This window comes from Papio anubis, chromosome 9 (assembly GCF_008728515.1).
Source record: "Papio anubis isolate 15944 chromosome 9, Panubis1.0, whole genome shotgun sequence".
Lineage (NCBI taxonomy): Eukaryota > Metazoa > Chordata > Mammalia > Primates > Cercopithecidae > Papio > Papio anubis.
In genome coordinates this window covers 86,469,326-86,541,414 of record NC_044984.1, presented here as the reverse complement: position 1 = coordinate 86,541,414, position 72,089 = coordinate 86,469,326, and positions in this window count along the sequence as shown.

The following is a 72,089-nucleotide window of genomic DNA, read 5'->3' as shown; positions in this document are numbered from 1 at the left end:
CCCCGGAGGCGGAGGTTGCAGTGAACTGAGATCATGCCACTGTTCTCCAGCCTGGGCAACAGAACAAGACTCCGTCTCAAAAAAATAAAAATAAATAAATAAATAATACATGAAGTGGTGTTGATAACCAGTTGACTAAGCTCCCTCTTTCCTCAATTTGAATTATTTTTCAACATTTTGTTGGCTGTTCACTCACATTTACTCTGCCATGAAACTTTAGCACCAGTTAGTTAAATAAACCAGATTTTTAATAAACCATTGGCAAGCTGCGCGAATCAGGCATTTTAGTTTTAGTCTCCTACCATTAAAATTTTAACTTCTTGCCTTGATTTTATATATAGATACAGACATACAGATGTTTGTGTATTCCCCGTTCGATGTTTAGCTTTTAAATTAATCAAAATTATTTAATTTTGGTTTTCACATCCTGTTTTTATTTTGAGGCTTTATGATCTTTTGTTATTCATTCCTTCTGAAGATAATTTTAGGTAGTATATTATATTTTGCTCATTATCTGTTCATTTTCAAAAATGATTAGGCAGGAAAGCCCTTGCACTTCTGCTGTTCCATATGATATAATTTTGGCATCTGTGTGGAAGTAAAAATGACAAAGGTTTATTTATATTTCTGAAATTCATTACATACTCTGAGTGTTGATGAAAGGCCAAGATGTTTAAGTGGCCTTGCTAGTGGCATTTCCGTATGTCCTCTTTCTCTTTTCCAGAGAATAGGAATCTATTATTTATCCTGTCCTTTGCTGTGTCCTCTAAATTCCCGGATGAAATTCACAAGGAGCTTGTAGAGTCTACTTGGTTCTTTGATGAGAGTTGGTGATTTGAATTTGCATTCTAATGTGTCTCCTAAGGGGAGAGCCTTAACCTTCACAAAGTTGTATTTTGTGAATTTGATATGATATAATGACCAATTCTTTGAACTGGTGTCTTGCTCATATATCTCTTGTTTATGGCTCATTTTTGGATTAACGACATAACTGTTGTTCCGTATGGGTTTTATTTATATATATATTTTTAAACTACCTTTTATATACAAGAAATACTCCATGAAGGCAGAAATGTGGTCTAATTTCTAATTCTATCATCAGTGTATAAAATAATGCCTGGCTGGACACAGTGACAAGTGCCTGTTGTCCTAGCTATCCAGGAGGCTGAGGCGGGATAATCTCTTGAACCCAGGAGTTTGAGGCTGCAGTGATCTATGACCACATCATTGCACTCCAGCCTGGGCAGACAGAGTGAGACCCCATTTCTATAAACATAAGTAAAATTGAGCTAAAAAATGCCTGGCACATAGTAGCTACCCAGTAAATATTGTCGATTGACTGACCTGCATATCTATGTTTCCAAGCATGACTTTTGAAGGATGCTAGATAATCAGAATTAGCTATTTGGCTGCCCCAGATGCCATTAACAGCATATCTAGATCTGACACAAAGCCTCTGACTCCTTTTTAAAATTTCTTTCTTTCTTTCTTTCTTTCTTTCTTTCTTTCTTTCTTTCTTTCTTTCTTTCTTTCTTTCTTTCTTTCTTTCTTTTTCTTTCTTTCTTTCTTTCTTTCTTTTTTTCTTTCTTTCTTTCTTTCTTTTTCTTTCTTTCTTTCTTTCTTTCTTTCTTTTCTTTCTATTAATTTTTTATTATACTTTAAGTTCTAGGGTACATGTGAACAACGTGCAGGTTTGTTACATAGGTATACATGTGCCATGTTGGTGTGCTGCACCCATTAACCCCTCATTTACATTAGGTATATCTCCTAATGCTATCCTTCCCCCTTCCCCCAAACCCACAACAGGCCCTGGTATGTGATGTTCCCCATCCTGTGTCCAGGTGTTCTCATTGTTCAATTCCCACCTATGAGTGAGAATATGTGGTGTTTGGTTTTCTGTCCTTGCGATAGTTTGCTGAGAATGATGGTTTCCAGCTTCATCCATGTCCCTACAAAGGACATGAACTCATCCTTTTTTATGGCTGCATAGTATTAAGATGGGGTTTTGCCCTGTTGCCCAGGCTGGTCTCAAACTCCTGGGCTCAAGTGATCCACCTGCCTTGTCCGCCTAAAGCCTTCTTATTCCTGAACTCTGATTTTGGCGGCCAACTCTGCCGCTGCCTCCTCCTCCTCCTCCTCCTCGTCTTCCTTCTCTTCCTCCTCATAATGTTCAGGCTCAAATCTTTTCATTCATTTGTGAGCTTCTCTCTCTGTCTCCCCCAACATCCCCCACCACCTTCACATCCATATCCAATCAACCATCACATTTGCTGATTCTTCTTTACAGTGTCTCTACACCTGTTCATTTCTTTCAGTTCCCACTGCCCTAGTTTGGAATCTTACTCTCTCTTACTTGGCTATTACAATTGCCTGTAATTATTGTCTTTTCCTTCCAGGGCTCTCCCTACTCTCCTACTTTGCCAAAGTCTGTTTCAATATTGCTTCTAGAACAATCATCCTTAAACAGGGTTGACCTTGTCACTATGTGCCTATAATGATTTCTTGTTGCCTGAAGAATGCTATTCAAATTCTTGAGCCTAATTTGCCTATTCTTCCAGAATGTGCAAGACCCAGATCATGATCTCCAGTTTAATTTGTATACTGCCATGCATGTTATTCTCCAGCCAGGACTGTGTGCCGTCATTCCATAGACACACCCCACAGTTTATTTGCTGCTGTTCTTTGTCCCGTCTCTTTGGGCTTCAGCCACACAGACCTCCTTTCAGTTGATTTCCTCCCTGCCTTCTCCCAACATAGTCATGGCCAGCAGGGCCCTCCCTGGTTTTTCTTCCAGCAGTACTTAGCTGCATAATGGTCACTCATTCTCTAGATCTCACTCCAGGATCACTTCTCAGGGAAGCTTTCCATGATCTGTCACTCCCCATTTCCTACCTTTAGACTAGGTCAGTGATATGGTTTAGCTGTGTCCCCAGCCAAATCCTATCTTGGGATTATGGGAATAGTAGCTCCCATAATCCCCGCATGTCATGGGAGGGACCTGGTGGGAGGTAATTGAATCACATGGGTGGGTTTTCCCATGCTGTTCTTATGACAGTGAATAAGCTTCATGAGATCCGATGGTTTTATAAAGGGCAGGTCCCCTGCACATGCTCTCTTGCCTGCTGCCATGTAAGACGTGCCTTTGCTCCTCCTTCACCTTCCACCATGATTGTGAGACCTTCCCAGTCATGTGGAACTGTGAGTTCCATTAAACTTATTTCCCTTATAAATTACCCAGTCTCGGTATGTGCTTATAGCAGCGTGAGAACAGACTAATATAGTTAGATACTAGTTCACTGTCACAGCTCCTATACCAAATAGTCCACAGTTCTTAATTATACACATGTTTGAGAGACCATTTGATTAAAGATTGTCTCTCCACCATGTGGATAAAGAGACCTGGACCACTTTGTTCAACATTGTATTCCTTCTACGTAGCTCAGCAGTACACACTACATACCCAATGAATGAATGCATCAGTGACTCTAAAAACCCTGGCCATGCTCCTCACCCCATCTCCTCTCAGAAACTGTCTGAGACCCCCCATTTTGAGTTCATCTCTTGATTTTTTCCAATCCTATCACGCTTAACCTCTTCTCTAGTAGGCGGTAGCTCCAGAGAGTAGTTAAGTCAGGAAGATGGTCAGGTTTGTGTTTAAGGATGAACACTAGCACAAGGCTTTGTCCATAAGAGTGAATAATTAAGGTTTGTAAAAGTTGAAATCTTGGTTAAATTTCAAATGTTAGAAGTATTATGTCATGTTTCTAATGACATGAAAGTTTGAGTCAGAAGTCCATGTGAAACAGTGTCCTGTGACTGACTGTACCTTGGTCTTAGTCAATGCACAAATGCATGGGGGTGTTACTTAGGGAGACTGGAATGGAATCTCTGATGAATTCAGTGGGAATCCACACCAATAAGTAGAAATCCAGGTTCTAGTACTGGTGTAAGAAGATAATATCATCTTCTTACATTCTTCTTTGGTTTTCTTTTGCACACCTACCTTTATAATCTTGTTAATAAATTCTAGCAGATCATGATAACCAGGAAATGGCAGGAAATAATGATTAACTAGTCTGTGTTTATCCTGTCAACTGTACTCCATCTGGGAACATAAGTCCTCATGGAAAAATTTGGCCTTTGTTTATTTCAATTTGCTCCCACAAAGGAAAGGTAAAGCATGAGTTTTGCCAAGGCTGCAGGGCTTTTTATTCTTCTCTCCACCCCCACACCCTTCCAACAGAAATCTAAGGACTGCAGGTTTATTGCTCTTTATTCTACTCAATGCAAAATGAGTTGTCCTTGTTGTCCTTCAGCCTTGTTTTGCCAAGTTTTCATTTGGACTAATAGATGGTCTATTTCAAAAAATAGTGCTCCAAAAGTGTTATGGCACCATTAGCTTTGGACTGCCACAGAGAGTTTGGAGAATTTCCTGGCCTATGTATTAATTTAAAGTCACAGGAAAGAACATGGGAGGGAACAAGAATAGCTGTGGTTATACTCTATCCTAGAGCTGCCAAGGAGGTTAATATTAATGGTAATGGCCCCATGCAGGGCTGCATTATGGATATTTTCTTATCTTAGCCATTAGAAGGGTGCTGGGGTTAGGTTTTAATAACAGAAAATATGCTCATTTATCTTTCTTGCTATTGAAAAATGTGAGAAAACTCCTGAGAGAGATCATTCTTCTGAGAGTTAGAAAAGGTGCTGAGATGCAAATTACTCAATTTGATAAAACAGTACCTGGTATGTTTCTTATTTATTTTTTATTTATATTTTTTACAGACAGGATCTCCATCAGCAGTGGTACCATCATAGCTCACTGCAGCCTTGAGCTCCTGGGCTCAAGTGATTCTCCTGCCTCAGTCTTCCCGAGTAGCTGGGAAGACAGGTGCATCACCATGCCTAGCTATTTTTTTTTAACTTTTTATTTTTTGTGGAGATGGGATCATCTTATGTTGCTCAGGCTGACTTAATTGTTTCTTTGATTGAATTGTTCCCTCCTGAAGGTAGAAGTATACCTCTCTGCCTAAAGGTAAGGGCCAGCAGAGGAAAAAAGGCAAACTCCAATGCTTTAGAAGAAAAAGCTGCAGTGTTTCGGATTTCAGGTAATCCTGTTAGTGGGCACGCAGAACCTACAGATCAGAAAGAAAGACAATGAGATTATTGTCAGGTTCTGGAACTTTCAAAACTTTTCCATGTTTATTATTGTGGTCATTCTCTGTGCCTTTGATGCCTTTTAAGCAAAAGACTTAAAATGGAAATCTTGGCCGGGCATGCTGGCTCACGCCTGTGATCCCAGCACATTGAGAGGTTGAGATGGGTGGATCACTTGAGGTCAGGAGTTCGAGACCAGCCTGGCTAAAATGGCGAAACCCTGTCTCTACTAAAAATACAAAAATTAGCCAGGTGTGGTGGTGCAAGCCTGTAGTCCCAGCTACTTGGGAGGCTGAGACAGGAGAATTGCTTGAACCTGGGTGGTGGAGGTTGTGGTGAATCAAGATTGCACCACTGCACTCCAGCCTGGGCGACAGAGAGAGGCTTTGTCTCAAAAAAAAAATAGGGAAGTCTCCTAAAATGAAAATCACTGTGGACAGTATAATAGATAAATAGATGTGGTGAATTAATTCATCCACTCAACTCAACCGGTTTTCATTGAGTGCCTATTCTGTGCCAGGGGCTCTGCCAGACACTGGAAATACAACGATGAACATTGCAAAGATATGTGACTTCACTGAGCTGACATTCTAGTGTGAGACAATGAAGGAAGTTAATAAAATGTAAAGAGTAGGCCGGGCACGGTGGCTCACGCCTGTAATCCCAGCACTTTCTGAGGCCGAGGCAGGTGGATTATGAGGTCAGGAGATCGAGACCATCCTGGCTAATACGGTGAAACCCCATCTCTACTAAAAATACAAAAAATTAGCTGGGCATGATGGCAGGCGCCTGTAGTCCCAGCTACTCGGGAGGCTGAGGCGGAAGAATGGTGTGAATCTGGGAGGCAGAGCTTGCAGTGAGCCAAGACGGAGCCACTGCACTCCAGCCTGGGCAACAGAGCAAGACTCCGTTTCAAAAATTAAAATAAAACAAAATGTAAAGAGTATTGGATGTTGATAAGTGCTACAGAGGAAAATAAATGAAGGAGTATAGACAATGTTAAGATGACGCTGGGAGTGGTGGCTCATGCTTGTGATCCCAGCACTTTGGAAGGCCTAGATGGGAGGATCACTTTAGTCCAGTGGTTTGAGACTAGCCTGGGCAACATAGCAAGACCTCATCTCTTAAAAAAAAAAAAAAAGTTAAAGGTGAGGGTTGCAATTTTAAATATGGTAGTCAGGAACTGCTTTGTTGAAAAGCGTTTTATTTAAAATAAAGGTCTGAAGGAAGGGGTAGAGCTAACTGTGTGGTTATCTAGCAGGGAGGGTGTTCCAGGCAGAGGAACAGTAAGTTCAAAGGTAACTTCTGAGACTAGGTTAGAAAAGGAATTTATTCACTCACTGTATTTGAAAACTCAAGGGCTCAAGGCTGGCTTCAGGCATGGCTTGATAAAAGGATTAAGAAAACATCCTTTGCTTTGCTTTCCCCTGTGTTGTTTTATTCTGACGCAGGCTGACCTTTTGTGACTGTAGGATAGCTATAATACCTCTGGCTCTTAGGTCTTTGTACTTCAACTCTGTGGGTAGAGCGAAGGGCCTTGTCTCAACATTGCCAGTAAAGTCTCATTTTCTCTTTTTCGCTCTGATTGAGTCACTGCCCATTTCTGAACCAATCACTATGGTCAGAGCGGATGCCATGTGCTGATTGTTTTATGTTTGTGTCACTTACTATACCAGAATGGCATAGACTGAGAGGGTATCTATCTATGTGTCCGTTTTGGTGCATAGTTTACAGAGGAGTGGGGTGAAGGGAGGCAAGGGTTCCCTTGAGAAAACTGAGGCCCAATAGAAGGGTAAATGGATTTTTGGATCTCAAAAACAGCAAGACTGTATCATATCATGTCTCTTAGCTTAAATAAGAGTGAGATCTATCACAGACAACCTGTGAAAAGCATTTCATCTCCATCGAATATAGTTTACTTTTCTCTAAAATGAAGAGGTTAGATTCAGCGTTTTTAAGATTCCATTCTAAGTTATGGGCTATGACTCAGTGTATTTTTTCAGAGTATTTTTAAAGATATATTAAAGGTAAAAAATCAGAATGGCAAATACAGTCTGTTGAAGTGAAGTCAAAATGGAGTATTTGGCCTTTATTGTGGCTGTTGATACTTGGCAAAAGGGCGGGCCAGCATTGAGTATAGGCCTAAAATGCGAGCTTCTTTTTTTCTTTTTTCTGAACCTGTGGATTATATTGAATTAAAATGCAAGTTTCTTAAAAGCTGGTGTGATCAATCTTAGAAGGTTTTAATTTACTGTTTCCTCTCATTGATAACCTGTAGGAGGAGAGACTAAGAAAGGGTACACCTCAGGATCTCTGCTGGGTCAATGTGCCACCCGCAGTGGCGATACTTAGTTGTAAGCCGGCTCCAGGAGCACATGTAGCAAAGCTTCTATGTGTGCAGGGGAGAGTGGAAGCTCTTCACTCTTTTGTATTGGCCTCTGTGACATTACAATAATGTGAGCATAGAGTCTCCCGAAGTTAGAAGGCAGCTCTGGGGATTCATTTCTTGGACTTTCAAGATCGTGCAGCGCTTTCTTAGTGGTGGATTGGATGGAGAGTGGCTGAAGTAAATAGCCACTCCCACATGAAGTGTCTTGAGCCTTAACCTCTCCTCAAGCGGTTACTTCCAACAGCAAGTGACCTTTATAAATGTGTTTAATATTTTATATTTAATATCAGAGCTCAGCACTTTATATGAAATTCGGAGATGTGTGTGTCTGATATTTGGCACCGCATAAGAGAGTAACGTATCTTCTTCAAGCTTCCTGCATGATTTGGGCAGCACCTAAGATACCTCCCTGTACAATTTCACATGTCAGGAACAGTGCACTTAGGTAACCCGAAACCCACTTTTGTGCATAATATCTCAAAAATGTCTGTGTTCTTCAGCACAGTACACGAAGACCACGACAGACTCAGACTACCCTCCTTCTATGACAGATTACAGGATTTTTGCACTCTTGTCTTCTTAACCAAACAAAGATACATTTTTATCCAGATTCAGGAAGTCTTCAGGGCCCCACAAAGACCCCTTGCATTTCTCCAGGCAGTTTTTGTTTTAACTTGGAAGGGCCACGCTGTCACCCTCCAGGAGGAGGCAGGGTCCCTGGAAACTCCCTCCCATACCCATCCAAAACATTCTCTTTATCATGGATTTTATGTGCTTGACTCATCAGAATGGTATTTTTCTCTGAAATATTTCCCTAAAATAAATTATACTTAATTATCTCTTAAACTACACTGTGATCAATATTGTTCCCATATTCTGTTATCACAGGCACTCAGCCCAATAAGCACTGGCTCAGCAAACTGGACTGTACACATTTAGCTAATGAGAGTGACTGTCCTTCCTGAGTTGGGTGTGTCTGCAATGTGTGTTGTTTCTTCCACTGTAGTCTCTCTTCTGCCATCTATTTGTGTTCTTTTCATGGCTGATACAAAAGCAATGGCAATACACTTGCTGTAAAGAAAGAAAAGAAAAACAATTATAATAGATATTATAATGTAAATGTTATCAAGAGAAGGGGAAGACTGGGAGAAAATATTTGCAAAATACGTGTTTTTTTTTTTTTTTTTGGAGACATGGTCTCCCTCCGTCACCCAGGCATGATCACAGCTCACTGCAGCCTCGACTTCATGGGCTCAGGTCATCCTCCTGCCTCAGCTTCCTGACTAGCTGTGACCACAAGCATGCACCACCACATCTGGCTAATTTTTCTTGTTATTTGTAGAGACCGGGGTGTAGGGGTGTGGGGTGCCTTGCTTTGTTGCCCAGGCTAATCTCGAACTCCTGGGCTCAAGCAATCCTCCTACCTCAGCCTCCCAAAGTGCTGGGATTACAGGGGTGAGCCACCATATCCAGCCTGAAAAATAAATATCTGATAAAGGACTGCTATCCAAAATATACAAAGAATTCTTAAAAGTAACAATAAGAAAAAAGGCCAGGCAGGGTGACTCACACCTGTAATCCCAGCATTTTGGGAGGCTGAGGATCCCTTGAGGTTAGGATGGACAACATACCCCTCTACAAAAACAAACAAACAAAGAAAAAATAAACTTACCCGGGCATGGTGGTGCATGCCTGTAGTCCCAGCTAGTCACTGGGCTGAGGCTTGAGGATTGTTGGAGCCCAGGAATTTGAGGCTGCAGTGAGATATAAATGCACCATTACCCTCCAGCCTGGGTGACAGGGCAAGACCCTGTCTCTACAATTAAAAAAAAAGAAACAAACAAACAAAAAAAAAAAAAAAAAAAGAAAGAAAGACAAGAAAACAATGCAAGAAAGAAATAGGCAAAAGACCTGAACAGATGCCATGCCAAAGAAGATATACAGATGACAAATAATTATATGCTCAACATTGTATGTAATTAGGGGATTCCAAATTAGAGTAATAATGACATACCACTACACACCTATTAAAATAGATAGAATCTAAAACACTGACAACATCAAATACTGGTGAGAAGGGGAGCAACAACAACTCTCATGCATTGCTAGTGGGAATGCAAAATAGTACAGTCACTTTAGAAGAGCGTGGCAGTTCTTACCTAACTAATATCCTCTTAGCATATGGTTCATATGATCCAGCTATCACACTCCTTGACTTACTTAATGGAATTGAAAACTTATGTCCACACAAAAACCTGCAGATGGGTGTTTATAGCAGCTTTATTCATAATTGCCAAAATTTGGAAGCAACCAATATGTCCTTCAGTAGGTGAATGAAAAAGTAAACTGTGGTATATCCAGACAATGAACTCATATTCAGGGATAAAAACAAATGAAGTTGGCCGGGCGCAGTGGCTTACACCTGTAATCCCAAAAATTTGGGAGGCTAAGGTGGGTGTATTGCTTGAGTCCAGCAGTTCGAGACCAGGCTGGGCAACATGGTGAAACCCCATCTCTACAAAAATGCAAAAATTATCTGGGCACGGTGGTGTGCACCTGTGGTCCCAGATAACAGGGAGGCTGAGGTGGGAGGATCACTTGAGCCCAGGAAGTCGAGGTGGCAGTAAGCCAAGACTGCACCACTGCACTACAGGCTGGACTACAGAGTGAGACCCTGTCTCAAAAACAAGCAAACAAGCAAACAAAAAAAACAAAACAAATGAACTACCAAGTCATGAAAACATGAAGAAAAGACTTAGATGCATATTACTAACTGAAAGAGGCCAATCTGAAGAGGGTAGATATTGTGTGATTCCATGGAAACGTCAACAGCCAAAGATTAGTGGTTGCTAGAGGTTAGGTGGGAAGGAGGAATGAATAGACAGAGTAGAGAGGATTTCTTGGGCAGTGAAACAACTCAGTATGATGCTATAAAGGTGGATACATGTCATATATTTGTTAAAACCCATAGAAAGCACACCTAATGTGAACTCCAATGTAAACTATAGACTTTGAGTGATACTGCGTCACGTGGGTTCATCCATTATAACAAACGTGCCACTTTGGTGGGGGATGTCAACAGTGGCGAAGTTGTGCATGTGTGGAGGCAGAGGGATTATGAAAACTTTCCATTCAATTTCTCTGTGATCCTAAAACTGCTCTCAAAACAAAGCCTATTTTAATAATGCAAGTTTTACGGTTCGTTGAGGTGCCTATGAGGACTGTGCTGTGCGATCTCAGCCTGTTCAGAGCCTTTCAGACCGCTCTCCCGGCCCTTCCTTGTGTCTGTTTCTTGAAGACTAGCGAAAGAAAGTGGAGAAGGATGCTCCTCATTTGAGTTTCTAGAAGGTCTTCCTAGGAAATCATCCCCTTTCCTTTTCAGAGTTGGGCAGTAGCAAGGGCAGCCTTCTAGGGGAGGACGGCTAGATAACAGTGGAAGCCCTCTTTACCAGCAGGGCCACTGCAGCAAGAGTCCACTGCCTGCTGCTGCCAGCCCTGCCCCTTGCTGGCTGAACAAGGAGAAGGGTATGTTAAGTGGCTGGCTAATAATTGTGGTAATGGCCAACATCTAATGATCATATACATTGAGTCCGGCAGAACAGTAAGTGTTTTATAGGGATTGTCTCAACTCACAAAAGAATAACAGCTAGTAGCACTAACTGTATGCCTGGCACAGTTCTCAGAGCGTTAGATACATTATATTCATCTAATCATGCGAACAACCTAATGAGACCACGCTGTTCTTTTTCCTGTTTTACAGATGAGGAAACTGAGGCTTAGAGAAACCAAATAATTTGCTTATTTTCACACAGCTGCTAAGTGGTATAGCCAGTAACTACATTCAAGGACAGCATGACTCCAGAATAGTCTTTTAGTCATAGTTGTACAAGACACACATAGTTGTACAGGACACTGAATATATATTTTGCCCTCATGTTCTTTGTATACCATATGTTCTTGGCTAATGAGAGCTAGCACAACAGGCTATGCTACACTCCCTTTTTTTTTTTTTTTTCTGTGAACTTATGGATTGTATTGAAATATCATACACTCTTAATCAATTCAGATGACTGCATCCCATTATGATTGTGATTGTTAAAAGTTTAGAACAGAAAGCGTGAGGCAATGGCGGGGCACAGTGGTTCATGCCTGTAATCCCAGCACTTTGAGAGGCCGAGGTGGGTGGATCGCTTGAGTCCAGGAGTCTGACACCAGCCTGGGCAACATGGTGAAACCCCATCTCTACAAAAAAGTACAAAAAGTAGCTGGGCACGTTGGCGTCCTTGGGAGGCTGAGGTGGGAGAATCGCTGAAGTCCGGGAGGTGGAGGTTGTAGTGAGCCAAGATCACACCACTGCATTCCACCCTGGGTGACAGAGTGAGACCCTGTCTCAAAAACAAAACAAAACAAAACAAAAAAAGAAAGCGTGAGGCAAGATTGAAGAAGTCGAAGGAGAAGTGAGGTGATTATTCAAAGGGACTTTGTAAGTTGCCACAATCTTGAAAAGTTTGACCTGTTCAGGAACCGGCCTGTAAGTTTGCAGAAACCTCATTTGGCCAGTCCACTGGGAGGCTTAGCTTCTCTGGAATGGGCTCTTAGAAACACCATTGAAAACCAGAGAAATGAAGTCTCTATCTTGTGTAGCCAAATGGTCTGCCAAAAAATGGGGTCTTTATCAGCATGGACAAAGTTGGGAACAGGATCATTGTCCAAGACTGATCTCCCAAGGTTTAGACCCCAGTTCTCATCATTCCAGGGAGAGGTGAGTGCATCCCCGTCCGTGAACACAGATGTAGTGAACGCTGCTTCTACTCTGCTACATCGTACAGGTCACTTGCAAGGCTTGTGCCCCAGCTTCTGATCACTTTAGAGTCCCAGTTCTTCTATTCCATATTGCTATTTTTTCCTGGTCCCTGCTCAGGTAAGGAGACGGTTCACTATTAATCATGTAATTTAAAAGCCTCCCACGCAAGGGGTGTGGTCTCTCTCCTGGAGTCTGATATCTGGTCTTTTCAATTTGCTAACTGATGAGCAAGAGAATCCCACACTACTTGCTACCATTGCTGTTCCTGTGAGTTCACCCCCATGATGTGCCTCCAGCAGGTCTGCATGTGAACTCTTCCCCCATTGGCCCTTGTTTGCAGGACATGGGGCACATAGCAATATTGCTGCATATCAAATTGGATTATTCTTATTTTTCTCTTTCTTTGAGATGGGGTCTTGCTATGTTACCCATCCTGATTTTGAACTCCTGAGCTCAAGCAATCCTTCAGCCTCAGCCTCCTGAGTAGCTGAGATTATAGGTGTGTGCCACTGCACCCAACTAGTGTAGGATTATTTTAATTCCTCTGACTTTCTTTTTTCCATGCTTTTACTGTTGTCCCAGCCTCATTCTCTACAGTATATTCTTTCCTGTGTGTTGTAATGCTTCTCATCAATTACACCCCAGTTTTGCTGGCTTCGGGCAGTCTTTCTCTGTTCTAGTCTTTTAAGTGCCATTTTTTTTTCTTTTCCAGTTTACTTTGTATGATTAAACTATTTTTATAACAGAAAAAATATAATAAAGAAAAACATTAGGGAAAACACTCCTTGAGATGTGTATGCCTTAGAATTAGGATAGTCAGGCCATTTCATCACTTCTCTCTACTTTGATTTAGCATTAACATAATGATTAAGAGATATATAATGTTTAAACCCAGCATTTATGCAAGAAAGAACTTGCTGATTGTGCATCTGGACATAGCAGTACACATGAAATGCATTAAACTTTGTTTTATGGCATTGAAGAACTAAACTTTGCTTTTTAAGTATTTATTTCTCTGTCCAAAGGAAAGCTTTTCATATTCCAGCAATTTTGCTATGTACCACAGCAGGAAACTAAAAGGCACCTGAGAAACTACAATATGTAACTAGGAAAAATGGAAAGAAATTAAAATTAGCAAACAAGATGTTTTTCTCTGATCCATCTTTCTGCATGTTTCACCATCATCTTTAGAAACATGAATTCCTCTTATTACATGACCTCCCCTAACTATAGTGCAACAAGAAGAGTATATTGCAATAATTTTAAACTAGAATAGAAAAGAAAAATCCTAACAAAACAAGAAATGTACCCAGCAATAATGAAGGAAATTCTCAGAAATCTTGTACTTGCCTAAAAGAACATTACCTTGTGAGCTAGATCTCATTGAAAATGGACCTTTGATGGAAAAAGTAAACATTGTTTCAAAACTAACCACATTCGTGTCTTAGCCACATAGCTTTTCTTTAAAAATGTACAGAAATGGGATATCTATCTAACCAGTAATACCAAGTCGGAATGTAGATATTTCATTGCTTTAGAATTTGGTATCTTTTATAAAATATTTTCTAATAAGATTTCTGAAAAATAAAATCAAAATTAGACATACAACTAGGACTTCCATAAGTGAAGCAAATGTCATTTAAATCCTTTTCTGCCTGTTCTTTTATATTAATTCTTCCTAGACGTATTAAATGCCTTCTTTTGCTTGATTTTCATTTGCTTTCTCTTTTCATCTGTTCTGTTTTCATTTTCTGTCTGAGCTAGATTGGACTTGTGATCTCTAATTTTAGTGTAAGCCTCTCATCTCTCCCTCCTAAATCACTCTATACGTAATTGCTAGAATGTTCCCCCTACGGTAGTAGGACATTCAATATAATAGTCTTCATGGTCCAATCCAGGTTTTCCTTTCCAGCTGCACCTCCTCCCACTCCGCATCTGGTCTCCTAAGACCAAGCACACCCAGTTACTTCCTAGTCCTCAAACTCACCACACCCACCTTTGTACAGAGCTTTTCTCCAGAGCACTCCTGGTCCTGCATAGAGAGCTCCTTTTCATCCTTCAATCATAAAGTTAAGCTCCCTTTTCTGATTCCTCCAACATCTCCTCTGTGGAATCCTGTGACCCTGGACACACCTTGACCTTACTGCAATAGGTACACATTCAGCTCATAATTTTTTTCTATTGCCCAATTGAATTTGCAGTTAGAGCCCTCATTCTACCTCTTGCTATCTAAGCTCAGACAAATCAGGGTATTTTTTTTCTATCTTTTCTCTGGGGTTATGTCTAAACCCATGCAGCTTAAAGGGCTTATACAGACCCAAATGAGATAGGGAATGTGTTCTCAGTCATCACCTATTCTTGCTAGCCTCCACTTGATGCCCATTCTCTGCCTTCTCTCTTGTTTTGATTGTTGGTCCAGACAGGTGACTATAGCATCACTCTTTTTGTTTTTTTGAGACTGAGTCTTGCTCTGTCACCCAGGCTGGAGTGCAGTGGCCCAATCGCGGCTCACTATAAGCTCCGCCTCCCGGGTTCACACCAATCTCCTGCCTCAGCCTCCCGAGTAGCTGGGACTACAGGCGCCTGCCACGCCCGTTTACTTTTTTTGTATTTTTAGTAGAGACGGGGTTTCACCATGTTAGCCAGGATGGTCTCGATCTCCTGACCTCGTGATCTGCCCGCCTTGGCCTCCCAAAGTGCTGGGATTACAGGTGCGAGCCACCATATAGCATCACTCTTATTCTCAGCTTTGAAAGACCTTCATATTCAGCCAAACTCCCTACTTTAGTGCCCTTCCTGAGCACATGAAAGTGCATATTTCCAGGCAGGTTGGAAAATGGGAATGTTCAGGGTGCTAGGACTCTTGTCGCTTTTCTGGATTGCACTCCGAAACAAGAGGCCATTCTGTTAATTCAATGAGGCTGTCTGAGCTCCCCCCCCACCCTCCACTGGCCGCCAGACACAGCATGCTGATATTTCTTTTCTAGGGTTGCATTCTTCTATTCTGGGAGCTCTTCATTTTATTTGGGGTTCATGTCATTCCCCCTTCCCCTGCATAGGGACCCTTCTTACAGACCCGGCTGCATCTAATTTCTTCGGTTTCTTCTGACTCTTTCTCCTCCCCACACTCTGAGAAGTGTTACTTAGTAGAGAGTGAGATGGGTGTAGGGTGGGAGGAGGCATATAGAAGTCTCTCTCTAACCCCATTTTGTTGTCTCTGAGTTCCCTTGGGGCTAGGCTTTTGAAACTCAAAAGCTTTTCTTCTGCCTTTTACTATAATACCCTCTTGCCAAAACAAAAACAAAAACCCTATAATACTAAAATGGGGCAAAAGAATGGGGTTCTAAATAAGAAATAGTGCCAATATTTCAAAATATCATCACACTGCAGTAGTATGTATTATATTAAAATATAGATCATTTATTTTTAATTTTTATTTATTTTTTCTCCTTCCCCAGACCATGAGCTTACATCTTTCCTTTTATTACTCTCTAAATCATGTAATAATATCAGAGAAAAGTTGGAAAGATTGATATACCTGAATTAGGCATCTTCAGCAGGTAGAATGAGGGTGCAGAATATAAACTAAGGCCAGGTGGGGTGGCTCACACATGATTCAAGGTGGGAGGATTGCTTGAGGCCAAGAGTTCAAGGTTACAACGAGCAATGGTCATGCCACTGCAGTCCAGCCTGTCTCTAAACAAAATAAAATAAATTTTAAAATAATATAAATTAAGCTGGGCCCGGTGGCTCACCTCTGTAATCCTACACTCTGCGAGGCTGAGGCGGGCAGATCACTTGAGGTCAGGAGCTCGAGACCAGCCTGGCAACATGGTGAAACCCCGTCTTTACTAAAAACACAAACATTACCCAGGTGTGGTGCATGCTTGTAATCCCAGGTACTCAGGAGACTAAGGCAGGAGAATTGTTTGAACCTGGGAGGTGGAGGTTGCAGTGATCTAAGATGGCGCCATTGCACTCCAGCCTGGGTGATGGAGTGAAACTTTGTCTCAAAAACAAACAAGTAAACAAACAAGCAAACTATATATATATACACACACACACACACACATATAATCTATGTGCAGGTGATAGATATATGTAAGTTTAATTGAACAATAGAAAAAAAAGTGAGCTGAAATATACACCATTGCATTGAATCAGAGTATATTCAGGGTTCCATGATGGCACAGTACCAGAGAGAAAGAGTAGGATCTCAGCATCTGGTGAATGAATTGATCAATTACATGATTAATGCTAACAGCTTTCATTTATCCATTGCTTACCATATGCTAGGTACAAGCAAGTCTTCTCGACACTCTTATGAGAAGGCTTTTTTTTCCCCATTTATGCATGAGGAAAACAACCAAGACTCAGAGAAGTAACATCTTTTGTCCCAAATTAAACAGCTGGTGAGTAGCAAATTAAAATTCGAATCCAGGTTATGGGTTCGTTTGAGTCTAAATCCTTAATTCTTTCCTCTGGCCCATATTATATAATCAATTTTGTTGAATGTATAAGGTACTTATAGGTGCGAGATCCAGTGTGAGATACATGTGGGTGTGTTTGTGTGTATGTGTATATATATGTATGCATATATATGTATACGTGTATGTATATATGATGAAATCTCTTGCTTTCTAAGGAATTAAATGTCTTTTCCAATCACCAAAAAAGATTGTTTAAATATATATTTTTGCTGGGGTATTCTTAGAATTTTGATGTTGTCATTTTCTGTGAAGCTACTGATGTTATCTAATATTTACTGCCTTGCTTATTAATGAAAGCAGAATGCAATCTCACAATTTTATGTTTAGAATCTTGGTATGTTTATGCCAAATGATGTGATGTAGTTATCATTTAGGCCATTTAGCCATTGGTGGAGATGAAGAAAAGAATAACTGTGTAAGTTATGCAGGGATAGATGTTTGCTTTTTGCACTGCCTAGCAAGATGGTGGTAGCAATTTTTACAAATAGGTTATGTAATTATGTATATATTCCAAGCAGCTTGTTTATATTTTCCCCCAGGGTTTAACTTTCTTATATGTCTAAAATACTCTGAGGGGAGAGAGGGAATGCCATAAACTTTTACAATCAGACATTGTCCCTGTTTCCCAGGCAAATTCAATGCACCTTCTGTTGGGTAATTGGAACCTAAGAAGTAACATGAAGTGTTTTAACAAAACATGAATGAGCTGTATTTATAATGGAATGTCAGAGTTTTGGAAACCCAAACTATTTATGTGAGAAAAAGTGATAAAAAGACACAATGAGAGATCAGAATATGTTGACTCAGTTGTAGAATTTGGCATTTGACACATTAAACATAGGTTAATGTGAGTAAATATTTACAGAAAACTGGTCTTACACCCTTTCTGTTTCTGGGGTAGAGTTCCATTACATTGGCCAGTAATGCACTGTCTTCTTTTTTGGGTCTACTGCTGCTGTTGGGGGTGGTAAACTGAATCATTAAAAATGAGATGTAAAAAAGTGTCTCAGAGTGGTATTTTCTTTTTTCTATTTTGGGTTAATTTGATAGGAAGAATGCATTTGGAGAGATGTGAGTAAATAGGAATAGCTCCTTTTACAACAGGCCATGTGTCTGCGTGTGTGTGTGTGTGTGTGTGTAAATGTGTCTTTAGAACATCTGCACTCCTCATGTTTTGCAAATGCAGTGACTCCACACTTGAAGACACAATAACGAACGGTGTCAAGAACCAAAAGCAAAAGCCAAGTTCCATGTTGCTGTGAGGATCCAGTGGCTGTGCTGGGCTGTGCAGTGTGATAGAAAGGAAAAAGACGACTGATGATGAAAAAAATCTCTGTGAGCTTTGCCTGCTCATAGTCATTCTTGAAACAATGATTTCGTGAACTTTTACTCATATGAACATATAAATATGCCTTCTGCCCTCTCCTCTTCCCTGACAGTCATTCTCATTTTCCACTTTATTGGTTGATCACATCTCTCAGAATTCTCGGGTTAGTTGTTTGTTTGTTTGTTTGTTTGTTTTTCCTCCATGTGAGAACAGTGGTTCTCAATTTTTTTGGGAGTCACATACTTTTGAGAATCCCATGAATGGTAGAATTTTTCTCTTAAGAAAAATTCATAGGCTGGGTGTGGTGGCTCATACTTGTAATCCCAGCATTTTGGGATGCTGAGGTGGGAGAATTGTTTGAGGCTAGGAGTTCAAGATCAGCCTGGGCAACAAAGCAAGGCCCTGTGTCTCAAAACATTAAAAAATAAAGTAAAATTAGCTGGGTGTGGTGGCACACACCTGTGGTTGCAGCTACTTGGCTGAGGCAGGAGGATCATTTGAGTACAGGAGCTTGAGGCTGCAGTGAGCTGTGGTCTTGCCACTGCACTCCAGCCTGGATGACAGAGGGAGACCCTATATCTTAAAAAAAAAAAAAAAAAAAGAAAAGAAAAAAAGAAAAATTCACAAGGACTCAGAATATCAGGGAATCCAGAGATTCCCCAGAAGTTCAATCCCCACTGTTCCTTGTCTGCTTATAACACCTTTCAGCTGCTACTTGGCGAACTGCTTCTGTTTCTAATGTTGATTGAGCAAAGATGCTCTGTTTCTTCTGTATAATAAAGAAGCAAAAGAACAGAGCAGGAAAAATGAGTTCCTTCAGGCTCATAGTCCCTTGGTAAGAGTCTTTCTCCTATGTTATTCTATGAAGAGTTGTCTAATGGACTCTTCTTTCTACTAGGTAATAATGATACTGATACACTGGAGTTAAAAGTGATCACCGAGTTGGTTTTCCAGAAATGAGAATACATTGTGTATAATGTTATCTGTACCCTTTACCATAGACCCTCTTGAACCCAAAGTATATCTTTGCAAGATGGCATCCGTATCAGATGAGGTCTTTGGTGACAAAGACCTGAACAAAGTTAACTGTTTCCTATGGGAATCTTACCTCTGATTAGACAACAGGTCTAGAACTAAGAGAAAAAACTAAATGTCTGTGTTCCTCAAATAAAGAAACATTTTAAAAATATGATAGGCATTCAAGATTGCATGTCTACTGACTCCAGTTGGAAAAATGTTGATTTATAAAGCTGAAGTATTATTCCAAGAAACTGTTTTTTTGTTCCAATTGTAAGTGGAAAGAGTTCTTGTGTTTTGCACAATAATGGCTCCCCAAAGACATCTATAATCTATAAACATGTTACCTTACATTGCAAATGGAACTTTGCAGATGCGGTTATGTTTAAGGATCTTGAAACAGGGAGATTATTCAGGTGGGCCCAATCTAATAATCTGAATTCTTATACTTAGAGAATCTTTCCAGACTTTGGTCAGAGAAAGAGATGTGACAATGGTAGCAGAGTCAGACATGTGCTTCGTCACTGGCTTTGAAGAAGGCAAAAGAAGGCTGCAGGCCAAGGAATGCGGCTAGCGTCTAGAAGCTGCAAAGGCAAGAAAGTGGTTTCCCCTCTAGAGCCTCCAGAAAAAGCCCAGGCTGGTTGACACCTTGATTTTAGTCTACTGAGATCTGTGTCTGGTGTCTGACTTCCAGAACTGTAAGATAATAAATTTTGTTGTTTTAACACACTAAGTCTGTGGTACTTTGTTATAGCAGTAATGGAACACTAATACAGTTTTATGGTTACAACTGTAGAAGATTTAAAAATATATATTGTTAACATGCAAAAAAATTTAAAAAATTTACAAAATGTATGACCTCTGAAACAATGTCTCTGGATATTCCAACAGTCCTTGGTTCTCAGAGTGAGAGATATCACTGTATTTAAATATTTAAGGAGATGCCAGGCACAGTGGCTTATGCCTGTAATCCCAGCACTTTGGGAGGCCAAAGCAGGGGAATTGCTTGAGTCCAGGAGTTGGAGACCAACCTGGGCAACATAGTGAGACCTCGTCTATAAAAAATAAAAAATTAGCTGGGTGTGGTGGTACGTACCTGTAGTCCCTCTACTCAGGAGGCTGAGGTGGCAGGATTGCTTGAACCCAGGAGGTTGAGGCTGCAGTGAGCTATGATCACACCACTGCACTCAGCCCGGAAGGCAGAGTGACAAAATTAGATTAATGAAAAGTAAATAAATAAATACTTAAGAAGTAATTGGTAAAAGGATTCATAGATCTTTCTTTTTACCTATGCTTTTGTTGAGCAGATTGGTAAATTATTTAATTCATTGTCTCAAGTTTGGTGGGCTTATTTGGTGAAACAGATATCTTTCCTCATATGCCAAGCCACTTTCCCTTATAGTTATTTAAACTAATCATCTCTCAGAGCTCAGATTTCCAATAGTAGTCTATAAATGATGCATCATAGCCTTTAGTAATGCATTTTATAATCATCAGAAGCTGTGCATTTTTTTGCATAATTCAAAGTTTTTCTGTTTAGTATTAAAATAGCAGATTGGTTTATTTGCAGTGAGATTCTTTCATCTAATCAAAGTATAGCTAGTTTTTCTTAGTAATACGTTGAACTCTAACTGTGCTATCTCTTGGAATATTTTATTTGTATCCTGTGGAAAAATATGCATCTCATTCAGACAATCCTGTTGTCTTCTCTCCGTCTAAATTTATTGATACATTGATTTTAAAAACACTCATACACACACAGAAATAGGGAGAGAGAGAGAGAGAATTTGTATAATAGGTCAAGAAAGAATTTGAGAGGTTACCTCTTTCTTCGGGCAGGACTATATCGAAGGATTCTGAACAGATAAATATCTATCCTAGGAATGAAAATGAAATTTTTTTCCCCTAAGGGAGCTCTAAATATATTTCAATCTGCTCATTTGCAAGAGTCATTTACATTGATTTCCATGAACCATTCCTAGGTCTATTCTTCATATAACCCTTGACTTATCAAAACCTCTCTCCCTCTCTTTCTCGCTCTCTTTCTCCTATTTATTATTCATTCAATTCATATCGAGTGCCTACTCTGGGAATGGTCTTGTGCAAGGCATTATCAGAATCTCTGAGAAGTGAAACACACAGTTCTACCCCAAATAACTTATACTCTACTGGGGAAGCCAGAGTTTGGGCCTAAGGAAAAGTTAAATGACTATACAAGAGATGTTTATAAGATATCAGATAGTGAAGTGCAAATGAAGGATAATAATAGATAAATATTAGTAAGGATGATGGCAGAATAAGCATCTGTTGAGTACCTACTGTATGCTAGGCTCCTGTGTGTGTTGTCTCTTTTTAATCTTCAACAAACTTATGAAATAAAGATGTTTATACCCATTTATATATTTATAAAATATTGGATATGAGTATTCAAACTGACTCAGCTTTATCTGAATCTAAAATTCATGTTCATTTCACTGGGCCACACTTTCTTTGACCTTCACAGAAGGCCATGCTTCCTGTGGACTGAAATGTTTCTGGAGGAAGTAGCAATTGTTAGATTCCTACATCAAGCATCTACCCTGTGCTAGGCACTTGCTAGATCTGTTCCTCCCTTGTCAAAAATGAAGAAACTGAGGCACAGAAAGGCCAAGTAACTTGCCCCCAGGCACGTATTAAGAAAGTGATACAGCCACTATTTAAATCCCAAATAGTCTGATTGCCAACACAATTCTGCCTCCTGCTTTGTGCTGGGTATCAGACATATAATTTTGAGTGGCACAAGAAGGTTTTCTTAGTCTTTATAGGGTAATATGGAAAGAAAATGTATATGATGAAGTGTGATAACTATTTTCACAGAGGAAGTCGAATGCTGTGGGGATACAGAAAAGTGTTTGTAATCTAGACAAGAAGAAAACAGAGAATGCTTCCGAAGGAGAAGCTTTCTAAGTCAAACCCTGACGGATGAGTAGAAGAGAGCCAGGGAAGGAAGAAAGGAAGATGGGCAGTTAGTCACAGCCCATACCCTAACTCAGTGATTGGTTACAAATCAGCCAACTGCTTCTATTAACTTCCTCCCCCAGCATTCACTGGGTTCACTCCTTAATTTCATTGAGGTCTTTATTCAGATGTCACTTTCTTACTGAGATCTCACCACCCTATTTAAATTACACTACACCCCCACACTACCAATTTCTCTCCATGGCATTCATTTAACTGCCTATTTTATTTATTTGTTGTTTTATTAAATTGTCTCTTCCCTCCCATATGAATATGTGCTCCCTGAGAACAATTTTCTTTCTGTTATTTTCACTGCTGTATCTTAAGCACCTAAGACAGTGCTTGCAACATAATAGGCTCTCCATAAATACATCTGGTCTCTCGATAAATACTTGCTGAGTGAATGCTGAGTGGATGAACTAAGAGTTCCATAAATTCCTGACTTCATGATTGCTGTCGCATGTGACTCAGACATACTTTCACTCAGGTTTCTCAGTAAACACTTCCCCATGTCCTTAGAATGTCATGCTCCATTCCAAATACTCTGGGAGGCCCCAGGGTATGTGGTGGGCAGGTCCCTTTCACCAGGGTGCTTTTTATCTCCCTAAACTCAATAAACCACAAAGAGAATTTTCTCCAACTTTGTGTAGTACAGTGTGGCTTTTAGTTTCTGCTTCTATCCATCACCTGTACGTTGACAAAGACTGTCTTCTGTGCCAACTTTAGTAAGGCTCCTTTGAAACTTCTCATTTAAGCTTCAGATTTGGCCTGTTGAGCCCCATTTTTGCAAATAGTCCTGCTAAGTCCTGCTAAGTCCTGCAAGAAATCTCTCATCCTTAGCAATTTTTGATCCATTGACCTCCTCATTCTCCTCATTGGGTATACATCTCCAGCTGTTTTTGCTATAATTAGGAGTTGAGTTCAATCTCTCTCCTGTTTTGCAATAGTCTTGAATAACATCTTTGCTGTTTGTAACAAGTGTGTGGTGCAAACATTTTTTTATTTGGCAACGTTCTCTTTTCAATTTTCTTTCCATAAAGAAGTTTATGGCCAGGCGTAGTGGCTCATGCCTGTAATCCCAGCACTTTGGGAAGCCGAGGCAGGTGGATCACGACATCAGGAGATTGAGACCATCCTGGCTAACACAGTGAAATCCCGTCTCTACTAAAAATACAAAAAATTAGCTGGGGGTGGTGGCGGGGGCCTGTGGTCCCAGTTACTCGGGAGGCTGAGGCAGGAGAATGGCATGAACCTGGGAGGCGGAGCTTGCAGTGAGCTGAGATTGCGCCACTGAACTCCAGCCTGGGCAACAGAGCGAGACTCTGTCTCAAAAAAAATTAATAATACAAATAAATAAATAAATAAATAAATAAAATAAGAAGTTTATTTCTTCCGGGCGTTGTGGCTCATGCCTGTAATCCCAGCACTTTGGGAGGCTGGGGCGGGTGGATCGCGAGGTCAGAAGTTCGAGACCAGCCTGGCCAACATGGTGAAATTCTGTCTCTATTAAAAATACAAAAATTAACCAGGTGTGGTGGTGCATGCCAGTAGTCCCAGGTACTTGGGAGGCTGAGCCAGGAGAATCTCTTGAACCTGAGAGGTGGAGGCTGCAGTGAGCCGAGATTGCGCCACTGGACTCCAGCCTGGGTGACAGAGCAAGATTCCATCTCAAAAAAAAAAAAAAAAATGTTTATTTCTAGATCTCTTTGCCCAATTAGTTCTCTAAATCTCATCCCTGTGGTACCTTCCTGTGTTATGGTGTTTGTTACACTAAAATTTAATAATATGCTTTCTGATTTTTGCTTAATTAATAAGACCTTTGGCTTTTGGTTGGCTATATATGTTTAAATATGAGTGTACTATAAAAATATTTAATATCAGAGCCACTATATGTAGGCTGTTTTGTCTATATCAGTAAACTATTATTTTCTCAGATAGTTTGCTTTATAAACATAGGCTGACAATTTTTACTTTGCTTTTTTTTTTTTTTTAAATATTCAGCTGAAGGTATTGAAGCAGAGATTCCAAAGTCTGTTTTCTGATTGCAAAAGAATCTAAAGACCTTAGAGGAGGCAAGAATAACTCATTTGATCAGAGAGAAAGAGGAGAGAGGGAAGAAAGAGAGAGAGAGAGAGAGAGAGAGAGAGAGAGAGAGAGAGTGAGTGGAATGAGAATATTAGGTGCCTGACTAGGAAACTGCAGAAGAAGGTGATTACTCCTTCATCCCCCCTCCCCCCATGGAGTTGCCAAAGAGACTTGAAATTGTATTGTCCTGGTGATGGACCACTATGGTTATGGTTACTGTGTAACTTTTGAAAATAATTTTTAGAATCATTGGTTTGCCAAGTAAAGTCCATTCATGTGCTATTATGTGATTATACCAGGAGAAGAATGGCATAATAGAAATAAAAACTGGAAAGAAAACTTGAAGTTAATGTCTAGTTTCTGCCTCCCTGATGTGACTGGACCTTCTGTATAATGATGGCCATGTTTGGAGCAGACTGAGCAGACCAAGGTCAGAATAGCAACCTGCTCCCTGCTATCAGGTCTATTATATTCACCTCATTTCAGCCCTTGGACACAAAGCAAACTTTATTTGGAATTTTCCTGGCTGCTGAGACATCCACTCAAGGATTCTTTTTTAGGTCATCTATTTCTTGTTTCTCCAATATGGATTCAGAAAAAAAGGGATCTAATTATGAATCTTTTGATCAATCAATTAGATGTTTCCTTGGTCTTTGAGCAGAAAGTTAACACGGAATTCCTGAAGGTCAAATACATACCACTGAATAAAATACTGAAGCAGGTTTCAAGTTTCATAACTGTTGAATTTTGAGATAAGTGTTTCCATATGTTTCTACTGATGAATCAACCTATAGTCACTTCATAGTTTCATTTAAAAACATTTTTTTCCTTTCCCAGTTTTGTTTTTCTATTACATTTATGTTTCTCTTCAGCCCACATGAAATCTTCTATTCCCAAGAGAGCTCCTGAATGAGAAAGAAGAGAGGACAAAACAATGAAGTGTGAGCACAGTCAGTTGGACAAAGTTCCAAGACTTCTTTACAAGAAGGAATAACAAGGGTGGAGTGCACAGTAGGAGCAAAAAGTTGCTGAGTCACATAGAGACTAATGTTCCCACACTAGGATAGGAAGATCTTGGTGCATAGACAACAGTTTGGCTGCGAGTCTTTTCCATGGTTACTGGGCTGCCTAAACCAAACCACCCCTTCGGGCTTACAATAGTATGATGTTCAGTGACTCAACTCTTAAGACTCTTCCTAGTGACTCATGTCATGCCTTCCGTATAAAGATCATTTCATGAATGTTTGTCTGTGGTTCAGAGATGTAAAAAGCTTAAATAGTATAAGGTAGGGTCTAGGATTAGTGAATTAATTTAAACACATATTTACTGAACATACATTATGCATCAGTCATGTTTTTAATAGAGTTATGGGTCCCTACTCCATTGAGCTTCCAGTCTAGTGGTAACTGGGGAGTGGTGAAGAAGTCAGACATTCAGCAGTTAAGTCAATGAACAACATGATTGTTTCTGAAGGTAACGTTGACCAAGGAAATAGACCTGGGGGTTATCATTGAAAGTGATGAAGGGAAGGTGGAAGTGAAGCATTCCAGGCAGAGGGAACATCATGTGCAAAAATAGTATATGCAGATGAGAGTGGCTTCCAGCCTTTTTTTGTCAGCTTCAAAGGCTTCTAGGAGCCATGGCAGAAGCTCTGATATGACCAGAGGGTCCTGCAGTCAGTTGATGTTTCAAATCTAGGGAAACACAAGGGCCCTAGGCAGCATAGTCCTAACTTAAGAAAAAAGAAGGTGATTAAACACCTTGTGTCCTCTTTTGTCATTTTTGCTATTTTACCTCCCCTCTCAAGTCTCTACCCACTTCTAGAACATTCTCATCTTTAGGGGCAGCTGCAAACAAGTCCCCATGGAAATGCTGAATAAAAGTATTTGAGGAACTTCTGTAAATAACTTTGAGAAATGATACCATAATTTCACTGGTCTTAGAAAAAAGTGCCACACTGTGCAATAATGAGTTTTATTAGAGTACATTAAGCCACTGATTCTCCACTGGGGGTGATTTTGCTCCCCTGTCTCCTTCCACCCAAGAAGACATTGGTAATGTTTGAAGACACCTATGATAGTCACAACTTGGGACATGAGGCATCTAGTGAGTAGAGACCAGAGAGACGCCACTAACCATGTGATAGCACACAGAATAGTCTCCCTACAACAAAGAATTATCTAGTCCTGCATAAAATGTTGAATCAAAGCTCTTGTAGTTCTTCTTACCAGCAGAGATTTAATCTTTCGCATCAGTCTCCAGTGTTGTCAGAGTACAGAATGGATTCCGTTTCTGGAGATTGTTAGTCTTCTGGATCCATTAATGGGGATTGAATCCCGGCTCCTGACTTATCAGAGGTGTGACTAAATATGTGTGAGGCCTTGAGCAAGTTGCTTAGCATTCTGTGTCTCCATTTCCTTATCTGTAAAATGGAGATGATAATAGTCCCTACCTCGTAAAGTTATTTTGAGGAAACTGTGAAGTGATGTATTTGATTATTAACAGGGTCTAGCATACCACGATCACTCAATAAACATTAAATATTATTATCATTTTCTTCTGCCAAGGCTTGCTTACTGAGATCATGACTGGCAAGCATCAGAAGATTTGGGTGGAGATCATCAACATTAGCATACCCTGTCCCACAAATTCATTTTGGATCCTTCATCAGTTAGTGGCAGCAAGTATTTATGGACTGCCCAAATGTATTTACGAAGAGCCTGTTATGTCGCAAATACTGTCTTAGATGCTTAAGATACAGCAGTGAAAATAACAGAAAAAAATTGTCCTCAGGGAGCATACATTTGTATGAAAGAAAATAGACAAAAAATAAACAACAGTCAAAATATGTAGTTAGGTGAATGTCGTGGAGAGAAATTGGTAGTGTTGGGGGTGTAGTGTAATTTAAATAGGATGATGAGGAGAGATCTCAGTAAGAAGGTGACATTTGAGTAAAGACTCAAGTGAAATTAAGGAGTGAACCCAGCAGATATCTGGGGGAAGACGTTAATAGAAGCAATTGGCTGATTTGTGAGCCAATCATAGTTAGGTTATGGGCTATGATTTTGTTGACTAATTGCACATGCTCTTTTCTTTCTTCCCTGGCTCTCTTCTACTCATTTGGTTTAGAAAGCTTCTCTTTTGGAAGCATTCTCTGCCTTTTTTTTTTTTTTTTTTTTCTTGTCTAGATTAGAAACATTTTTCTGTATCCCCACAGCATTCTACTTCCTCTATCAAAATAGTTATCACACTTCATCATATAACTTGTTGAATTTTCTTTCTATGTTATTCTATAAGGACTAAAAAGGCCTTCTTGTGCCCCTGGAAATTATATCATTGATACCCAGCACAGTGCCAGTAACCTGCCAGGCATCCTGCTGGATAGGGAGAAGGATGAAAAATATGGAGTGGACAGACATGGTGGAAGTTTCCCCTTGAGTGCAGCAACCTGACGACCCCAGAGAAAAGCAGTAGACACATTTATCTTTGACTTGAAGATAGAGCTGATGTTTTAAAGCCTCAGTAAAGTATCATAGCTATTTGCAATTTGTATGTGTCATTGCACCACCGTCTGCTGCAGCTGATTCCTGAAGCATGATTCAAAGTGAATTTGAATTGCCTTTGGTATCTGCTATAAGGCTTATTAGACAGCTTTTGGGGACAGGTCTCAACGTGAGAAAAGAAGTATAGTCCATTGTTGGGCAAGGAAGAGTATTTGAAACTGGCTTGGTTCAGAAACAGTGGCTACCTCTAAAGTGTCCTTGTCAGAGGCATGCTTAGAGTGACCAGCCATGCGGCAAAGACTTGCCTTTCAACAGCACACGTTATCTGGCAGAAGAACCCTTCATTACAAAGAGCAACAGCTTCCAGTGGCTTTTTCTAGAACTGTCCAGAGGCTCGGGTTTTCTCATTGAAAGATCAAGATCCTAATCTTTTATTAACACTCTGCCTATGCAATATTTTTTTTCTGTGATTTTTATCATGGAAAGAAAGGAATACATCTTCTCAATATTTGGATCTTTTTCTTAGATTCCGGCCATCTTTTCAAAGCTTAATGATATGGACAGTTTAAACCCCATTGTCATATTTGAATTTTCCACTCTCTGAGAATAGTGACTTAAGAGGCTCAACTCTTACAAGAAAAGTCTCTGAGGAAATTGAGCAGAGATATGAAAAATAAATTGTCATTTGTTTATAATAAAATTCAATTCACTTTAATAAATTTTGTATTAGAAGCTGCCAAATCTAGTCTCAGCTTCCTGTTTCTTCTACAACCTGGACACAAAAGCATTCCATTCAACCTCCCCTTCCTGTGACTGATTTTTTGCCAGGAACTCCCGGCATGCACTGCCATCTGTTCACCTGTCAGCTGTTTGAACCCACCTTCCTTCCTAAATTAATATGAGAAAGAATTTTCTCTATGTCAGTCCTTTCGGCTACTCCTTTAGGCAACAGCTCCAACCTAATTCTAAGTATCAGGATTCATCCATAATTCTCTAAGAAGAAACAACAGTAACAAAATTGGAAAACCAAACATCTAAATATATGGCCCAATCAGCTGCTTAAAAACAGTGCAACTATCTTAAAGCATATATTGCAAGCAGAATATCTGAATTCAATTAGATTATTTGATATCAGATCTGAACTGAAGGACTCTTTAGAGGTAAATAGTTTTTCTATTCTCTTCTTCAACTACTGTTGGGCCATCCAGGCCCAAGGGTTCTTTGCTCAAACGTTTTGAGGAGACAAGTTCTGAGATTAATTCAATAGCTGCTCTCTCTCTCTTTTTTTTTTAACTTTTCTATTTGGCCTTTGGGTAGAATTACCCACTAAATTATCTATCTATCTATCTATTTATTTATTTTTTATATATATATATATTTTAGATAGAATCTCACTCTGTCCCCAGGCTGGAGTGCAGTGGCGCGATCTCGGCTCACTGCAAGCTCCTCCTCCTGGGTTCATGCCATCCTCCTGCCTCAGCCTCCCGAGTAGTTGGGACTACAGGCACCTACCAGCATGCCCAGCTAATTTTTTTATTTTTAATTTTTAGTAGAGACAGGGTTTCACCGTGTTAGCCAGGATGGTCTTGATCTCCTGACTTCGTGATCCGCCCTCCTTGGCCTCGCAAGTACTGGGATTACAGGCGTGAGCCACCGCACCAGGCAGCCACTTTTTTTTTTTTTTTTAAATTTCAGGAGCTTCTTATACATATATCTCTTTCGTGTTGTGTCTCTGTCAGGTTTTGGTATCAGAATGATGCTGACCTCATAGAATGAGTTAGTGGAGACTTTTATTTTAAGGCCGGGCATGGTGGCTAACGCCTGTAATCCCAGCACTTTGGGAGGCCAGGGCAGGCAGATCACCTGAAGTCAGGAGTTCAAGACCAGCCTGGCCAACATGGCAAAACCCCATCTCTACTAAAAAATACAAAAATTAGCTGAGCATGGTGGTGGGTGCCTGTAGTCTCAGCTGCTTGGGAGGCTGAGGCAGGAGAATTGCTTGAGCCTGGGAGGCAGGGGTTGCTGTAAGCTGAGATTGTGCCATGGCACTCCAGCCTGGGTGACAAGAGTGAGACCCTGTCTCACAAAAAAACAAAAAAAAAAGAATGAGATCATGTCGTTTGCAGCAACACAGACGGAGTTGGAGGCCATTACCCTAAGTGAATTAACGCAGGAACAGAAAGCCAAATACCACATGTTGTCACTTATAAGTGGGAGCTAAACATTGAGTCCATCTGGATACAAAGAATGAAGCAATAGCCACTGGGACCTACTTGAGGGTGGGGGGTGGGAGAAGGGTGAGGATCCAAAAAACTGCTTATTGGGTACTATGCTTATTACCTGGGTGATGAAATAAACTGTTCACCAAATCCCTATGATACACAATTATGTACCACTGAACCTAAAATAAAATTAAAAAAAAAAATGTCTCTGGAAATTAGAGAAGACAAGATTGAAGGAAAAGAAAATGGAGGAAAGATCCAATTCTTTTTGAGTATTTCTCTCTTCTCTAGAGACACTGTGCAAATAAAGATGAGAAAGGAAAGACATGTGGTTGTAGAAACTGGCTGGGAGAAAACCTAAGTGCATTAGTTTCCTAGGGCTGCTATAACAAAGCACATATGGTTCTTGATATAGTTTGGCTGTGTCTGCACCCACCCAAATCTCATCTTGATTTGTAGCTTCCATAATTCCCACATGTTGTGGGAGGGACCTGTGGGAGATAATTGAATCATGGGGGCAGTTTCCCTCATATTATTCTCATGGTAGTGAATAAGTCTCACATGATCTCATGGTTTTAGAAGGGAAAATCCCTTTCACTTGGTTCTGATTCTGTCTTGCTGCCTCCTTGTAAAACGTGCATTTCACCATCTGCCATGATTGTGAGGCCTCCCTAGCCACATGGAACTGTGAGTCCATTAAATTTCTTTTACTTTATAAATTACCCAGTCTTGGGCATGTCTTTATCAGCAGTGTGAAAACGGATTAATACAATTCCCAACACATTATGGTTCCACTTACAATTTTTCAACTTTATGATGGTGCAAAAGTGATACATTAAGTATCTACATCCGGATAAATCCTTTATAAGTTCAAAATATTGTGACATAACCCCATCATAAGTTGAGGGGCATCTGTGCTACAAACTGGGTGGCTTAAACAACAGAAATGTATTGACTCACAGTTCTGGTGGCTAGAAGTCCAAGAGCAAGGTGTTGGCAGATTTGGTTCCTTCTGAAGCCTGTAAGGGAGAATCTGTTTCATATCTCTTTCCTAGCTCATGGGGATTTTCTGTCAATCTTTGGGATTCTTTGGCTTTAGATGCGTCACCCCAATTTCTGCATTGATATCCACATGGCATTCTCCCTGTGTGTGTTTTTCTTCTTCTGTGTGCAAATTTCCCCTTGTAATAAGGACACAGTCCACAGTCCTATTGGATTAGGGCACTCCTTAATGACCCCATGTTAACCTGATCATTGGCAAAGATCCTATTTCCAAGTAAAGTTACATTTGCAGGTATTGGGAGTTAGCATGTCAGCATCTTTTAGGGGAAAATAATTCAATGCACAACACTAGGATTGACTGGAGCTGAATAAGGCCATTGTCTTCTTTCTGAATTCAAACTTGAATAATGGAGGAGGTTTCAGGTTGCTTAGTTGTATAGATTGCAGCATGAATGTCTTTCTTTGCTTAGCATTCTCATCAGTCCACCAAGGCATACTCTGCTCTCTTCTACATGTCTTACATTGCATTGTTTCTTATATAAATTTTAAAAAAATATTTTTTGCTATCAGTGTAATTTTCTCCCAGAAAATGGCTGCATATGGGATGTGGAAAAGATAAACAAAATAAAACACAATTTTAAGCACAAGAAACGGATCCAAGTCTTATAGTACTTATGAGTGTAGAAAATAGGAGTTGCTTTGGGTCTTCACTGGCTATTTTTCCAGAGTTTCCCTACCCCCTGTCGTGCACACATCCACAAGATGCTAAAGCACTCACATGCATGCACATGCAGAAACTCATACATATACCAAAAAGTGTAGTTTTCCAACAGAAATTCTTACGTTGACTCTAGACAAGACTACCTGAGCATTGGCTTTAATTCCTCTTCGATGGCAGTAACTCCCTTCATATTTCATTTGTTTTTAATTTAAAAAGTGATTATTACCTCCTACTGGCAGATGACTGTCTATTAAATGCCCAACCATCTGTATGCCAGCAGTAGAGCAAGAACAAGATAAATTGCTACTGGTTTCCCCAAAAGAAAATCTACTTTATCTCAAACAGCTGAATTGCCAGGTGGAGTTGAGTAAACTGGGGCGTTGCAACACAGTTGAGGCACAAAGTTCACCACCAACGTAAAACAGCCAACTCAGTTCTGCTTTTTAATGTCTTCTAAACTGACGGAACTGAGCAATATAAACAAGAGTGAAGCAATAGCCTCAGGGGTTGTCATTAGACAACTAATGAGTGAACAGCTATTTTATCATGTTTATGTGAAGAATACAATTTTATCTACTTGCCCCCCAAATTTACTGGGAAATAAAGGCCAAGAAGAGAAAAACTATGTGGAAATTATTAGAGAAATATTGTTTATTTCCTGCTAGGTCAAATGATTCATAGGCTTACAAAGTTAGAAAGACCTTTCAGAGAGCAACTAATTCCAACTCCTTGCTTCCTTAGGTAAGGACACAGGGACTTGGGTAAATTAAATGGCATGAAGCTGGTTTAATGCAAAGTTTAGAGAATTTTGGATTTAAGTCTTTTTGTATAATGGAGAGAAAAATACATAGGTTATATGTTTTTATGAGGATTAAATGAGAGAACACAGAGTTCCCAGCTTGTCACTTTGTGAGTTACCTTCCCTCCTTTGACCAGGGTCACCTAGCTAATTAGTTACAGAGAAGAGATTATCTATCATTTCTTAGATCACTGTCTTACCTCTGCCCAATGTTATCTTGGTGTATGTTGGACAGGATTCCTGAAATCCCCAGACGAATGAACTTTATGGTTAAACTAAAAACATCTTTTCAGTTTGTTGTTTCCAACGGCCCCACCAACAACTTTTACCAGAGCTGCTAATGATTAACCGAAGGGAGTGACTGTATGGAAACTTTGTTCAGGCCTCCCCAGAGTGTACCTTGCCAGAAGTGGCGTGAGAGGCAGCCAGATTCAGAGAGAGAAGGAAAAGCCAGAAGCCTGCAAAAACACACATGTGCAATTGAACATCTTGGCTCTTGGACACTCAGAGCTACAAGACATCGAAGTGCTTTCTTCATTTGTGTATTTACAGATTCAGGACTTCATCAGGATCCAAACTCAGAGCGGTAGACCAGTGCCTTGGCATCTACTTGCTTAATAAATTCGTTACTGACTTTCTGTAGCCTTACCCAATCACAATCTCTATTTTAACAGTGACCTTAGTAGGGGGTCTCACAAAGTGGATATCGGAGGAGAATGGAGAGAAATGGAGTGGGGAGTCGTGGTGTTTGAGCATAAAGCACTGTATTGTTGATGATCTGGTGCTTCGCATCTCTTCATAAAGGAGGAAGGTCAAAGAATACTTAAATTAGATACGAAAATAGAAGGAAAAACTAGCAACCCCTAACTTCTCTCTAAAACTCTAGTGATGAAGAAATTATTTGCTATGTGCCAGTCATAGGCAGCTAGCGAGGGCTGCTTTTGTGGCTCTTTCACTGTTATTTTCCATGCATGAGTTTGGATTAGGCACAGCTGCCGGGTCGTTGGAAGCTGTCTCTTTCCCAGGAAGGATTAGAATTCTGCCCCATAATTTTGTCAAAAAAGCTGTAATTGTTCTCACCTAGTTTCAGAATAAGAGGTCAAAATGCACTAGGGCAACATGAGTTGTTAGTCTCCCAAGCCATCAAATATTCAGAGGCTGCCATAGCCACCAACAAATCCCCAGGGCCCAGAATTGTGCAGAGGGTGTTCCGTGATTCCTGGTTGAACAAATGAGTGATGGAAGAGGCTACTTGTGAAGACAGTTGTCCTTGATTTAGATGACTTTCACCAACCTTGGCTAGTTGGGTAGATATATTTATGGTATCCTGTTAAATTCTTTATTTACGATATCCTGTTAAATTCTGTCTTCTAAATCCAGACATCCAAGAAAACAAACCAAAATTAGCAAAGAAACAAATAAAATGATTGATTTAATTACAGTTTTGCAATTGAAATGAAATGTTCTATTCTAAAGTTGTAGAGAAGTAAACTGGACTCTCCTCTTGTTGCAAACAAAGATATTAATATTCCCATTGTAGGGTGGTTGTGAGGATTAATGAGTTGGTACATATTTAGAACAGTGTCTGCCAATAGAAAGGGCTCTGCAAATGTTAGATATTTTTTATTAATTTTAATGTCATGGTTTGAGCATGCTTTTAGACTAGCTTTTCAATCTTTTTCTAATTTCTCATATAGACAAGCATATATATAGTTTTTGCATAAATGCATACATGTTATCTCACACATATAATTATATATTATTTAGATAAGTATTTTAAAACTTTTGCTTAGCTTCTCTTCCCTCTCTTTCCTCCTTTGCACCCCTCTCTGCCATGCAACTCTTGTTTGTGACTTGATATGTACTTTTACATTGTCCCCCTTGCTCATATAATCATATATACACATTTTACACTTACACACATGTATAAGGGAAGTTTTGGTATTGTTTGTTTTATGAGCATTGCATAATGTATACTTTTTGCATCTCTATTTTTCATGTAAAGCTTAACTGTACAGAAATCTCTTATAAGTGGGTATTTAGCTCTAATGAGTCTAACTCCTTGGAACTGCTGCCTAATAATCCATGGTGTGGATGAGCTGTTACCTATTCAGACATTCCCTATTGATTGGCATTGACTTTGATCCCTGTCCCCTCTTCTTTTCTTGCTATTATAAGCACTGACATTAGGTGCGCTTTTACACATGCTCTATGTAATGTTGGTCTGGGAGAGTTGCCAAGGAGAGAGATTGCAGGGTTAAATGGCGCATGTATCTTCAATTTTTTAAATGTATGCTGCGAAATGGCTTTCCAAAATAGTTTTTACAGTTAAATTTTTCTCAGCCTGTATGAACATCCGTTTTTCCATATACCTACCACTAATAGAGATTATTGATCATTTCAATTTTTCCCAGTCTGATGGATATAAAAATATATATATATCATTGTAACTTTAATTTACATTTCCCTGACTATGATTTAATGTGAGAATATTTTCATTTGCTTGTTGTTCATTGCCCCTATGTAAATTTCCTATTTGAATCTATTTGAATTCCCTTTTTTTTGAGACGGAGTCTCTCTTTGTCGCCCAGGCTGGAGTACAGTGGCGCGATCTCGGCTCACTGCAAGCTCCGCCTCCCGGGTTCACAGCATTCTCCTGCCTCAACCTCCCGAGTAGCTGGGACTACAGGCTCCTGCCAACACGCCCGGCTAATTTTTTCGTATTTTTAGTAGAAACGGGGTTTCACCATGTTAGCCAGGATGGTCTCCATCTCCTGACCTCGTGATCCGCCCGCCTCAGCCTACCAAAGTGCTGAGATTGTAGGCGTGAGCCACCACGCCCGGCCTTGAATTCTTTATTCTTTTTATCCATTTGTTTATTGTCTTTGTTTTTGTCAATTTGTAAAACGAAACAAATCTAAACAAAAAACCCAACTGTTGTTGACGTCACAAATATTTCCAAACCTATCATTAGTCTACTGACCTTGTTGTGGAGTCTTTCTTTTAACAAAAAAGTTTTAAATTCTTATATGATCAAGTAAGTCTGTCTTTTCTTTTCTTTAATATTATTATATTTTAAGTTCTAGGTTACATGTGCACAACGTGCAGGTTTGTTATGTATGTACACATGTGCTATGTTGGTGTGCTGTACCCATTAACTTGTCATTTACCGTAGATATATCTCCTAGTGCTATCCCTCCCCCCTCCCCCCACCCCAGTCTGTCTTTTCTTTTATATCTTCTCTATTTGGACAAGAAAGCCTCTTCCCACCTATAGATTATACATATATGTATATATGATATGCTAGATTTTCTTGAAGTGTTTATTTTTTGTGGTTGTCTTTAATCCAGAAGGCATTTCTTTTTGTAAATGGCATAAATTGGGATTTGTTAAAAAATCAGTTGAGTAGCTAGTTGTGCCATAATCAATCAAATACATATATAAATGTGTATGTATATATGTATTCATACATGTATGTGAATTTCCGTATATGTACATGGATATATCCATATGTGTGTGTATATGTATATCCATGTATGTATGGATATGGAATATACTTTCACTGGAAAAGACTGGTTCAGTTTGAGAAGAAGGTGTTGAGTATGGTGTCACAGTATCAAAATATTTGAAAAAGAGAATTAGGAAACTAAGGTTAATTTGGAATCTATAATTGCACGTAACTTTCTTCCCCTCCATTAAGATTCAAATCTCTCAGACTCCTGAATCAAATGGCTGGTGGAGCCCATAAGTAGTAGTAGAAGTCAGTGAAACTAAATAGAGGATCAATAATTGTATATGCACATACATATATCAATATATGTATATATACACACATACATGTATGTATGTGGAAATGTATACATGTATATATATTTATACATATATAGAGAATAAACATATACATATATGGAGATTATAGATACATAAAGAGATTATATATACCATATATGGATACACATATGATACATGTATATCTCTAGATGTACATACCAGATATATATAAATAATTTATATATATATAAAAATATATATCTGGTATGTACATCTAGAGATATACATACCATACGTGTGGAAATATATATATGGGGTGTGTGTGTATGTGCGCATATAGTAAACACATATAGACATATACATATACACACCATATGTATGGATGCATGGATATATATGATATATATGTGTGTATATCTATAATCTCCATATATGTATGTGTTTATCTTCAATATATACATATAGTCCTGGCATGGCATGGCGGCTCATGCCTGTAATGCCAGCACTTTGGGAGGCTGAGGCAGGCGGATCACTTGAGGCCAAGAGTTCAAGACCAGCGTGGCCAACATGGTGAAACCCCGTCTCTACTAAAAATACAAAGATTGGCTGAACCTGGTGGCGCATGACTGTATTCCCAGCTACTTGAAAGGCTGAGACATGAGAATTGCTTGAACCCGGGAGTCAAAGTTTGCATTGAGCCGAGATCATGCCACTGAACTCCAGCTTGGGCGACACAATGAGACTCTGTCTCAAAAAGAAAAAAATATGTATAGATATATATCTATGTATACACTTCCACATACATACAGGAATGTGTGTATATACACATTCATATATATGTGTGTGTATATAGACATTCATATATGTGTGTGTGTGTGTGTATATACAATTATTGATCCTCTAGTTTCACTGACTTCTGCTACTACTTATGGGCTCTATCAGCTTTTTGATTCAGGAGTCTAAGAGAGACTTGAATTGGTTGTAGAGCGGAAGAAAACTGTGAGCAATTGTAGATTCTAAATTAACCTTAGCTTCCAAATCCTCTCTTTCAAATATTTTGATCCTGTGACATTATACTCACCCTCAAAGTGAGCCACAGTCTTTTCCAGTGGATGCATCTCTTGTATCACTTAATATGACTAGCCATTGGAGAAGTTTCTTTGTGTTCAGTTAGATATTAAAGACTCCATGCATCTCATGACCATGTACTCTTTCTGTAGTAAGTAGCTAGAGAAAGCAGCAGGGTACCATGTTGCTTATCAGAGAAGATAAGAACAAGTTAATACATCCATATTCTCTCCCCTCATTTCTTTTGCTCAAATGAAATTTGGTATTTTGATAACTGAGACACAATTTTACTTATATCTACACTAAACTTTGAATATCAGTTTTGGGGATTTGCTAGCAATTATGCCAGCAAAATAGTAGAATTACATCCATGCATATCAAAAAAGCACAACTGACATATTTAGAAACATCTCTGATCAATCCAGTTCATTTCAACCTGATTTCTATTTAAAGTCATGGAAATAAAAAAGCAAGACACAACAATTTAATTATTTAATCTGCAATGTGATGTACAGTAATGATTCTCCTTCATCCTAGGACAACACATTTCATACGCGTAAGTGACTAAAGGTCAGTGACTCTTTGTGGATTTTCTCTTTGGTGACCTTTACAGAAAGTCTAAGGGAAAGTTCTAACTCAGTTCATTCTACCTCCCCCACTCACTGCTCTAAAAGAAGTATTGGGGAGGTATCATTTCTACAAATCAAGTTCTGACTCAGTGCCAAAAAATTTTTAAGGAACAGAATTCTATATGCAGATTGCCTAGCCCAAGACAACTTTATAGTCACCAGGACATTTTTTTTTTTTTTTTTTTTTTGGAGGTGGGAGGTTGCAGTTCACTGTTAAATTTTATTATATATAAAAGGTAGCCTTTTTTCTTTTTCTTTTTTTTTTCTGTACTTAAGAATGCAGATTTGCTTTTCCTCGTCACATAAACTTTTGGAATCATAGACTCTTAGGATTGTAAGGGATATTATAATGTAGCCAACATTAGAAATCAGCTACTTTAAACTCTTGCTAAATGCTCCCACTCCCCAACCCTGCTCCTCAACCTGACAGAGAATACTGTTATATTATTTATTTTACTATTTTTTTTTCCTTTAGCCGAGAATTTATTTAGGGAAGGCAAGATTCTGTGAATGCCTGAACTCTGTTTCATGTCCTACTTCTGTCTTCCTCTGCACTTTGTTTAAATGACTTTGCCAGGAGGACTTTCCAGAGGTGGGGTTTCGTTCTTGAACACATGTGAGAACCCATTCGTGCCCTACATTCTGGGGGGAGGTGATTTCGGTGGGGATTTTTTTTGCTCATGGAAGAAAAGTATATGAGCACATTTTTTTCTACTGGGCACAGCTGGTAGTTCCCTACTGACTGGTGTTTGTTTTGAAGTCACGTGGCAAAGGGGGTTTCTGCCAATGTTTACTCATTACACATTCAAATATGACACCCTGACGCCCATTCACAGTAGAACTTTAATGTTGCTATCCAATTCTCTTGCCAGAAACAGAAAGTTTATTCCCAGAGTGAAAGTTGCTCTCTTTGCAAATGCAAAAGGTTTGGTGCTTAACAGTCACATTTGAGAATTGTTGATTTTTAAATATTGAATTTGTTTATTTTTTTAATTTTTACGTGATTTAAGAGGACTGCTTGGCTCATTATACCTAAAATAATTCTTCTCCAGTACCGCATTTATTAAAGAATAACTTTATGCTACAAGAAAGGGAGGCTGACAACCACTTTATGCATTACTACCCTGATAGAACTGAAATAATTTTATGCCTATCTGGGGCCCTTCCCTGTGAAAGGATGATACACCCCTGCCATATTGCATGTGGGCAATTCTGTGACTTGTTTTGGCCAATGAACTAAGGGTGAAAGCCACTTTCTATCAGAAGCCCTAGGAGCCAGTGTGAAGTCCATCAGTTGCACTTTTCACACCGCCACGTGACTGACACTGATCCAGATAGAGGCTGTTCTGTCAGCTAAGTCCTGGACTAAACACAAAGCAGACCAAACCCACAGCAGACAAGGAACATGAACAAGAAATCAACCTTTATTATAGTGAGCTCCTGAGATCTGAAGGCCATTTGTTACTGCAACACAACGTAGCTCATTCTGACCAATGAAGATTGTACATTGGAAAGAGCAGAAAGATCCTAAGATAAATCCTGGTTCTGCCATTAAATAAGGATGTGAACGTGGACATTTGGAAAGTACTAATGACTTTGACAACTTGAACCTTAGTTCCCTCTTGTGAGAAATGCACATGATAACCATTCCCTTCCTGATCATACAGAATGGTATGGGGCTAAAATGGCATCATATATGTTATAAATAGTACACTGGAAAGAACTATTACCTATATAAAAGTAAGGCACTACAATTATAATTTTCTCTTTTAGTGAGTTGCATGTACTGATCTTCACCTCTTTTCAACTTTCTAGTAAATACATGTTCTGAAATGTATCCTCGTTATAAAATTTTAGAAGTAGTCAAACACAGGTAGTCATACTTTCCCAAGAATGGCACTTCTGACTACAGTGGACCATTCGTTTTTAAAAATCCAGCTTTGAGATGAATGAATACACGTGGAGTGCTGCTGAGACATATGAACACTTGCCCGGCCAGGCCAATCTGCCTGATCATCTTTTCTGAGCCATGAGCATATCATGTTCTGGCCAAACTGCTTTTGTGTTCTGAAAGAATGAGAATATTGTTATATTATTTATTTTACCGGAAGAATTAGATAGTGAAAAGAGCATTAGCTTTAGAAACAGACAGACTTAGCACATAGTAGTCACTCAATAAATATTTGTTGAATAAATAAACAAATCAGTTCAAAGCTCACCAACGATTTCTAACAGTGTGATCTTGTGCAAGATATTTAACCTCTCTGAGTGTCAACTTTCTTATAATTCCCACCTCAAAAAGCTTTTTTTTCTTGAAAGATTAAGGAAATGGTAGATGTACAAGGTCTATCAAAGTACCTAGTACAGATTGAATAAATGTGGAACTTTAGTTAATTAGCCATGTTCTTTTCTGGAGTGGGTGACAAATTTATAGAAAAAAAGAGTGGGCTTTAGGGCTTGTTTGCAGGGCTTCTTTGGTGAATGAAGTCTCTAGATTCCTTCTGAGAAAATCAATAGCATTTTGACAAGACTATCCCTTCTTTGCCACAGAAGCAATACTATATAAGTGCACCCGAGGAAAGCATTTCAAATGCTTTTGATACACAAAAGCTTCAAGGACCCTGTCTTTGAAAAGCTTTCCTAACAAAAGGAACCACACAGCCTCCCATTGCCTGGTTTCTAGATTGGTTTTCCATCTCCTCTCAACCGTACTGCCTTTATCTCTCAGTTCCTGTATCTGCCTCTTTAATATACTTGCAGGTGCTTGAAAGACCCTTCTGCAGGTGTTTCTTAGTATCAAACTTAGGAATTCATATGAGCAACAAAAAGGTAGATGGCAAACTTTTAACTGATCTGCATCAACAAAGGGAGAAGAGAAGAAGCATTGGCCGGAAGCCTGTTATATACCTGCTGCTTTTCCAGATATTTATCATTTCATTTAATCCTCACAGCAGCTCTGTGAGATTCACGACTTTATTTATTTATTTTTGCTGTGGTGATTTTAAAATGAGGATAACAAAATACAAAGAAGTTTAGTCCAAGGTCACATAACCAGGAAGTGGCATAGCTGGGAGTTGAATGCCAGTCTGTTTTTTTCCAAAACCATGGTCTTTTCCTCACATTACCCTTCCTCACTGGTTACTGAGTATTCACTACCTCAATTCATGATGCAACAAAGACATCTGATTGCTTGCTGTGTTGTGGAGAGAGCCTTCAGAGCCAGGGGACCTGGGTTCTTGCACTGATAATGTCGTTTACTAATTTTGTGGCCTTGGGCAGGTTACTTATCATCTCTGAACTGCAAGGCCTTCATTAGTAAAAAGAGAAAAATTACCTCTTTCAAGGCAATGTCATTGTGAGAACGAAAGACAGTATATGTAGAGTGTCTGGCACAGGGGAGACATTCAATTAATGGAATTTACTGATATTACTATTATTGTTACCCTTAATAAATGAATCCCTGAATAGGATGACCAATTTGACATAGCTGTACCTAATAAGTCTCCAATAGGTGAAACAGATATCATGCATATTTGAAAGGAGGTGCAAGCAGGGAGATTGTTTTCTTGTTAGAGTAAAGTAACTGGGACGAGACTGAAACTTAATTACTAGACACTGTAAAGTCCACCAGGGCAGAGATTGGGCCTGCATTTCTTTTTCTTAGCATTGTCCTTCTAGGACCTAGGACAATGGGTAGCAAGCACAAAGTAGGTGTTCAATAGAAGTGTGTTGATTGAATGAATGGAAGTTTGCTCTTAAAGGACGGATTTTGAAGAAGTATGAAGGAGGCTGAAGGGAATGCAAAAGGTTACTTAAAAAGGTAGGGTGGTGATATGGTTTGGCCATGTCACCATCCAAATCTCATCTTGAAATCTCACCTGTTGTGGGAGGTACCCAGTGGGAGGTAATTTAATCATGGGGGCAGGTCTTTCCTGTGCTGTTCTCGTGATAGCGAATAAGCCTCATGAGATCTGATGGTTTTATAAAGGGGAGTTTCCCTGCACAACCTCTCTTATTTTGTCTGCTGCCATGTGAGATGTGCCTTTCACCTTCCACCATGATTGGGAGGCCTTCCCAGACATGTGGAAGAGCAAGTACGTTAAACCTCTTTATTTTGTAAATTGCCCAGTCTTGGGTATGTCTTTTTCAGCAGCGTGAACACGGACTAATACAGATGGTCAGAAAACATAGCATTTACAGGAGACAAAAGTGAAACAGTATGGCTGGAGAAAGGTATGGTTGTATAAGTAAATTGGGAGGTCATGGAAAATGGGAGTTTCAAATACAGCCTGCCAAGTGTGCGAAGGAAGCATAATTCAATAATCCATCAATGCAGAGACCAGTGGTTGTCCTTATTATAAATTAGTTATAGTACTAGCTCATCTACTTATTGTGGGAATTAAATATTACAGGTAAAAAGCCTGGCATAGAGCCTGGCACATAGCAGGCACTCAGAAAATTAGTTTTTACTAATGTCAACTTATTATTTTTACTTATGATGACATTTCAGTGAGTGATGTGAGCAGAAGGCACATTGTGGAGATCGGAGAAACAGACCAAAAAGACCATGGATGCTGATATTTATCAAGAACCTATAAGTATAAAGTACTGTCCAGGCCATCCAGAGGACACAGAAATAAAACTTCCTCCTACTCCTTCTTATAATACCAAGATGTCCCTCAAGGACCTTGTTGCCGTGTGTAGAGTTAAGGTCTGAGCAATGGATATACTATTAATAGCCAGTTTCATAAGTTGATCTTGGGGGCCTATTCCCATGACATCTCCCGACCCATCAGTTTCTCTTTTGCACCCAGCTGCCATCCTAGGGATAAAAATGGGAGTAGAAACAGGTAGGGCCTGGCCTTTATCCAAATGTGTCTGAGTTACCTAAAGTAACTATTTAAATTATGTGATCGATTTGAGATTACAAGATTGGACTAAAATTTATTTCGGTATTTTTCCTGTCGGTAGCAGGTCTTGTGAGGAGGAACAGAGAAGTTGTAGACTAAATAAAGAACAGTTTTAGAACAAATGTTCTCTGCATAGTTGAGTATTGCCTTAGCTATTTTATGACCCACCATGTGAGTATTTCAATAACGATAATACAAAGTAGAAAGTGATAAACACAGAGTACATACATGCCGTGGGAATCCAGAGGAATTATTTCAGCTAATTCAGGAAAGGCTTTTTGGAGGAGACAGAACTGGAGCTGTTTTTCTCTTCAACGTTTGACTTTGAAAAATTTAAAACATACAGAACAATGAGAACAAAGCATCAAATGAACACCCACATACCCTTCAATGAGATTCAACATTTAGTAATCTCTTGGTATATTTGGGGTCCCTGTCGCTATACAAATATATATATTTGTACATATAAGATACAAATGTTATAATTTTCGGTACCATTTGGGAATAAGTTGCAGACGCCATGACGCTTTGTTTCTAAATACTTCAGATTGCTTTTTTTTTTTTTTAAATGAACAGTGTCTTTCTCCTATGCAACCACAACATCATTATCATAATCACCAAAGAAAATTGAGGAACCATGACCAGAGTTAGATTTTGGAAGAAAGGTAGAGTTTGGATTTTTGATGACAGTGTTAAGTGCCTCGTGGGTGGAGGACACAGGATGCTTCCAGGCACGGATATAGGGGCCTACTTTAATCCCTCCATTTGATGGGAAACTGCTGTAGACCAGAAAGCTGAAGTTATTTGCTAAAGTTTGGAAAGAGCTGGGACCAGAAACCACATTTCCTGATTCCTTTTGCATTGCTCCTCACTACCCTCCTCTTCCGGCACGGCACTAAATTTAGAATAGGACACTCTTAGTTTCTACACAGCAGAATCTTTAACTCAATATCAGTTTAGAAGACATTTTATATGGCACCTTTCTGCGTGCCTTTCCAAGATGTTGGCAATTCGAATCCTGCCAATTCTCCTGGAAGATCAAGGTTTAAACAGGGGACAAGTAGAAGTAGGAATGACTAAAAGCACAAGTCATCGAAAAAGCCAGGTGGAATGTTCCAGGTCACCCCCTGAAAAGTAGCACTGTTACTTGCTCTGACTTCCACATTCTTACCCCGTGACTTTTATGACCTGAGTCCCCCTCCCTCTCATTTTGCTTCCCACTGCAAGAGAAGAGGAGCCAGCAGACGCAGGGATATGGCTGAGCTGTGAATCAGGACACTGTACGCGGGTATGTCTCCACTCCTGATGCTCCCTGTGACTTCAGACAGTGATTCTCACCTGGGGTGATTTTGCGTTGGCCATTTCTGAAAACACTAGGCTGTCACACCTGAAGGGCTGCTAGTGTCATCTGCTTGGTAGAAGCCAGGGATGCTGCTAAATGTCCTACAGTACCCAGGACGGCTCCCCACCCTAAAGAATCACACAGTCCAAACTATCAATAGCACTGAGGTTAAGACACCGATTTAGACAAATCATTCATTTTCTTCAGGCTTTAGCATCCTCACTGTGACATGGGAACACTCAGGTTGGCTTGGTGGTTTCCAATCTTGAGCATGCTTTAGAATCTCCTGGGATGCTTGTTTTAAAAATTGCAGTTTACAACCAGGCACGGTGGCTCACGACTGTAGTCCCAGCACTTTGGGAGGCTGAGGTGGGTGGATCACTTGAGGTCAGTAGTTTGAGACCCGCCTGGCCAACATGGTGAAACCCTGTCTCTACTAAACATACAAATATTAGCCAGGCATAGTGGCATACACCTGTAATCCCAGCTACTAGGGAGGCTGAGGCAGTAGGATCACTTGAACCCAGGAGGTGGAGGTTGCAGTGAGCCAAGATCGCGCCAGTGAGCTCTAGCCTGGGTGACAAAGTAAGACTCTGTCTCAAAAAAAATACAATAAATAAATAAATAAAGGTTACTGATCCCATCTTTAGGGATTCCATCGATGGGAGGCAGAGTCCACATACCTTGAGAAGTGCTACATACACTATGGTTTCTCTGTTCCTTCTCAGCCCTCTCATTTTCTAATTCTGAAAATGCTGATAGGTAAAAAAATTGTACTTAGAGTTCCTGCCTGAACACAGGATGAATATAGAAACAGGAAGTGATAATCCTCTTTAGGCTCTCACACATACATATACCTCCACTATCCTGGGCCCACACAGAGTGGCCAGGGGTTCATGTGCTGAGACTGGAGGCCAGCTCTTTTTGACCTTTCTTTGAAGCCTATGAGCCCACCGATACCTGGTGTGAATAATTCTGTAGACATCAGTTATTCTGGAACATGTGATGTGATAGAACAGCGGGACACAACTGACACTACTTTAAATTCAAGTGTCAGCTCTGCAAGCATCTTCATTTCAGCAGAGATACTTTGTAATGCAAAGCCATCATCTGGCATTTTCAGGTTTGGATTGGCTGGTTTACAGAGCATCAACAAATAAAGCACAGACATGTTTGATTGTTTGTTGCTTATGGGATTTGGAAAGGAAAAGATGGAACAAAAATGTCATTTTTGGGGAAGGGCAAGGTTGGGTGTATTGCTACTGCGAGCAAAAGCATGACTCCATGTGTACTAATAGCCACTGAACATTGAACACATTCAATGTGTCAGATGAGGTGCTTATGTAGCAGCACTTAAATTTCATAGAGACCTACAAGAAAGAAATTATTTTTTCATTTTCCAGATCAAAAGACTAAGGTTCAGAGAGATTTAGTAACTTGCCCAAGATCATACTATTATTAAGTGGCAGAGTCTACTTATTAACCCAGCTGTGTTTGATTCCAAAGCTCATCCTCTTGTAAATACATTTAAGTTCCTTATAAATTCTGGATATTAGACTTTTGTCTATAGAAATTTTCTCCCATTCTGTAGGTTGCCTGTTTACTCTGATGATAATTTCTTTTGCTATGCAGAAGCTCTTTAGTTTAATTAGATCCTATTTGTCAATTTTGGCTTTTGTTGCAATTGCTTTTGGTGTTCTTGTCATGAAGTCTTTGTCCATGCCTATGTCCTGAATGGTATTGCCTAGGTTTTCTTCTAGAGTTTTTATAGTTTTGGGTTTCACATTTAAGGACACTACTTTAGACAAATCTAAATCCATTTAAGTCTTTAATCCATCTTGAATTAATTTTTGTATAAGGTGTAAGGAAGGGGTCCAGTTTCAGTTTTCTGCATATGACTAGCCAGTTTTCCCAGCACCATTTACTGAGTAGGAGACTCTTTCCCCATTGCTTGTTTTTGTCAGGTTTGTTGAAGATCAGATGGTTGCAGATGTTTGGTGTTATTTCTGAGGTCCCTGTTCTGCTCCATTGGTCTATATGTCTGTTTTGGTACCAGTACCATGCTGTTTTGGTTACTATATCCTTATAGTATAGTTTGAAGTAAGGTAGCATGATGCCTCCAACTTTGTTCTTTTGCTTAGGATTGTCTTGGCTATATGGGGTCTTCTCTAATTCCATATGAAATTTAAAACAGTTTTTTCTAATTCTGTGAAGAATTTCAATGGTAGTTTGATGGAAATAGCGTTGAATTTATAAATTACTTCAGGTAGTATGGCCATCCACCCCATGTAAAAGTGGGCAAAGGATATGAACAGACACTTCTCATAAGAAGACATTTACATGGCCAAAAATCATGAGAAAAAGCTCAACATCACTGATCATTTTGAAATCCAAATCAAAACCACAATGAGATACTATCTCATTGCCAATCAGATGGCGATTATTAAAAAGTCAGGAAACAATAGAGGCTGGCGAGGCTGTGGAAAAATAGGAATACTTACACTGTTCGTGGGAATGTAAATTAGTTCAACCATTGTGGAAGACAGTATGGTGATTTCTCAAGGCTCTGGAACCAGAAATACCATTTGACCCAGCAATTCCATTACTAGGTTTATACCCAAAAGAATACGAATCATTCTACTCTAAAGACACATGCACACATATGTTTATTGCAGCACTATTTACAATAGCAAAGACATGGAACCAACCCAAATGCCCATCAGTGATAGACTGGATAAAGAAAATGTGGTACGTACACACCATGGAATACTATGCAGCCATAAAAAGGAACGAGATCATGTTCTTTGCAGGGACATGGATGAAGCTGGAGGCTGTCTTCCTTAGCAAACCGACACAGGAACAGAAAACCAAATACTGCATGTTCTCACTCATAAGTGGGAGCTGAATGATGAGAACACATGGACACAGGGAGGTGAACAACACACACCAGGGTCTGTTGGGGGTGAAGGATGAGGGGTGGGAACTTAGAGGATGGGTCAATAAGTACGGCAAACCACCATGGCACGTGTATACCTATGTAACAAACCTGCAAGTTGTGCACATGTATCCTGTTTTTTTTTTTTTTTTTCTTTTAGAAGGAATACAGAAAAAAAAAGTAAAAAAAATAAAAAATAAAAACTAATTCAGAAAAAAAAAAAAAAAAACTCATCCTCTGTCATTATTTCTAAATTGCTCCTGTGAGTATTGGAGTTGACCTTGGAAGGGCAGAGACAGGGAAAGTAGAGGTCATAAGACATAAATAGCTTCACATGTGGTCTGTCCCTGCAGCATCTCTGTGTGTATGTTCCTGGGCTTGATTTTTGTTTGGAACTTATTTGGCTATTTCAGGGTAAGATGAAATGTTTATTTATTTAGTCATTCCTTAAATACCCAAACTTCCTTCCCAATATTAGTATCTTCTAAGAAAGGAGAATATTACAATTTTTTAGATAGATGCATTTATTTTTCAAAGATCCCTCATCAGAATTACTGAGTTACACTCTCTGGGTCTAGATTTTTTGATGTTTTATTTTGTTTTTGGTCTATCATATCCAACACTTCCACTAACAGGGTCATTATTCTTTCTTTCAGTTAAGACATTTTCTCTAGAAAGCTTCAGTCTAAATGTAAACATGTTACCTGGAAGTGGTGACATGGTGAGTCATTGCCTCTGTCAATATTCTGGTGTAGGCAGGTATCAGATCATGTCTTGTGAGAAAGAAACCCATACTAGGCATAGAAAGATGTAAAGATACATTTGGGAGAACTCCACCCATTTTACCCAACACTTGGTAAAGAGACAGAATTTAGGTGGGTCCTTCAGTGGGACTTCAGTACTTCAGTACTCTTGGTACTAAGAAAATGGGGATTGGATTTTGGAAATGTTCAAATAAATACTAAAGAGGTTGATTAGAAGGGGATGCTGATGGTGACTTTCTTTTATTAAAATAGGTTGATGGCAAGGTCATTACAATATGTTTTAAAGGGATTTAATACTAAAAATTAAAGTTTTATCTCTGACTTGTTAGGTGCACTTTTTAAAAAAATATGAAAGTCACAGCCTTTAATACAGTTTTGCCACTGAAAGGATAATAGCAAACTTCGCGTGCTTTCTCATCAAATGGATCTTCCTTTTTGCAAATAAGCATGTATTCACTATTGGCTATAACATACTTTTTAGTTAAAACAGTTAATGCTGAGGCTTTTGTTATTTTCTTTCTTGTATTTAGAATCTTTAAACTGACAGTTCATTCCTCTCTGCCTTTATGTTCATATCTCTGTAATAGCACTTACCATGTCTTATTGCAATTTATCTGCTATGCATTTGCTTCAAAATATGGTGAGGAATTTCTCAGGAACAGAAACTGGGTACCACTGAGCTTTGTATACTCACTGAACTGAGTGGAGAAAGCATTTAACAAATGGATCACCTGACCAAATGAATGCATTTACTTTCCAGTATAAACCACGCCTTGCTTTGGTAGGGTCTTATTAGCAACAAACCTATTAGAAACACAAATCAAAATGTCTCCTGTCTGTATACGAAGTAATGCCATTGATCTGCTGTTAGTGTGGAATGACAATACGAAGTGGGGTGATTCACCAGGAGCCGTCATGGATTAGTAGAGATTAAGCTACACATCTAATGCAGGTTTCTTCTAGTCACATGCTTTTCTGACCATATCTTTTACTATTTTAGGACTGGATCTTTAATTTTTCATTTCTTTATTTTGAATATAAAGACAAAATATGTTTATTGTAGAAAAATAGAAAATAAAGACATCTATCAGTTAGAGTTCTTTGGCTCTAAGTAACAGAAACCAATAAGAGATAGTCAAAAAAGAAAATTTGTGTATTTACTTTTTAGATAAATGGTCTTGCTCTGTCACTCAGTGCAGTGGCACAATCACAGCTCCCTATAACCTTGAACTTCTGGTCACAAGCTATCCTCCCATCTCAGCCTCATGAATAGCTAGGACTGACTACAGGTGTGTGCCACCACACCTCGCTAATTAAAAAAACAAATTCTTTTTTGTAGACATGGAGTCTCGCTGTGTTGACCAGGCTGTTCGCAAACTCCTGACCTCAAGCAATTCTCCCACCTCAGCCTCCCAAAGTGTTAGGATTACAGACATGAACCACTGTGTCCAGCTCAAAAAAGAAAATATATTAAAAGGTTATAAGAGTGTTTCCTATCCAGAATGAACAGGAGACCAGAGGATCAGTTTAGAAACAGGACAAAAAGAAGGGCAGCTCTAGCCATCAATGTAGTAAAAACTTGACTGCCTAGTTCAGGTGCAATAGGATTGAATGAAATCTATCATTTGTGAGTGTGTGTCCCAGTGTAGTTCAGCTAAAAAGTCTTATTAGCTCATATTAGGATGCAGCAAGCTCTTTGGCTTATACTGAACTAATAAGCAAAAAGATCTGGCTAAGGAACTGCCAGAGATCCTTTTCAACTTCCCTTACAAGGAGCAAAGAACCTCAATTATTATCATTAAGATCCATAAGTGAGGAAGAAGTGATTCTCTAAAAGGAAATTAGAGGTACTAGCAGAGAGCAGAAATGAGCTGGTAGAGGGAAAAAGAGGATTATTGGAACTATAATTATGATATCACATAATGATACATTTAGTGTTTTTTGTTTTCTTTTTTTTTTTTTTTTTTTTTTTTTGAGACAGAGTCTCGCTCTGTCGCCCAGGCTGGAGTGCAGTGGCGCGATCTTGGCTCACTGCAAGCTCCGCCTCCCGGGTTCACGCCATTCTCCTGCCTCAGCCTCCCGAGTAGCTGGGACTACAGGCGCCCACAACCGCGCCCGGCTAATTTTTTGTATTTTTAGTAGAGACGGGGTTTCACCGTGGTCTCGATCTCCTGACCTTGTGATCCGCCCGCCTCGGCCTCCCAAAGTGCTGGGATTACAGGCGTGAGCCACCGCGCCCGGCCGTGTTTTTTGTTTTCTTTCCAGACTTTATTCTAATCATAAGAACCAGATTAGGATCTTAATATACATAGTTTTATGTCTTGCTTAAAAAATTTCAATATATGTCATGAGCATTTTTCCCATTAAACATACATCAAAATTATCCTTTCTATTAAGCAGTGTAAAATGTCATCTTTTGGCATTTCATCATACATGGAACTACTCTCTAGAAAGATATTTTGGCTATTGTCAGCTTTCTACTGTTGTAACACAAGGACAAGGTAACATAGTGGAACAAAATGGGCTTTGGTGACTGGGAGAATTGTATTTAAATTCCAGTTTACTGTTCCCCAGTTAAGTGCTCTTAGGTGAAATGTCTAACTGCTAAGTCTCAGTTTTCTTATTATAAAATGGGGGTACTAACTCAGACCTTACGGAGCTGGATATGCTGAGTTTGAAGTGATTGTGGGGTATTCGAGCATATATGGATTGGGGCAAGAGTTCTAGACTGGAGGTACAGTTTTTTAAAAAATCTGATTTTAGGGGACATTTGAAGTCCTAAGAGAGGAGGAAATCAGGTAGGAAGAGAGAGTAAAGAGAGAAGGGCCATGAACCACGGATTCAAAGTGACCTGAGCCATAGGACAATGAACAAATGGTAGAGGGCTGAAAGGGAAATCATGAAAATAGTGTAATGAAGTCAAGGATGTTGCTTTAAGAAGAGAACCGAGAGGGAATAGTCAGAGAGGTACAAATAGGAAGAAGAGATGGTAAGCGGGTCAAGATTAGAGGAAGAAGAGACACCATCTGATACAACAGTGAGGTACAGTAATGCAAGGGCTGAAAATGGCCACTTGATTTGGCATTTAAGAGGCCTTTTGTTTCCTCAACTGGGACAGTTTCCACAGGGTGGAGGGCCAGAAGCTAGAGAAGAACATACTCTAATTGTAGACTATGCTTGTAAAAAGTTTATGTAAACAAGGAAGAAGAAAGGATGGAGAGAAGCTAGAGATGATTAAAGAAAATTTTTATTTTTGAATGATGTAAGAGATTTCAACAAAGTTTTAGGCTGGGTGGTGGGAGGGGTGATAAGAAGACAGTGAAGAGGAAAAGATTATAGACGTGAGAAAGAGGGAGGAATTCACTCGTTTGTTCATTTCTGCATTCGTTTATTTATTTAACAAACTAGAAGAAAGTGCTTACCATGCATTAAGAACTGTTCTACGCACTGTGTATATACAGTAATGACCAAGGCAAGTTAGGGTGCTGTTTTCTTTCTTTCTTTCTTTCTTTTCTTTCTTTCTTTCTTTCTTTCTTTTCTTTCTTTCTTTCTTTTCTTTTCTTTCTTTCTTTCTTTCTTTCTTTTCTTTTCCTTTCTTTCTTTCTTTCTTTCTTTCTTTCTTTCTTTCTTTTGGAAACAGGGTCTCACATTGTCACCCACACTGGAGTGCAGTGGCACAATCTTGACTCACTGCAGCCTCAACCTCCTGGGCTCAAACAATCCTCCCACCTCAGCCTCTTGAGTAGCTGGCACAAGAGGCATGCACCACCATGCCTGGCTAATTTTCATAGAGATATATATATCTTTTTTGTGGAGATGGAGTTTCATTCACTATGTTGCCCAAGCTGGTCTTGAACTTCTGAGTTCAAGTGATACATCTGACTTGGTCTCCCAAAGTGCTAGGTTACAGGCAGGAGCCAACATGCCTAGCTGGGTGCTGCTTTCGTTGGAGGGTATGTTCTAGCAGGAGAAAACAAACAACAACAACCAAAATAACAAAAACACGGTAATGACACCATGAAGGTAACTAAGAAAAAAAATGCGAAAAATAAAAAGTGTACACAGGGCATCAACATAGATTGACTCTTTTGTAATGAATGGCTTATTTAGGTTGGATGTTCAAGGATGGCCTGTCTGAGGGGTCGATATTAACAGTGAGGACTATATGACAAGACAGAGACAGTCATGCAAAGATCAGTAGGAAGAGACTCCAAGCGATGGGAGGGGATAGTGCAATGACTCGAAGATGAGCTTGGCATGCCTGGAGAGGGTAACAGATAAAGAAAAGAGTTGGAGATGTGATTGGAAAGGAAGGAAGCTGCCACATCCTAAAGGATTGGTAGGCCATGGCTTATTCTGAACGGGATTAGAAGCCATCAGAACAAAGTAATATGATTACATTTATGTTTTATAAGGAGCATTGCGGCTGTGGTGAGAAGATATTGTAGGAGGGAGGAGCAGAAGATGGGGGCTAGTTAAGAAGGTATCACTGTAGTCAAAACAAGTAATGATGTGGCTTGGACTAGAGTGGAAATGATGACAAACCAGGCTCTATTTCAGAGCAGAGTCAAAGGACATGCTTATGGATTGGATGTGAAGATGCAGCACCTGAGAGAAAAGAGGAATCAAGAAGGGCTCCTTGCTGGGGGACTTGAGTGGATGGCAGATGATTTTCTTGAGATGGGGAAGAGTTGGTGGGAGGGATGTGAAAATAGGAGTTCTATCCTGCACATAGTACGGGGGATGATTAATGGCTAAATGAGTGCAGAAACATGTTTAATGCCAACCTTATCTCTTTTGCAGTTGTAACAAGTCTCTGGGTTATTGAAAGCATGTAAAAACAGTTCAGAATATCCACTTAGTGACCTCACTCACTTTCCTGTGCTTATTTGCCTATCCCTCTGCTCTCTGGTTTCATACTCTAGCTTCTGACTCAGCTGCCTGGTTCTAGAAAATTATTTATCCTTTTTTTTTTCTTAAATATATATATCTTTGAGACAGGGTCTCACTTTGTTGCCCTGGCTGAAGTGCAGTGGTGCAATCTTGGCTCACTGCAGTCTCAACTTCCTTGGTCTCAACTGACCCTCCCATTTCAGCCTCCTGAGTAACTGGGACTACGGGTCTGTGCTATTACATGCAGCTAATTTTTAAATTTTTTGTAGGGACTGGGTCTCACTACATTGCCAAAGCTGGTCTCAAACTTCTGGGCTCAAGCAATCCTCCTGCCTGGGCCTCCTAAAGTACTGTGTAAGCCACAGAACCCAGCCTATCCTTTTTCTGATTTGTTACTCAGGTTCTTATCTGAGTATCAGCTCTGCACACTCCTTTGGTCTCAGCTTTAGCCTTGACTTCAAGATACTCTATCACAGTGGTCCTCAACCACCAGGCCATGGACAGTTACTGGTCTGCGGCCTGTTAGAAACTGGGCTACACAGCAGGAGGTGAATGGCAAGTGAGTGAGTGAAGCTTCATTGTATTTACAGCTGTTCCTCATTGCTCACGTTACCGCCTGAGCTCTGCCACCTGTCAGGTCAGTGGCAGCATTAGATTCCCATAGGAGGGTAAACACTATTGTGAACTATGCATGTGAGGGATCTCAGTTGAACACTTCTTATGAGAATCTAATGCCTGATGATCTGTCACTGTCTCCCATCACCCTCAGATGGGACCATCTAGTTGAAGGAAAACAAGCTCAGGGCTCCCACTGATTCTACATTATGGTGAGTTGTTTAATTATTGATATTTCATTATATATTACAACGTAATAATAATAGACATAAAATGTACAATAAATATACTGTGGTTGAATCATCCCTGAACCATTCCCCCAACCCTCCCCCAGTCTATGGGAAAATTATCTTCCATAAAACAGGTCCCTGGTGCCAAAAAGATTGGTGACTGCTGCTCCATCAGATATCACCAGGTGTTTTTTATTCTGTTTCACCATTCCATAGACCCAGATCCCAAAAACCATTGCTCTTCAGTACCCCTTCCTTCTCAACCAATGGGAGAAGAATTCAGCTACTTATACTCCTTTAAACTACTGGGTAAATTCAGACAATAGTTTACACATTCTGTGATTGTTATTATTCTTTAAATCCTCCTTTGTTATAAGTATCAATTTATACTAATTCCTTGTTAGGAATTTTTATAAAAATATCTGCATTAAGGTGTTCATTAAGCTGGATGCTGACACCTTCATATTCTAAGCCACCATCTTTTCTCACTTGAACCTTTGAAAAACCTCCTAACTAGTTTCTCTTTGTCTGACCATTTCATTCTCCACAGCATAGCAGGTAATCTCTACAACATGAACTTGATCCTGGCTAGTCTTCTGCTTGTGGTTCTCCATTACTTAGGATACAGCCTGCTAAGACCTGCATGCCTTAGAAGAAACATTGGCAATCTCCAAATGGCCCCTCGTGCTCTCTACATTTTCCTGCCTTTCTTGTAGTTAGCTGGGACTTTGTGGCTATTTCTGGCAAGCAAGGGATGAAATGAATGTGTTACTTTTGAACCTACACATGTAAGAGGTGGTGTGCCACTTCCACATGCTGTCTTCACCTGCTGTGGGGATCTTGAAAGCCACATGCTGAGATGGCAATATCAAAACATAGTGGGATCCTGGGTGTCTCAGTTACATCATGGAAAAGAACTGCCCTAGAATATCACCTGACCTGCATTAGAGTTTATTTGACAGAGAAATAAACTTGTGTTTGTTGAGTCAGCAACCTTTAAGGTTTCGTTCCTGCAGCACAACCCAGCCTACTTGGCTAATGCACATGGCTAACACAGCCCCGCAGGCTCGAACCCCAGCCCATCTCTCTAGCTTGTTTGACTCTTCAGGCGTGCAAGACACTTTCACTTCCTCCAAGTTGCCATGTTTTCTCCTGCCTCTGGTTATTTCCCAATTGCTGGGCAATGTCTGCCTCTTCCCCTGCTACTTCCGACACATGCATTTTGGCTCAATTTTACTCATCCTTAAAGTCACAGGCTAACTATCACTTCCTCAGGGAAGCCTCTGTAACCACCTTCCCTCCATAGCTTCCCATCCTCTTGTTCATTACACAGCATTGCAATTGTATTTAAACAAATGTTTGTCCTGCTAGACTATCGGCTTTGCCAAGGTCCAGACACTGTCCTCCATGGTTTTATTTTAAATAGGATTAGAAGCTATTGAAAGGAAATAATAAGATTATATTCATGTTTCAAAAGGATCATCTGACTGCTGTGTGCCACTGGATTGCCAGCCCCTACTTACATTTAGTAAAGGCTCAATAAATATTTGTTGAATGACGAAGTGGTTGAATAAATGAATGGACGATTAGCAGGAATAAATAAAGGCAAATAGGGAAAAGATTATAAAAAGGGGAGATGTAGTAATGGACAAGATCCAGCTTGTGCAGCAATTATGGTTGGTCTAGGTTGGGGGCATTCTGGGTAGCCATGTGAAATACTGATTATAGCTGGATCTTCTCATCTTTGCTCTGTGATACCACCTGAATTATTTGAATAAAAATGAAATCTTTCCTCCTTAAGAATTCTTGATGGCTTTCTGTTGCATGTGGAGTCAAGTTCAAACACCTTAGCAAGAAGTATGTGTCAGTTAAAGGCTGGCCCCTACTTTTCATTATCTCCTACCACCTTCTTCTCCATTCCGTCATCCTGTCTAAGACATGTGAAGCTTCCTTCCATCTTGCTTACCTAGCCAACCCTTACTTGTATTTTAAGACTCAGCTAAAATATCACCTCCTCTGTAAAGACACTTTCAAGTCTGCTGGTGTTAGCCACTCAGCATTTTGGGTTCCAATAATGCTGCGTCTGCAGTTCTTATGTAGCACTTAGAACATAATTATTTGTTTATATGTGTGCCACTCTTACTGAGAAGTGAGCTCCTCTGAATAGGGGCTATGTGTAACATATGTATTTTCTCCTATTACAGCGTTTAGTCAAAAAAGAACTCTGTGACTGCTTGCTGAGTGAATTAACGAATAAATGAATGAATAGCCTTTGAAGAAACAAAGCTGGAATATTACAATAGATGCAATTTCTAGTTTTGCTCTTTGTTTTAAAATATGTTTTCTTTTTTTTAACAGGCAAAAGTCTCTATATTGCTCAGGCTGGAGTGAGTGGCTAGTCACAGGCATGATTATAGCACTCTACAGCCTCAAACTCCTGGGTTTATGGGGTCTTCCTGCTGCAGCCTGCAGAGTCGCTGGGATTGTAAGCATGGGCCACTGTTCCCAGCCAATATTTTCTTTTCTTGAATGAGTACATAGGCAATGGGAGTTGAGGTTGCAAAAGGGAAAAACAACTTCTTTTAAACAATTATTTTTGCTTTTAGATTTTCTCTTAGGACTGGCTAGGTTTCAAATGCCAAGTAATATGGACAGCATATTTTATATTCCATGGCTATTTATGGCTTGGTAGCAAAATCTTAATACAGAATACACATACCTTTGATTTGGGATACTTAGAAAATAGCATTTTCTAATTATCTGAAAATCAATGCTCTGGATATATTTTTAAATTTGAGCTTTTCTTCCAAAAGTTTCTTTTCTTTTTTTTTTTTTTTTTCTGGGACACATAGAATAAACTTTTTCAATGTTGGGAATGGAGGGAGTTTAATTTACATTGATCTTTTCTTCAAACTTTTAAAGGTTTTTTTTTGAATTGTTATTATTTTTTAATTTTCTACAGACATTCAGCCTTGAGCACTGGGAAAATTCCATTTCCCGTTCCCTGTTGAGAATATGATGGTGAAAAGTTATTAGTCTTGACAACTCTCCAGGATTTTGTCACTGACTTGGGATATTAGGCTGATAAAAACCCATGCCTCTCAGAAGTAGTAGGTTGATTCTGAAGAAAAACCTATGGAAATGCTTGCGCAAACACCCAGTGCTGGGGCCGGTTGCTTATATGGTGTGTCTATTTCATACCTCTATAGACTCTGACTGATGAATGCTTCGCCCATCCCTTTACCCCACAGGACTGAGACAATTCTGAAAGGTTAGCTGCCCCAGCATTGGAGCAGAACGCCTAGGAATAAACAATGCTGGAGGCACACCATGTGGAGCTTAGAATCTCTAGAGGGGTTTGAAAATTTTTGAAGGAGAAAGATATTTTTTCTCCTTTCAGATCTGTCTAGGGATTCAGCAGGATCCCCACAAAGTGGACATAAAGATGTTAGTAGGAACAGAAGGTTGCTGGTTTCATTCTCCGTGATCTAGAACTGCCAGCTCCTGAAATATGCCACTTTGACCTGGCTAAAAGATTTCCAACATAATCTCCAGGGCTGTCAAGAACAATTTATGTGTGTGTGTGTGTGCATGCCTGTGTGTATGTGTACATGTGTTTTCTTACATACACATTTTCATCCCTCAGGGACAATTGTGTTTGGGCTTACAGATATAAAGATCTGTTTTTCCTCTGTCAGGTTTTGGGTTTTGTTGTACTCAGCAGGCCTTTTGTCTAAAGCATTGACACCTTAATGAAAAACAAAAGGTAGATTCATCAAAAGAGACAAGATTACTCGAATCATAAATGGAGAACATCAGGGAGGCTAGCAACAATAATAATAATAAATTGCAGCTATTGTCCACAGAAACTTGCTTTTCTAAGGTACTTTTGATAATTACCTGTCAATGTTTCGGTTTTAACATCCTCTCCTTGAATTGATGGAGTCTATTTATATCATATGAAATTCTTGTATTTGCCTCTTGAAGTACATTCTGTTCCCAGGCATGAATAGGGTTAGGGTATTCTTTTCTTCTAGGAGGGGAAAGTGGCATTGTTGAATTTGATACATGTACGCAATGTACACATTGCTTTCTGGTGGAAGGGAAGCAAAACAAAACAACAAATAAATATCAGCCTGGCCAGATGTAATGGCTCATGCCTTTAATCCCAGCACTTTGGGAGACTGAGAGAGAAGTATTGCCTGAGTATAGGAGTTTGAGACCAGCCTGGGCAACATAGCAAGATCCAGTCTCTAAAAATAATAACAATAATAATAATAATTAATTGGGCGTGGAGGCACACACTTGTAGTCCCAGCTACTTGGGAGGTTGAGGCAGAGAATTGCTTGATTACAGGCATTACAGTGAGCTATGATCGTGCCACTGCACTCCAGCCTGGGCAGCAAAACAAAATTCTGTGTCAAAACCAAACCAAACCGAAACAACAACAACAACAACAAAAACCAGCCTCAGTAGACAAGCAAACGAAGAGAATGGAAGCTTGGATGGTTTAAGGGCAAGTTGTGTTTGTGTTCCCAGCACAATGCATTTGTTTCCCTGTCCGAAGTTGTCTAACATAGGTTATGTCTAACTCAGTTTTGCTGTCAGAGGATGTCTTAAAGTTTAAATGAAATATCAGTATAGGGAACAAGGCAGTTGGGAAAAATGAGTCAGTGAAAATCTATGTTAGTAATATAGGAACTTCAGAGATGATAATTTGTGTTCATTTAAAGAGTGTCCTAATATTAACAACTTAATTTAATAAAACCATAAGCATCTAAAAAGCATGGATGTCCCAATGGTTTAGTCCTTCTCTGTGACTTAATTCATAGAAATGAAAATGGGGGCTGGGTGCAGTGGCTCACGCCTGTAATCCCAGCACCTTGGCAGGCCGAGGCAGGCGGATCACCTGAGGTTAGGAGTTTAAGACCAGCCTGGCCAACATAGTGAGATTCTGTCTCTACTGACAAATACAAAACAAAACAAAAGAAATTAGCTGGGCGTGGTGGTGGGTGCCTGTAGTCCCAGCTACTCAGGAGGCTGAGGCAGAGAATCACTTGAACCCAGGAGATGGAGGTTGTAGTGAGCCGAGATTGTGCCACTGCTCTCCAGTCTGGGTGACAGAATGAGACTCTGTCTCAAAAAGAAAAAAAAAAAAAAGAGAAGACGAAAATGGGGAGAAGTGGTTGCACAGGAGAATGTGACAGAGAACCCCTACATTTCTGTCAGAGGATGAGGGAGACTCAAATCATGAGATATATATCCTGGTACCCATTGTACTGCTGTGACTTGGAACAACTTATTTGTCTGTTCTGACACTCAATTTCCTTATTTATTAAATGAGAACATTGGGCCAAATCCTAACCAGCTCTAAATGAACTCATTTTTTAAAAGTTCATTTAAAAAGTTCTTAGCATCCCTAACTCACCACACAGTATCTGACATAAAATTGGGGATCAAGGCCAGGAGTAGTGGCTCATGTCTGTTATCCCAGCACTTTGGAAGGCTGAGGTGGGTAGATCACATGAGCTCAGGAGTTTGAGACCAGCCTAGACAACATGGTGAAACCTCGTCTCTACAAAAAATACAAAAATTAAACTGGTGTGGTGGTGCACGCCTGTAGTCCCAGCTACTTGGGAGTCTGAAGTAGAAGAACCGCTTGAGCTCAGGAGGTTGAGGCTGTAGTAAGGCATGATCAAGCTACTTCCCTCCAGCATGGGTGACAGAGCAAGACCCTGTCTCAAAAACGAAACAAAACAAATAAACAACAAAAAACTCCCGTGTTTAATAAACAAACAAATGAGTGTTTCTCTTAGACATCACTTACTTGTTCAGGTCCCAGGTTCAGTCCATTAGATGCATGATCTTTCAGAATTATAAGGACTGTCTGGTAAGGATAATACGTTTAATAACTTTACCTTTTACCGATTTCTTGCTATGTGGGGAAGATAGCCTCTAAAATGGGCTCCAGTGACCACCACCTCCTGGGATTCACATCCTTGTTTAATCCCCCTCAGGAGTAGGCTGGATATGACTCACTTCTAACAAATAGAATATAGCAGAAATGATAGGTTTTCATTTCTGAGATTAGGTTACAAAAAGATTGTGACTTCTGATTTGTTCTCTCTCTCTCTCTCTCTCTCTCAACACTTGTTCTGGGGAAAGCCAACTGCCAGCTGGTTGTGGCTAAGGAGAGACATACATGGCAGAGAACTGATGTCTCCAGACAACATTCAGCAAGGACCTGAAGTCTGCCAACAGTTACATGAGTGAGCCCGGAAGTGGATCCTTCCCTAGTTGAACCTTGAGATGACCACAGCCCAGGTAGACACACTGATTGCAGTCTTTGCGGAAACTCTAAACCATGCCCAGTTTTCTGACTCATAGAAACTGTGAGATAATAAATGTTTGTTGTTTTAAACTGAAAAATGATGGGGGTAATTTGCTGCACAGCTATAGAAGATAAATATATTATGTACAACAAACTGAGTTAGACAGATAATTTAAAATGCATATATAATCTAATTAAGATATACAACAAATATACCAATAACTGGCCGGGCACGGTAGCTCACGCCTGTAATCCCAACACTTTGGGAGGCCGAGGCGGGCGGATCACGAGGTCAGGAGATAGAGACCATCCTGGCTAACACGGTGAAACCCCGTCTCTACTAAAAATACAAAAAATTAGCTGGGCGTGGTGGTGGCTGCCTGTAGTCCCAGCTACTCAGGAGGCTGAGGCAGGAGAATGGCATGAACCCAGGAGGCAGAGCTTGCAGTGAGCCAAAATTGTGCCACTGTACTCCAGCCTGTGTGACAGAGCAAGACTCCATCTCAAAAAACAAACAAACAAATAAACAAACAAAAACTATTATGTACAGTTGTAGTAGTCATAATAACCAGTTTCTACAGAGAGCTTATGGTCTGCCCCAAGCTGATAAATATCTATATCCATCTCTCTCTATATATATCAATTTATTCCTCACAATAACACTGTGAAGTACATGACATGACTATCACCATTTTACAGATGAAGAGAGTTGCAGAAAGGGTAAAGTCACACATCTAGTAAAGGCAGTAAATGTCTGATGTTTGATTAAAAGTTTAAACCCACTTTCCCAGTTTCTATTCATAGAAATAAAAATGAGGGGGCTGGTTGCACAGAACAATGTGGCAGAGAACCCCAACATTTCCATCAGAGGACAAGGGAGCCCCAAATCAGGAGATACGTGTCCTGGTACGAGCTATGCTACTGTGTAGCTTAGGACAACTCGGTTGTCTGCTCTGGGACTCAAGTTCCTTATTTATTCAAGGAGAACATTGGGCCAGATCCTATCCAGCTCTAAATGCTTGTTACCACTAAGTTGCACTGTACCCGTAAATGAGACAAGGAAAGTATCATGAAATGATAAGAGGTTCAAAAGGAGTGATTGCATCCAGTTTGAGAGACAAGAACAGTACCTTATAAAGGAGGTGAATTGTAGATAGGGAGAATTAAGCTTAGTGAAATGGAAATAACATCATAAATAGAGTTCCCTGTTGAGGGAATCACAGAGAAAGCCCAGAGGAAGGAAAACTAAGCATGTGATTGAAATAGGTCGTCATGCAATCTGTTAGTCACATTACTCTGTCCATTAGTGTAGCCAGGCCCAGGAGGAATGGGATACAGAATGGCGTAATTATCCTAGGGCCAAATTAGTCAGGAAAGTCTTACTAGTGGGAGAGCAGTATTTAGGTGAAGTTGTCATGTGACTGGTCCTTGCTTATCCCTTATGCTTTTTCTCCTAAGTCTTGAATTCATGTCTTCTCTTCTCTGCCTTCTAATTCTATCTTATATTCATTCCATTGTCTCTTCAAGGTGAGACCCGCCACTTCATCTAATGTCTCCATTCCTATAGCCCTTGGAAGGCAACAGATAAAACAGAAAAATACTCAGGCTTCCAAATATAGTATAAAAATATGATTTCTGGACATATGAATACCTACCTGATACTCCATCAAGGTGGTAAAGTCTCATATTTTAAACAATTAGGATTTTCTCAAATGGTCACTCAGTGATTCTACAAAGGTACGCCTCAGCTTGAAGGAGATGGTATGTTACCGGCTGTTCTCCTGTGTTAGCTAGTTAATGCAATTGCTAGAATTTTCCAGAACCTTGTATTTTATATTTTGTTAATTCTGTATAGTCATCACTCAAACTTCTCCTGACATTTATTCATTTCGTTGATAATCCTCTCCTTACTTACTAGTGCCTGCTTATTGCATGCTATTCAGCTCACCTTTACCCAGCATAGACTGAGTGAAGCTCATGAGCCTGCAGAATGAGAGGAGACTGCAACTTCTTATTTTCTTGCCCAGTGTGGTCTGGCTGCTAAAGGAGTTTCAAGGCTCTCATTCTATTTGACAATCTTGACTCTCAAGAGTTCAATTTGGATGCAGTGTCTCATTTTTAGAGGTGTTACATTTGCATAATGTTACAACTGGGGATATCAGTAGCTCAGGTAAATCAAATAAGTTTGCACCTCTGCACAAATGAAAATTTGCTCCCTTTCCCCAGGCTCCCATCATCCTGTTATAACCATTCCTTTGGCTCTGGCTTTTTTCAGGCCTCCTCGCCATATTGCATCTCATGCTCAGAAATAACTGGCTCTGTAGTCATTTCCTGCTCCACCTGTGTGTGCCTTCCATAGAAATACATGGTTTGTTAGCTATAGTGGTGGTGAAAGGCAGGAGCTTCAGCTTCGGGTGACCTGGGCTCAAATCCTATTTCTGCACCACACAAAGCCCAGCCACCGCCATCTCCTGCATGGCCAGCTGCAGTAGCCTCCTAGCTGGCTTCCCTGTACTCTTTCCCACCTCTAATTTTTCTCTCCATACAGTGGACAGGATAATCACTTCAAACAATTTACTACTTTTTAGCCTGTAGTCCCAGCTACTAGGGAGGCTGAGGCAGGAGAATGGCATGAACCCTGAAGGTGGAGGTTGCAGTGAGCTGAGATCATGCCACTGCACTCCAGCCTGGGCAAGACAGCAAGACTCCGTCTCAAAAAAAAAAAAAAAATTACTTTCTCATAGTGACTTTGAGAATGCATAAATATAGTTAAAAAAATAAAATTCAAAAGTGAGCACAATGATAAGTAGGTCTCTCTACTAAATCAGCCCTTTATTCCCCAGGGACCTCTTCCTATAAGCAACCACATTTACAAGTTGATTGTATATTTTTCAGAAATAGTTTATTTATATACATATATGTATAAGATATATAATATGCATTTCTGATAATTCATTTCTTCTATATAGGAATGCTTTTAATATATAGACTTCATCATAACATACAACAAAAGCTCTCCATTAACCTGAGATAAATGTCCAACATTTTTAATGTGGGCTTCAAGATCCTGCATAATCTGACCCCTCTCTGGCCATGCAAACTTATCTCATATCATTCTCTTTATTTTCTGTTTTTCACGCTGGCATGTTAGATACTCAAACTTTTAATCTGATCACCTAAGATTCTTTGCACATGTTTTTCTGTTTGACCAAAGTAGTTTTCTCTTTGACATGGAAAGTGTGGTTGCCTCTTCCATATACATCACATCTATGCTTAGCAGCCATATGTTTGGATGAAATGGATCCACCCTAGGATATGAAAGTATACAAATTTCATTTTCCTTACCACATTGATTGGTTTAGGAATCCACTCGTTAGGATTGGTTTGGGGGTGGTTTAATCAGCATAGAAAAGGAAATCTGTCTGAATGTGAACAAAAAAGCTCTAGTTGTTGTTGGTAGACATATCATGATAGAAACCAAAGGACTGAAACCAACATATAATTTGGAAGGACAGTTAGAGTCTCTAAGAAAGAAAGCCAGAGCTTTGATCAAACTGCATCTGACACTGGTCTTAGCGACCAATAAATACCTTTTAGTGTTTTTAAAGCATATTTGCATTCTTACAGCATCCTGATATACTTCTCCTTTCTTGTATTTGGCCAACTCTTACCCAGTCTCCAAGCCTATGGTGGCGGGCGCCTGTAGTCCCAGCTACCAGGGAGGCTGACGCAGGAGAATGGCATGAACCTGGGAGGTGGAGCTTGCAGTGAGCAGAGATCACGCCACTGCGCTCCAGCCTGGGTGACAGAGTGAGACTGTCTCAAAAAAAAAAAAAAAAAAAAAATTACTTTCTCATAGTGACTTTCTCTGACTTTCTTAGACTAAGTTGGTCTTTCTCTCATTGGTTTTCCTTGCCTTGAGGCCTTTTTCTCCTACATACTTGCCACAATTGTATTGAATGATCATTTTTTAATGTTTTTCTCCCCCAGTAGACTGTACATTAAGTGGAGTTGGGGTCATGTCTATCTGGTTCACTGCTCTAACCCCAGGTTCTGGCATGTACCACACACTTATCAACTGTTCAATAAATATTTGTTGGATGCAAAAATGAATAAATGGTAGAATTTATTATGGATAACTTGATTTTTCACAATGATTTGTAAATGAAAGTTAAAAATGTACCTATAGATTGAACGATAGCTTTTCATTATTTTGTTTGGTTTTGTTTTGGTAGAGACAGGGCTTCACCATGTTGCCCAGCCTGGTCTTGAACTCCTGGGCTCCAGTAATCTGCCTGCCTCAGTCTCTCAAAGTTCTGGGATTACAGGCGTGAGCCACTGCACCCAACCTGAACTATAGTTTTTTAGTCTTTGGTCTGACTCAAGCAGACTATCCTGAGCGCCCAATATAGTTTACTAGCTGAAATCCACTTTCTATTATTGAATCTCTGTGGAGAGGAGGTGTGGGTGACAGTTAAGAGCACCACTGCAGTGCAGATCAGAATCCTGGATAAGAAACCTGGACCTCCCACATACTGGGTTTCTGGCTTGGGGCAAGTTACTGAACTTCTTCAAGCCTCAGTTTCTTTATTTTTAAAGTGCAGATTATAATGATATTTGCTTCCCAGGTTCATGGTGAAGATTAAATAATGTAATACATGAAATATGCCTATCTCAATAATAAGTACTCACATACAGTATTTTTATCATATAGTAAATACAATAATAAATAGATTACGTAATAATACTTAATACACATAGCTACTGGCTATAACAATTGAACCTCAGTTTCCAGCATTACACAATGAGATTTCTCTTAACTCTACTCCAGGGCTTTGAAAGACTTTACTTATGAATGATTTAATATATATAGAATTGACTGAATGTTGGATTTTTAATGATTTCTGCTTGATTCAGATTCTTGTGTAACCGCATGATTTCGAACAGCTACTGTTCTTCGAAAAAGAAAGTGGATTTAAAGGAGTATTTATATTGATTTATTGTTGGTTGTTGAAATGTAAATAGCCCTGAATGTGCCACTCACTGGGAAAGGACAGTGCTTTTCATAATGGACAAAATAGCCTTGTTTCACTTTAATAACCTGCTTGTGGTCAAACCAGACATGGGATTCCTTCAACACAGCGGAATGCCTGCTATTGTCATTTACATATCAATGAGCAGACATTTCTCTGCTCATTGCTATTATACAGCACTGCCATTTCCCTAACTTGGAGACTGTGCTGAGTTTCTATGTGAAATGCACATGTCTTTTTCTTTCATCCAGACACGCATATTCCGAGCATAGGCAACAGCTGCTGAGGCAGATACGCAACTTATCTATTGTGTATCTGTAGAAGTTGGAAGGGTAAGGAATACATTGCCGGCCCCCAGAATCTTATGGATCTATATGTGTATATTTATTTTACAGAACTATGCTGTGAACAATCTTTCTGAGTTTCAAAGTTGTGTGCAGTAGATGCATAGGCTTAAATGAGAAAAAAAGAATCCCGGCTTTGCTTACACAGGAAACTCTGACATTAAAATTCAGAGGAAAGAACCCCCAAAACTTGTTTCCTCTGCTTATTGCCTCATTCCCACCAATGCATTTTCCCAGAGTTAGAAATAGCCCTTCCATTTCACCGAATTGGAAATAAATGGCAGATTAGTCTCTCCCTTAGGGGCCACTGAGGGAATTGAGGTTGAATGCAGTGTGTGATTCTAGACTGATGCCCAAGGCAGCACAGAAAGTGAGGACTGCTAACCGAGGGATCAACTTTAGCCCTCTCTAATGAGTGCTAGCATCATGCTTTCAATAATCTTTTTAGGTGACCTTAATCGCCGCTGCTGAATTAAACAGTGGTTTCGCCTCAGAGCCCGGATTTGGGCATGGATTTTTTACTCAGACAAGTTCAGGGGGAATACAAAGCTGAGGAAACAAAGTCTCTGTCACCTTATCATGTCAGTTGCAGCCATCCTCCATACTGTGAAAGAACTGATTTGGGTAAATACCTATGTGTTCCCAGATTTTTAAATTGAAAATTGGTTATCGAGATTGTACTCATCCTTAGAAAAACTGTGAGGAACACACACTTATACCCCTACCCCACACATCTATATGAAATAATATTGACCATGCTTGTTATTTACTTGGTACTGTTCTAGATTATATCTAGAAATTAAATCATCTCTCTCTTTCTCTCTCTCTCTCTGTCTCTTTGGATGGAGTCTCACGTTCTTGAACAGGCTGGAGTGCAGTGGCGTCATCTTGGCCCACTGCAACCTCTGCCCCCTGAGTTCAAATGATTCTTTTGCCTCAGCCACTGGAGTAGCTGGGACTACAGGTGTACATCATCATGTTTGGCTAATTTTTGTATTTTTAGTGGAGATGGGGTTTCATCATGTTGCCCAGGCTGATCTCGAACTCCTGAGCTCAAGCGATCCACCTGCCTCAGCCTCCCAAAGTGCTGGGATTACAGGTTGTGAGCCACTGCCCCTGGCCTAAATCTTATAACTCTCTTCTTCAGCAATACAATGAGGCACATACTATTATTATCTAATTTTTCTGTTCATCATCTGAGGCAAGGAAAGGTCCAGTAATTTACCCATAGCAGGAGCATAAATGTGAAATGCACATATCTATCTCCTTCATGCAGAGATACATATACTAACAGGAGGCAACCGCTGTTGAGGCAGTTAGCCAACTTCTCTATCATGTATTTGTAGAAGTTGTGATGGTATGAGATAAATTGCCCACCCCTACTGTCTTACTTAGAGATAGTATAAGGTGGAGATATTAATGATAAGAATAAAAATTAGCATTAACTGCGTGTTTCCTAGGCCAGGCCAGAACTCTTCTGTGGGCTTTACGTGTATTATCTTATTCCTCACAAGGCCCAAGGAGAGAGTTATTCTGATGCTCATTTCAGGGCAACAATATCTAAGGCAGACAGAAGTTAAATACTTTGCACTGAGTCATACATCTAGGAAGGAGGAGAGTAGGAATTTGAACTCCTGAATTTGTGTGCTTAACCACTAATCAGTAGTTCCTTTGGATGGTAAAATGCTTCCTCTAGGCCTCTGGGAGATTGGTACGGGTTTCCACAGTGTGCTGGAAGCCAAGGATATGAACTAACCTATCAAGTTGCTTCTTTCTCTGCCAAACCTCAGGATCTTCCCAGTCGCTCCTTTTCATATCTCATTGCCTCCGTCCCACGCTTTCCTTTCCAGTGTTCCATTTCTTTAAGAGCTGGCTTGAGCTTGTTGGCAAAGGGCCAATCTGAGAACCTATTTCATAACCACAGATGCTGAGAGCAAATGAGTTAATATGTTCCAGATACTTACATATTTTTGGAGTAGAATCTAACCAATATAATCACAACTTATTATCCTTCACAGGCAACAATCATTCTTTTATTCATTCAATAAACATTGAGTGACTGTGATGGCCTGAGCACTGTGCTAGGTCTGCATTAGCATTTGTGACAGGAGCATTTTGGAAATGCCGTGCCCCATTCATTGGAGTGACTCTAAGGTGGAATCCACAGGCACATTGGCAAGCCGGCTTTTTGGCCCCTCCCAAGTCTCGTTAACTCAATGGCCATTGACTCTGCTTATTTCAATGGCTGGTCTCGCTGGCACCACTGCTGAAAAAAGTGACAGAATTTAATTCCATTGTAAAAAAAAAAAGAAAAAGAAGACGGCTCATCTGGGGTTAGATGAAAGTTTTTCAGATATAGAGGATGACATTTTTCTGACTGGGAATGTAAAATGTATGTAATAGAACTTAAGTGACCTGTAATTCAGCTTCACAAGAGAAGTTTACATTGGTTTCTATGATGGGATTGGGACAATGTCTTTGTAGTTGTTATTATTTTGGTCAGTATTTTTAAATAACTGGGTTTTTCTTTTGTCTGTTTCTTGCCGGTTAGCAAATCTATTTCTTCGGCCAGGCCTTGCCACTGCTGCACTGTTGTTTTATTTTCTCTAAAAGAACCTTGTCCTTACAGGTCAGACAGGATGACCATCATCGCAAGCACTTTGTCCTCTCTGACTTCAAAACAACCAATTTATGATGACACAGACAAGTCAGGAGACTCAGAGCTAAAACGAGAAGGATTTTGTAGATCTAATGAAGACTCTGTCAGGCCTCATTTTGATCTAGTTAATGAGGATCTGATTGAATTTGCCATCTTCATAACATCATGAGGTCTTCTGGGCCAGTAAACGATTTCCCTTATTTTTCTGCACAGAAACAAGGCTGAGGGCAAGTTGTCAGTGTAAGCATTTGTGTGTCGTAAGTTGTCAGACATCATGCATTTGGTGGATGATTTGCTATGTCATCTCAGAGAGGTCGTTTAATCTTCTTGTGTTTTAGTTGTTTACATCTGTGAAAGCATAATTACACATATGGGGCTTCCAAGGAAAGTGTTATTAGTGAAAATATGTAAGGAGTATTTGAGGGGCTTTTGCAAAAGAGCTTTGCATCACTTTTTGCTAGACAAAGTGTCATCTTGAGGCGGTATAGAAATTAGATGGCAAGATAGTCTGAGAAAAAGTGCTTGCCAAGGAAACATCAGCTCTGAGGGAAGGGAGGGGTCATTCCGGGTGTTCCATGCATTTGGAGGTGACTTCTGACAGGGCTTGTTGGTGTAGTAGTTTCTCTGAGGGAAAACCTGAAATCATAAGAACACCATTTGGGAGCCAAAATTCAATGTATCCACAATTAAAAAAGACAAATACTTATACACTCAGCTTCAGATTATGAATTACCAGTAACATCTTGATGGTTTTGTTCTTTTGCTTTGAGGGGACTTTGGTGCTGAGAACACCCAAAACTCTGCTTTTCACAGGCAGCACATCAAAAACGGCAAGCCTGGAAGATGTTGTTAGTCCCTAAAGATGTGCAGGGTAGCGCACTCTGGTTTCACTGTACTCTCTTATGATCCGGTAGCCTCAGATCCCCCAGACCAGGTATACTTTTATAAATACATACAGAACCAATCAATATTTATTTTTGGGTCACTAAAACTATTCTAGCAAATTCCTTAACAAGGTTCCTACATGACAATACATCTGAAACCAAAGAATAGTTTTGCTTTCACAACTTCCAGTTCCGATATTTTAAAACACTGATTTCAAACCTTTTCATATATAACAAGTGAGACTTGGCGGGGAACCCTGTATTTCACCTTGCTGCTTACCCACTCTCCTCCTCCTTCCTCCACCCGCTTGAAACTGCAAGCATGAGTTCTGTTGCTTTCATCTGTGTGAATTTCCCATTGGCAGTGCCCCAACTCTCAGAATCATTCTGTTTCCCCCAAGGGAATCACCAGATGTTCCTTGTGTGATTGACGTACCGTGTGCTGTTCGCCTTTGCCTGGGCTTGTCCACGTGTCCTCCAAAAATGTAAACAGAGGCGCTGCAACTGTGCCTCAAAGTGGCAGGCAGGGCATCAAGTCTGTAACAAAACCAAACAAATGCAGGAAATGTTGCTCCTTCCCGCAGTATGTGCAGGAGGGTCTCTCTCCTGATACAGTTCTAGCTGTGGTATCTGAATAAGGTGGGTTCTATGGTGTAAAAAGTCACTTGTTAAGTGCTGTGACAATTTGTCAATCTGTGTTACTTCACACTGAAAAAAATTCCCAGCAATGTCATTTCTGCCAGTATCACGGGGAAATAGTTATGTGGTTACAGCTTTAAAAGCTAAGTTCACTGCATATTGTTTATAATAGTTCAAAAGTGGAATGGAATTAAATGTGTAACAAGAATTTGGTTAAAAAAATCATGATATGTATCTGTTTATATCTCTCTCTTCCAGGTTTATCTATTTTTACCATTTAAAATGAGGGTGTAAAACAGTGGCTTTAAAAATTTTTGATTGTAGGCACCCTTGGGGAGCTTAATATAAGTTGTGAACCATCTCCCCAGAAAAATCTCCATATGCTCAACATTTTCATGTAATATAAAGAGATTTCAACAGAAATTTGTCTATCACTCAAAAGTTAAGAACTCCTAGTATTAAGAATTTAGTAGAAATAATATTTAATAATTTGGATATATGAAGTAGTGGAACAAGCAAGTTATAAAAATATGATTCAGCCAGGGGCAGTGGTTCATACCTGTAATCCCAGCACTTTGGTTGGCCAAGGCGAGAGGATCACTTGAGTCCAGGAGTTTGATAACAGCCTGGGCAGACTCTGTCTCTATTTTAAGAAAAGAACTAGGTGTGGTGGCATGCACCTATAGTCCCACATACTCTGGAGGCTGAAGTGGGAGGACTGCTTGAGCCCAGAAGGTCAAGGCTGCAGGAAGCCACTGTACTCCAGCCTGAGAAACAGAGCCTGCCCCATGCCTAAAAAAAAAAAAAAAGAAAGAAAGAAAGAAAAGAGTATGAGAGTATAATCACATTTCTGTAAAAATAACCCCACCATCTATAATTTTAAAAAAAGGACTTTGAAAGGCTGAACATGGAGATGCTAATGATGGCTTCTCTCGGGGGGTGATATGTTTTCTCTGCAAATCTTTTTTTCTCTTTCCCTTCGTCCCTCCCTCCTTTCTTCTTCTCTTTCTTCATTCATGTCTCCCTCTCTCCCTTCTTCTCCTTGTTTTCCCTTATTTGTATCTTCTAACTTTTCTACAATTAAACATAAACTGCCTTTATGAAAAGAAATATGTCACATAAGTTGCTTTTAATTAAACAAAAATGCTGTAATCAGCTTTGGCAAGTATGTTAGAACATCTGGGGACATTTCCAGCACCCCGCTTCATTCACCACATGGTGAAACACTAGGAAGAAGTCACATTAGGATGAAGGGACACTATTTCTGAGTGAGATGTGGTTAGGGCCATACAAAAAGAAAGCAGTTTGATAGATATCTTTTCAACATAAAATACAGATAAAACATATTTAAAAGATTCAAAATGAATCAGAACAAATACGTGCCCAAACCATACGTGATGACCAAAAAGGACCAGTCTACAGGTAGACTTTAGCTTGACATCAAGAATAACAGTATTTCTATTCTTGGAACATCCTTTGGTGGTACCTATGGCAAGTCAACATCTTAAGGGGTTATGAATCCAATATTCCTATTTCTTTCACCTTAGAAGGGAGAACTTGTTCCATCTTTGCAGGCCTTGTTCTCTCAGTTCAAAGGTGAAGTTTATATTTTATCTGTTCCTTGGCAAGTATCTTTAAGAAAACAAAAGTTTTGGACTGCAAGTATACCTGCTTGGCATTCATGCTCTTTTTCTTGAGTAACAGGCCCCCCTTATCTTCTTCGTGTCACTCCCTTCTCCCTTTTTCAATTCTGTGGGTTTAGTGTGACTGGCATCACCCTCCAGCTCCAGGTTGAGCACATGACTCAAAGTTGGTCAGTTTGAATTCCCCCGCTCTCTCTTCCTCTCTGCCTCTCTGCCACAGTGATTGGTTCAGAGATGGATGGGCATATGATCCAATAAATGAGTTTTAGAGAGCGAGCCAAGATTTCTCAGGTAGAAAAATATAAGTGTAGAATTGTTCTGAAAAAAGGCTGCAGAAGAATGAAGGCAAAACAGCAAAGCAGAGGCACAAGATGGAAGAAGGTGGGGGAAAAAGGGTCGGGTGAGCATCAAGACCTGGGGCTTCATTTCAGCACCCAGGTCCATATGTGCCTGAACCCAACTTGCCATTGAAGTTTTCAATCATGTGGGGCAACAATTTTCCTCTTTTGTTTAAGTAGTTTGACTGAGATCAGTTTTACTTACAGTCAATTGAGTCCTGATTAATATACTGATTAAGTAATAATAATAACACTTATTGAGTATGTCCTAAGTGACAAACCTTGCATACATCCTTTATATGCATTCTCTTATTTAATTATCATAATGGTTATTTTAAAAAAGGAAACAGGTTCAGAAAGGTTAATTCACTTTCTTAAGATCCCTTGGTGGGTAGAAGTAGATCCAGATGACAACCAGATATGTCTGATTCTAAAACTCCATGCTCAACCAGCTATCAACTAAGCAGTGATACCTGACGGAAATTAGGCCTGACAGCTCCTGGATTGTACATCTCAAGACTTCATTTTTAACTGCAATTTACAAAGA